The sequence below is a fragment of the Ochlerotatus camptorhynchus genome, unplaced genomic scaffold (genome assembly GCF_037179485.1).
Source record: "Ochlerotatus camptorhynchus isolate MF236.1 unplaced genomic scaffold, CSIRO-AGI_Acam_v1.1 ptg000503l, whole genome shotgun sequence".
Classification (NCBI taxonomy): domain Eukaryota; kingdom Metazoa; phylum Arthropoda; class Insecta; order Diptera; family Culicidae; genus Ochlerotatus; species Ochlerotatus camptorhynchus.
In genome coordinates, this window is record NW_027040988.1 from 5,564,465 (window position 1) to 5,633,539 (window position 69,075).

General features: G+C 41.6%; 1 protein-coding gene across 4 annotated transcripts; it reads left to right on the forward strand.

The window, feature by feature from the left end:
* Positions 1-20,527: 20,527 nt before the first annotated feature.
* Positions 20,528-48,250, forward strand: ocm (over compensating males). 4 transcript variants are annotated; one of them, XM_065235677.1, is made up of 7 exons: positions 20,528-20,645; positions 33,562-36,286; positions 37,104-40,005; positions 45,752-47,088; positions 47,149-47,272; positions 47,338-47,517; positions 47,588-48,250. In XM_065235677.1, exons 2-7 carry the CDS (start codon positions 33,621-33,623, stop codon positions 47,888-47,890), a joined length of 7,512 nt encoding a protein of 2,503 aa, XP_065091749.1. In that variant the 5' UTR covers positions 20,528-20,645; positions 33,562-33,620; the 3' UTR covers positions 47,891-48,250. The 4 variants fall into 4 exon arrangements, with proteins under 4 accessions (XP_065091749.1, XP_065091752.1, XP_065091751.1 ...); XM_065235680.1 differs by having other exon boundaries at positions 37,125-40,005; XM_065235679.1 differs by lacking the exon at positions 20,528-20,645 and adding an exon at positions 21,181-21,503.
* Positions 48,251-69,075: the final 20,825 nt, after the last annotated feature.

Consider the following 69,075-nt stretch of genomic DNA (forward strand, 5'->3'; position numbering starts at 1 on the left):
CTCGCCAGATCACGGATCACTCGACCCTTATAGATGATGGAGTTGTCATCTACGAGCATTGACAGAATACCACCACCCGGCAGGGGAGGAACGTCTGACGTGAAAATGTTGAATAGGATAGGGCCAAGCAGGCTACCCTGAGGGACCCCTGCATCAAAGTTGAACGTATCAGAGGGGACATTGTTCAAGTAGACCTGGAATGATCTGCTTGACAAGAAGTTTTTGATGATTTTCACGAGGTAGATCGGAAAGTTGTATCGATGCAGCTTGTACACTAGGCCATCATGCCAGACATTGTCGAACGCCGTTCAAAAATGCCATGGCAGATGTATTGGAAACGGACTTGTTCCGCTTGATGGTGTTAGTAACCCGTGCGAGTTGGTGGATAGTAGAGTGGCCTTTCCTAAACCCGAACTGCTCTTTGAGAAAGATTAAAACACCAGCAGACGGCTGAGTATCAACTTTTCGAATAGCTTCGAGATGGAGGACAAGAGGCTGATGGGGCGATAGCTTTTGGCACTGGTAGGATCTTTGCCAGGCTTGTGTATTGGAATCACTTTGGCTAACTTCCAGCATGCAGGGAAGTAGTCAAGCTCCAAACATTTGTTGAAGATAAGGGTAAGATGGTTGAAGAAGTCAATACTCAAGCTTTTCAACTCGAGGTTGACTACACCATCCAGTGCCTCTAATAGCTGCTATCACCTCATCAGCCGATATTCTACTATCATCATGCACTACTATGGGGCTGTCAGCGGCTCTAGACATTACCTCCAGTACGGCAGGCTCATGGGAGCTCACCATGGTTTGGCCAAGATTATGTGAATCACTAAATGTTGGCCAAGAGCATTGGCCTTTTCAACTGGGATTATGAGTAGGGATAGGTCCGCGTTTTGGCCAACAGAGGAAAGGTCTCGACTTATTTTGCAAAATTTCGGACATCTTCCAAAATCTTGCAAAATTTTGGACATCTTCCAAACTGGTTTCACACAATCTGGGAGAGAGCGAATCTTGTTGGCAAAATCATTATTTCTGGCCTGGATAATTTTGGTTAGCCTATTGACATTGATCTTCAAATGGGGCAGCCCAGACCGCTGGAACTGCCTACGAATGGTGTTACGGAGCCTGATAAAATCTTTGGTTGGGCTGTCAAGGTTCAGAGTATGACTCACCTGTCTGGATGCTGGTACGTGTTGCTCCCTGGCACGTATCGCCTCTTCGATGGTTTACAGACACTGATCGACTTCTTCGAACGACTCCGGTAGGACGTCGTAGTCGATTGCTGTGTCCACACAGTGCTGGTACTGATGCCAGTTGACACGATATTAATTTCACAGGGAAACTTAAAACCTATTGGCCAAGGAACCTACTTCGACCACCACCGGATAGTGGTACGGTTACGCCGACTATTGCCCCAGGCTTGATGCTTGGCGTTCAGGTCGCCAGCGATGATGAAATGTGGCCGCCGTCGTGTTAGCTTGATGATGTCTCTTCGAAAGTCTGCGGCCGAGCCGTCCCTAATGTTGGTTTGCTTGGGGCAGTAGACCGCGCTGATGGTGATTGGACCAAGCAATGTGCTCACCTCAACTCCGATGGCTTCGATAGTCTTCAGATGGAAGCTTGGTAGTAGCCGGCAGCTGATGTTCCGTCTTGCAGCGATGGCCACTCCCCCTCCCCCGGAGCTGGTGCGGTCAAGCCTTATAAGCCGAAAGTCGGGAAGGAAGACGTTCAGCTCGGGCTTCAAGTGAGTCTCGGTGATGACGACTATGTCGATGTGCCGTTCGTTCAGATAGTCAACAAACTCGATGTTTTTGCTCTTCAAAGAGCAAGCATTTCAATTTACGATCTTGATGGCTTCACAGTCCATACTTAGTGACAAGGGACAGGGCAGCATGTAGCTGTTCAGATCCAGTCTTGAGTCACAAGTTCCTCCGAGGTGAACGGAGAATCGTCGACAGGCTCACCTGAGACAGCACCAGCGTATGATAAACCAGGGGCGGTGGAAAACTCGTCCAACCTAGTAATCCTATATATAGATATTCACGGAAGCCGCCATTTTGAGCCAATCGAGCAGCGAGAGCTGTCAAACTGTGAACCAAACGAGCATTCTGATTATAAAATATTTAGAGGATTTCTTATTGACTTGAAGAGTATTGTAATCGGGGGGAAATAAATTCAAACTAAAAGCAAATATGTATTATGGCAGTAAAATTCGTATGACATAAGAGAGTTTTATGCATAATTAACAGTTATATAATACATTGTGAATGGATATTTATTTTAGATTTTTCGGTTCGGCTAATATTGCTGATAGCATCTGCAACAGGACAGCCCAAAAATTCAAAAAGTGTGATAAAATGCACGATTCCGTCCTTGGCTCTGGAGCACTTATTGCTTCCTTATTATAAGAAATGAGTGCACTGAAGACACCAAGACGATTAGAAGAAATATATAGGATTAATAGTCCAACCTAACTTTCTTAGAGCATACAACAAGAACTGCTTTTGAACAGACTCAATACGGTTAGCATGTGTATCATGATATGGAGCCCATACTACGCTACAGTACTGAAGAAGATGCCTTACATATGCTACGTGCTTTGATTGTGTAAGGATCATCAAAGTGCATACTAAATCGTTTAATAAACCCGAGCATGTTATTTGCTTTATAAATAATGCTATTGTAGTGATCAGCAAATGACAACTTAGAATCTAGAACAACACCTAAGCAACAATCAATATGAAACTATCGATTTGAAATTGGCTCACTACTTGACTAGCCTATTGGTCCCAAGCAAATCGATTAACGTACTCCATTATAGTCAAAATTCTAGTACTACACAATGTTTTTTTTTTATTCGCTATGAAAGTTTGACAGATAAATGAGGGGTTACACGGGAAAAAATCTGATCTCCGAAATGAGAAAAATTACTCATGATTTCATGAACACAGCGTATTTTCATGTTATGAAAATACCCATGAATAATATTCATGATATCATGATCAACTTTTGCGTAACGCAGCAAACATTCCCAAAATCATGAATCATCAGAGTTGAAATCATGAGCTAAATTCATGGGTTTAACTGTTAACAAAAAATGTAAAAAAAAATAAAATAAAGCATCAGACTAGATTCGAACCAAGAACCTTGAGATCACTAAACCCATACTTTGACCACTAGACTATCAGTACTTGTATAAGATGGAAGGCAAAAAGCGTATAAGAGATACCTTTGTAGTGCGGTTTATGAACACGGTTTGCCAAGTACGTGTAACGCTTGTAGCGGCCTTGATTCCTCTGCATTATGAAATCATGAATTTCCATCCCGAAATCATGAATTATTGTTACGATTTCATGGGATAGCAAGTTTTTGGATATCATGATTTTTTATTCATGAAAATGGAATCGGATTTGTTTCCGTGTAGTGGAATTTTCTATGTTTCGAGGGGTGAATAGATTAGCTTGGGACCGAAGATAGTACCAGAGCTGAGCCAAAAAGTAGAGCTCGTTTCTTCGGGACCGACTAGTCTTAGAGTTACCTCTATGACCTAAGTCTCCAACTTGATAACATCTTTGAACTGGTTTCTGGCCTAGAGTAATTGTGTTATGAACAATAGCATCATAAAGGTAACTCTAAAGGGCCACCCAAATTAGATTTGTTTGCGTTGCGTTGACGTAAATTTGACAGTTAGACAATAGATTTAGCTGTCACTTTGCCGCAACGCGTCCGATCTGGATCTAATGTGCGTGGGCCTTAAGACCAGAAGGTCCCGAAGAAACGACAATCTTCGGTCCCAAGCTTATCGATGCACCCATTTGAAACATAGGAAAATCCACGAACCCCTCATTTTATCTGTCAAACTTTCATAGCGAATCAAAACAAACATAGTGTAGTACTAGAAGTTCGACTAGAATTAACGTACCCCTAATCGTTTGCTTGGGACCAATAGGCTAGCCAAGTAATGAGCCAATTTAAAATCGTTAATTTCGAATTGATTGTTGATAGCATGTTCTCTAGTGAACGATATAGAATTACATTTTATTACATTAATTTCTAACAAATTTTTCTTACACCAGGTGTAAAAAACGTCAATTTCATGTTGGAATGTTTGAAAGTCAGATGCTTTGTTTATTTCCATGAAAAGTTTCATGACGTCTGCATATGTTGAAACATGAAGGAATTTCAAAACGTGTTCTGTATCGTTGACAAATAAAATAAACAGTAATGGACCAAGATGTGAACCTTGTCAACTATGGTAGACAAATTTCCTTCAAATCTTACTCTTTACGTTCTGTGTGATAAATATGACTTGATCCATTTCAGTAGCCTGGGCTTGAAGCCTAACTTGGGTAGCTTAAAAAGCAATAGCGATATGTCAACTCTGTCAAATGTTTTTCTAAAGTCAGTGTATAACGTTTGAACATAGTTTCCTTTATCCAATATGTTTAGAGAAAAAGTTACAAAATGTATCAAGTTAGTAGATGTGGATCTTTCCTTAACAAACCTAGTAATAAGTAAAGATTTAGCCTGTGAGAACACATTGTCGTTAATGATGGATTCGAATAGTTTAGGAATGCATGATCAGAGTTGCGACCTATCACAATCACGATCGTCAAACAGCTGATGGTAGTAACGCTTAGTACATTCCTATCAATGTGCTCGTCGAAGCTCTTTCCATGACCATCCATCAAGTTGACGAAAGAAGTAAAAAGCAACTGGTGAATGTCGTCTTCTGTTGTGATCCATCACCGATCTGGTCATTCCCGACAATCACGACACTCATATGTGCTCGTTTTGAAGCAGTTGCTGCTTTGCTTGCTTATGTGAGTGTGTTGGTGAGTAAAGGCCGGCGCACAATAGATACGTTTTCGGGTTATTTGACAGATAATGTATGGGCTAACTGTCAAAAAACCCGAAAACGTATCTATTGTGCGCCGGCCTTAAGCCCAACAGCTTCCGTTTCATGTTGCCTGCTTTGTTTGTTACTCACACACAGTCGCGCCTGCCGAGACGAACTTGGAATGTGTAGGCTATGTTTTCATTTTCTTCTATCGTTTCGCTTTTTTTCATGATCGTACCATAGAGATTGCTAAAGTATGATTGTGTAAGTGATTTGTATTCATCGGGAAAATTTTCCGCTATGAAGTTTTTTTTTCCCGATGAAAACATTTTGCGTATACGTATACGTGACGCACACTACGTACGACAAACGTCAGCAATCTCTATAGAGGTAACTCTAAGACTAGAAGGTCCCGAAATAACGTGATCAACTTTTTGGCTCAGCTCTGGTACTCTCTTCGGTCCCAAGCTAATCGATTCACCCCTCGAAACATAGGAAAAACCAATAACCCCTCATTTTATCTGTCAAACTTTCATAGCGAATCAAAACAAACATTGCGTAGTACTAGAATTTCGACTAGAATAGGGTACGTTAATCGTTTGCTTGGGACCAATAGGCTACTAAAGTGGTGAGCCAATTTAAAATCGTTAGTTTCGTATTGATTGTTGATCGTACTGCAGAAGTCTTCACTATTTTCGTTGTGCTTTTCATCATCAGCAGCAGTGTTCACTCGGCTGTCGACAAAAGCAGGCCACTCTCGATGTGTGCCACGCGATCGTCTGTTTTCTCGGCAGCAACCATTGTGTGGTTCTCCTCATTGTTCTTCATCAGCAGTTCTTTCGGTTGATGCGTCGTCGACTTTGGAAAGCAACCGTTTCGTGATGTTTGTGTGAGTGCTGACCACGTTTTGCGTCCATTGCTGCAATGGACGCGCTCTGACCCTCGTTGGCGTAACTGCCAGTCAATGAAACTACTAGAAGCGGCTCCAGTTCTGATGGAGGAGGCTTTTTGGATAGTGTGAGTGTCATGATATTTTGCATCACTGTGCATGATATTATAGCAATTCCATGGTAATTATATCAGAACTTTTTCCATTTTAAAAAAATTGGATTGAAAATGATTCCTTACAAATTGGAGGAAGAACACCGGGCTCCAGAGAGGAATTAAATAGCGAAAATAAAGGTTTAGCTAGCGCTTTTGAAAGTGACTTTATAATATAGGTGGTAAACCATCTGGTCCAGCACCCTTTCAAGCATCCAAGGTTTCAAGTGCACGAATGATTTCATCGACGGATAAATTACCAACTGTTATGTCTATCATTGGCTCTCGGAGATATGAAAAATATCGATAATCTCGCTCGTTCTCATCGAGTTGCTTAAACGTCATGAAAAAAATAAGTTACTGATCTCATTAGGAGTGTTGCCAGTCCTGCTGTTGAATTGCATTTTTGATGGACAGCTCCTTGATTTCTGTTTCTCTTTAACAAACTTAAAAAATTGTTTTGGGTCTGACTTAATGTTATTTTCTAACTTCATATTGTGTTCTCCATATGCAGTTTTCATCTCTAGATTCACATAAGGCCGAATAATATGTAAGATTTTCATCGTTATTATTACTTTTGTAAGCCTTATGAGCTTTCTGCTCTATATTTCTAAGTTTGAAGATCTGTCTATCGAACTCTATTGGTGCCTTTATATTTGTTCTCTTTCTTTGCTTCATTGGCGTTGTCTGCTCTAAAATACCATAATTAATTTGATAGAATACATCAACTGCTTGTTCTATGTTACAATTATGTAGTAGAGGTTGCTAGTCTATACAGTCAAATTTATTTTTATTTTTAAGAACGATGCAAACAAATTAAAGCGGAGTTGGGGACTCAGATATGCAAAAATCATCATCCATATTAGTGAATAGCAAATCTAAATAACAGTTATTAACTTGATTTAGTCCAATTTTTGCACATTTGTCGAACAGAGTATCGAAAAGAATTCATTTTCATCATGAACAATAAAATTGGCTGCACGTTGATTAAAATCTCCGTATATATGAACATTTGCTTCAGCCTCAAATCCTGAAATAATGTTATCTGTCAAACTAAAAAAATCGAATGATTCTTTTTTTGCATGGTCGAACTCCCTACATTTGCAAGTTGAAATTTGCTTTGATTCATACTCTACACTATAACCAACAATCAATACGAAACTAACGATTTTAAATTGGCTCACCACTTTAGTAGCCTATTGGTCCCAAGCAAACGATTAACGTACCCTATTCTAGTTGAAATTCTATTACTACACTATGTTTGTTTTGATTCGCTATGAAAGTTTGACAGATAACATCAGGGGTGTGTGGATTCATGCAGAACATGCAGGGGTGAGTGAAATAGCTTGGGACTGCTTGGGACCGTTGTTCTGGTACTGAGTGAGCCAAAAATAATAATGATTTTCTTCGGGACCCAGTGGTCTTAGAGTTACCTCTATGCTATTAATAAGGCGTCAGATAATAAGTTTGCACAAATTATGCTAAATCGTCTCCATCTTCCAGCAAAACTTGAGCATTCTGAAAGGTAAATAATTATTTATCTTTATTATTATTATTATTATTATTTATTAGTGACACTTTATCACTTCTGTGACATTCTTGTCGCATTATTTATCGTATTTATCTTTAACTATTTACCATAAAACTATTATTTTAGATTGTTTTCAGCGAAAAAAAAATCACAGAAACATTATCCAACAGCTCCAGTGATGAGCTCGGAGAAGCTTTAAAATCAGAGGAAACCGAATGGAATGCAATGAAATCTTCCGTCGGCAAGGCAAACGTGAGCTAGTGCAACAAAACTTATTTGTTTGAAATAACCTTTTTTTGGGAATTCTACACAGGGATTCTTCCTGCTGGACATGCTGCAGGAGGAGCGCAGGAAGAGGACGTAGAGACTAAAGGCGGCTATGTATACCCTAGACTCTCCGATGAGCCCTCCGAGGAACCTTCGACCTCCCCTTCGACATACATCGGAGGACTCAAATCAAAAACGCCTTCACGCGGAAATATACAATCCACTGACGTCAATGACGAGCCTGTATTGTTATTATTTTATTTATATTTTTAGCACATAAAATATATGAACTTGACAGGTAAACGTTATTGTTTGTACCATGAGTTTCATTTGAATTATACTCATAATCTTTATGTTCTACCGTGAAAAGAATGTTATAAACCTCACACATAAATTCTATTTACCAAAGCAAATGAAATTCATTTCTTATATGTCATTGAATTTATTGGTGGGAAACCAAATAATTATTATGTTCTTCAATCACATTTTTTATTTGTCAAGTCTAATTGCAAAAAACTATGTGGTTTCACACATAAAAGGTATATTAAAATTCACCTCGGTGAACAATGACACGAGTAACCTCAACATCGTCAACAGACAGAATGGCACCCACGTACTTCCACTTGATAGAGAACTTCTTGTGGCCGCGAAAGATCGGTATTCCAGACTGCCGATTAATTATCGACCTTCATTCCAATTTCAAAGAGGAGAGATACTAAATCCGTACCCAGCAAGTGTTGAATTGCCACGTTATGTTCAAGAACAATCGCCCAACTGGATGACTTCAACTGCAGAGAGTTACCAAAACTACAGATAAATATGTATTTCTACAGACTTTTCAGTGTTTTTAAAACCAAGATTCTGCATTCACAGATTACAGATTTTGAGGATTTAAACAGATTACACAGATTTTTAAAATTGATCAAACATTTCAAAACATTTCACACTTAGAAACATTGATGCAAATTTAGGTGCTCTGAGACTGACATATACGAGCGTCAATTTTGACATAAAATTGAGTCATAATAGACACGAAATTCAGCTCAATCAAACGTACTTTCAAACTTTTCAGTCTCGGAACACTTAATTTTACCAGGCATCACTAGTGCGCACAGGAATCTTGTTAAGGAGGGGCAATTTTTTTCTATGGTGCATTCAACCTGGGTATGGGGAGAACCTTAAAGTGCGTGGTGGATGGTGCTATCCACCCACCACTGTTTTCCTACTGTTCAATTTAGCTAATTTTATTTATTTTTTGCTCTTGTGGTGGTTCATCTTCTTCAATGCAAACTGCTTTGACAGACAGCCAATGGAAATTGGCAATTTAATTCCATCGACGATGTCGATAATGATTGGTTCGTTAAAAAGTTGTGATAGTAGGCTTTTAACCGAAATGATACGTTTGCTGCAATATTGTTGCCTTGGTGGTTGGATTCAGCTGAAGTCACGTCAGATGATGGTAATAGCACCGACAAACCGACATGAATGACCAATAAGAATCGCATTCTCCTTTCGCATGTAGACAGTGCGCATAGCAGTGAATAACATGGGTATCACTGCGATTTTGTTTGCCCAGCAAGTCGGTCGCTATCTTCCAATATATGAACCCTGTAGGAATCGGATCATCCGAAAAGACCGGCAGCGAAATGTTTGATTGTGTAGAATTGGTTCTGAAAATCCAGAATAACATAGAAAATAGTTTTTGAAGTTCCTACAATTTCTTGGAAGTTGGAGGCGAACCAGCCTAAGGCTGAAAGCCTCCTAAATAAAGCTAAATTAATTAATTAATTAATTTCTTGGAAGTTTCATGAAGTTACAGTTCGAATAATATTTTGATAGAAAAATATTGTAATAATTGTTTGCGTCATGCTCTTCTTTACAGGTTAAAAATATAAACCAATGAAAATATAACCTTCAGTGACCTTTCTAAAAATTTTGGCAGTACTTGGAACTGTTCTCAGAATTCAATTTCCTGAGGTTCTTCTCGGATTTTTTAGAACTCTCCTAAGAGCTCTTTTTAAACCTCTCAGAGGTCCACTTGAATTATATTAAGAATTCTTCACTTTTCTCAGAACACTTTGGAACTGAAATTCTTTTAGAGTTTTAGAAATTTTTCCTAGAATGAAATAGAAATTATCCTCGGAATTCGCTTGAAATTTTGCTTAAAATCCCTTTGGAATATCACTCAAAATTTTCACGGCATTCTTTTCGAAATTTTATTGGAATTATCTGCAGGATTAACTTGAAATTATTCGCAGAATTTTTATGGAATCATCCCCAGAAATCTTTCATTTTGGAGCTGTCCTCAGAATTCAATACCCTTGAGGTTTTTCTCGGAAGTCAAGTTTTAGTTGTCCGTCTATTCACCAAAACGTTGTAGTTTTTCTACCAGAAATGTTCAATAAAGCTTACCCCTTCACCAGAATTGTGCAATTTTTACATCAGGAATTTTTATTTCAGCTTGCCCCTCTAGACAGCAGATTGTTGCTAATCTTACACCATAAATTTTCAATAAAAACTTGCCCCCAGGAGATTTAATACCAAAAAATTTCAATTGAACGGAACTATGCAAATTTTCCACCGTTAATGTTCAATAAAAATTGCTTCTCCAATCTTCTGATTGGTGCATATTTCCTTTTTCCATTTTCCACCCGACATTTTCAATATATAAGTCACGTATACGTTTACGCAAAATGTTTTCATCGGGAAAAAAAGCTTCATAGCGGAAAATTTTTCTGATGAAAACAAATCACTGACACAATCACACTCTAGCAATCTCTGTCTTTACTCCGAACTAGGGTTATGATTATACACACCCTACTCCAATCCCTAGCTGACTGGCGTCAATATTATCGTACAAAAAGAAATCCATGCCACTGCACCTTAACGTGTTAGCCTCACTTGTTTTACATCTGTCAGTGGTTTGTTTACATGTACTTGAAAAAAAAAAATGATTTGATTTTTGTTTTTTATTTTTAGATTTTTTTAGAAAGAAATATTTTTCTAAAAGAACATATTTGAATAACATATCAGTAAAAAAACCGAAACATATTTGAAACATTGAATTCATCTATATTATTTAGTCATGTTTATTAAACCTCTTCGTGGATTAATCATAAAAAGACAAACCTTCTACAGACTACTACAAGATCAACTTAGTCAATATTGGCTAGAATATTTATATATTTCCGGAGTGATTTGAGATTTGGGCGTGATTGCTTTTGTAAACAAACACGTCAATCACCGATTTCTCAAGAATAAAAGCTCAATCTCGAGATTGGTACCACCGAGCAGGCTCGGCATTTATTGTTACTGAGATCTCAGCAAAATTTATGTTTGTTAGCCGCGATCTCGGCAAAATTCCCGTTTTTTAACTGAATCTCGACATTGTTTCTAATGTCCCGAATAGAAATTTACATTAGCCCAACGTTTGATTTTGATGTCTACATCAGCATCAAAATCAAATGTATGCCTGATGTCAAACATTAGGAAACATTATGATTTAGATGTATTTAAGCAACGTAACATGATGTATACATCAGAAATTTTGGAACAAAATTTTGCCATTCTAATGTCGGTCTGACGTCAAAAATTTCAATCTATTGACATTAGAACCAAACGTTTTAAGGATGTTTTCAGATGTACAAAACGTTAGAACTAAACGTTGTTCGGATGTTTTTAAATGTAAACGTTTTCTGATGTTTTCTAATGTAGATGTTTCCTGATGTTAGAAACAAACGTTTTTGGATGTTTTCAGATGTAAAAAACGTTAGAACTAAACGTTTTTCGGATGTTTTTATATGTAAACGTTTTCTGATGTTTTCTAATGTAAAGGTTTCCTGATGTTAGAATCAAACGTTTTTGGGTTGTTTTCGGATGTAAAAAACGTTAGAACTAAACGTTGTTCGAATGTTTTTATATGTAAATGTATTCTGATGTTTTCTAACGTAGATGCCTCCCGATGCTGGAACCAAACTTTTTTTTTTGATGTTTTCGGATGTACACAACGTTAGAATTAAACGTTGTTCGGATGTTTTTAATTGTACTTCGTGTTTGTTGTTCTCTGATCTTTTCAGATGTACAAAACGTTTAAAGTAAACGTTGTTTGAATGTTTTCAAATGTAGATGTTTACTAATGTTTTTAGATATACAAAACACTAGAATCTTACTTTTCAAATGCTTTCAATTATATTTACAACACATTAGAATTAGAAACATGATCGTGTAAACACTACACACCATTGTTGTTAGATAACATAATAAAAATGCGTACATAACAGTCAATGCTGAAGCTCCCGTTTCCCACCAGTCAGTTAACTGACCTTAGCTAACCTAATATCATTGCGGCAACTCTCTATGCGGCAGGGGAACTATGCCATTAGCGCGCTAAGAGTTATTAGACCACTGACATAGGCGCCAATTTGTAGGTGACGAGGCACTTGGTGACATTACAGCGAGCTTGACGATTGTTGCAGCATTTTTTTAGCAAACTACCAGTTAAGGTGTGTAGTGTTTACAAGATCATGTTTCTAGCTCTAATGTTTTGTACAATTGAAAGCATTGGAAAAGTTAATTCTCATGTTTTGCATAACCAAAACCATCAGAAAACATAAAATAGTACAAAAAAAATCATCCATTCTGGTAGACTATCTCTTAAATGCATACAGAATAGCCATTGCTTAAGCTCCCGTTTCCCACCAGTCAGTTAACTGACCTTAGCTAACCTAATATCATTGTGGCAACTCTCTATGCGGCAGGGGAACTATGCCATTAGCGCGCTAAGAGTTGTTAGACCACTGACATAGGCGCCTATTCGTGGGTGACGAGGCACTTGGTGACATTACAGCGAGCTTGGCGATTGTTATAGCATTTTTGAGTGAACTACCAAACAATCATGACAATGTGATCGCTGCGCCTCCAGATCTATGCCTGTTCTACAGATGATCCGAAAATGCGGAAAGTTTTGGGCTGCCAGTCTTCTACCTTATTGACGAACTGCAAATATATAATAAACAAAATTATTGTGCATGAAAAATATGACAATGGACAATGCTTGAGGAGCACTGGGAGTTTTCGAACGATGCGTGCTTAGGACCATCTTTGGCAGGGTATATGAAAATGGTGTATAGAGGAGAAGAATGAACCACGAACTGGCGTAACTTTATGGTGAACCCAATATCAAGAAAGTCGCTAAAGGTGGAAGGGTACAATGGGCGGGACACGTTGTAAGAATGCCGGACAACAATACCGCAAAAATGGTGTTTTTCCTCAAATCCGGCCGGTACAAGACGCAGAGAAGTACAGCGTGCTAGGTGGTTAGACCAAGTGGAGCAAGATGTAGGAAGTGTGGGACGCTCGAGAAATTGGAGATAAGCAGCCAGGGACCGAGTTAGTTGGCGCAACTTTGTTATACAAAACCAGATTTAATGCCTTATTCATACTCGAATCGGTTGAAAAATAGACTTAATCTTCTAGGTTACTCGATATCCATCCATTGCAAACAATATTTTGATAATTGTTTGTTTTGAGAGCTGGTGCACAGGTAGATTGAGGTTAAGGAAACGCCACTGCTTGTGGCCAATCTTGGGTACCATCATAAGGCTTGATGAAACTTATTCCACCCGGAAACATGTTTTTTCCGGAATTATGAAGTCATTATACGTTATGATGACATTTTGTATTTTTAAGTTACAAGAGGACGTTGTAAAGGATGAGTTTGACGTATAAAACCTGTGGATTTAATTTTCAGAGAGTCGCAATCAGCGTATTCATTAAATCACTTATGGCTAAGCTCCAATCGGTATTATCCTCGGATTAAATAACGATCAAGAATGTCCGGCTGCTTTGATGTCGACATCAGAGTTATTCGCTATACAAACAATTCTCAGATCATCCAAACAGGGGCGGTATTAAAAGTTAATCCGAGTTGGAGCTTACCGCCGCTTACTCTCTGAATCCAATATTGATAGGCTGAAAAAAAAAATGGTTTAAAAATGGAACCTAAATCCAAAATTTCATAAATTTTGGTTCACATGAACCACAGAGAACAGACATGGAGGCTCGAACAAAATTTCTCTAAAAACTTGTGTAAAGATTCCTATTCGACTTAAGCGCCACTAACAGCGACTTCCCCACTTAAAAAACCTCTTTGAAAACATGATGGCGCATGCGTTGCACAAATTACACTAGACACTAAGTGCTAGTAGCGCCAAGTGGCTATTTTCAACAGAAAATTTATAGATACTAGCGCCAAATTGGTCGAAAGTGGAAAATTCATAGAGAAAATCAGGAGATGCTAACACCACGTAACGGCGACGTTCCCACTTATTTTACACAAGTTTCTGACCGAGCTTCAACGTCTGTTCTCTGTGCATGAACTATGATAAATCAGTGCGATTACATTTGCAAATATCACCATTTTAGCGGCCCTCGCCATAGAGCGAACTCTCATTTAATGGATATTAATGTCATCTAATACAATTTATCGACAATTTAAATCTTGGTTTACAAATCGAGATGAATGTCTGGGAACGATAAAAATATATTTGTGCTCAGAAAACGAAGCTCGTTCAGATGATGTACAAAAATTTGTTTGTTTTTCGAAACTATACAACCCAATTCCATGTTTTCCACACGAAACGAAAATTAATGGCACTACACTAATAGCATTCCATGCCGGCGCCCGTGGTGTAGTGGTAAGAGTGACTGCTTTCTAATACCCCAATGGGTCTGGGTTCAATCCCAGCCGAGGTCGGTGGAATTTTTCTGAGGCATAAAAATCTCTGGTCACGTCTTCCTTCGGAAGGGAAGTAAAGCCGTTGGTCCCGGCCCATGTATGTTGAATGGGTGCGATATCCTACGCAGGTGTGGAAGCTGCCTTCCTGCACATTCGATTGCCGTCAATGGATGGCAATCGATGTCCGTTGGTGATTGGCACTAGATTGCGGAACAGAGACCGACGTTAAATAAAGGAAAGAAGAATAATAGAATTCCACACATTTTTATTGAAGAATTCCCATGTAAAATTCCACATGATTTACATGTAACCACACATAAACAGAATTCACCCAGAAGCACACATGAAATTTATGAGTCAAATGAATAGTATGCGTGGTTACACATGGCTTTTATGTGTGCACATATTCAGTATGTGTCCGACACATAGATATAATTTGTATTGCAAAAGTAGGACATATAGAAACAATCTTTGAAATTTTATCAGTGTGCAGGAATCCCCATCAAGACCCGTATTCGGTTTCCCCATCGGGACCCGTATTCGGTTTTCCCATCGGGATCCGTCTACGGAATCCCCATCAAGACCCGTATTCGGTTTCCCCATCGGGATCCGTATTCGGTTTCCCCATCGGGATACGTATTCGGTTTCCCCATCGGGATCCGTCTACGGTATCCCAATCGGAATCCGTATTCGGTTTCCCCATTGGGACCCGTATTCGGTTTCCCCATCGGGATCCGTATTCGGTTTCCCCATCGGGATCTGTCTACGAAATCCCCATCAAGACCCGTATTCGGTTTCCCCATCAAGACCCGTATTCGGTTTCCCAATCGGGATCCGTATTTGGTTTCTCATCAGGATACGTATTCGGTTTCCCCATCGGGATCCATCTACAGAATCCCAATCGGGATCCGTATTCGGTTTCCCCATCAGGATACGTATTCAGTTTCCCCATCGGGATCCGTCTACGGAATCCCCATCAAGACCCGTATTCGGTTTCCCCATCAGGATACGTATTCAGTTTCCCCATCAAGATCGGTATTCGGTTTCCCCATCGGGATCCGTATTCGGTTTCCCCATCGGGATCCGTATTTGGTTTCCCCATCGGGATCCGTATTCGGTTTCCCCATCGGGATCCATCTACAGAATCCCAATCGGGATCCGTATTCGATTTCCCCATCGGGATTCATATTCGGTTTCCCCATAGGGATCCGACTACGGAATCCCCATCAAGACCCGTATTAGGTTTCCCCATCGGGATCCGTATTCGGTTTCCCCATCGGGATCCGTCTACAGAATCCCCATCAAGACCCGTATTCGGTTTCCCCATCAGGATACGTATTCAGTTTCCCCATCAAGATCCGTATTCGGTTTCCCCATCGGGATCCGTATTCGGTTTCCCCATCAGGATACGTATTCAGTTTCCCAATCAAGATCCGTATTCGGTTTCCCCAACGGGATTCGTATTCGGTTTCCCATCGGGATCCGTCTACGGAATCCCCATCGGGATCCGTCTACGGAATCCCCATCGGGATCCGTATTCGGTTTCCCCATCGGGATCCATCTACAGAATCCCAATCGGGATCCGTATTCGATTTCCCCATCGGGATTCATATTCGGTTTCCCCATAGGGATCCGACTACGGAATCCCCATCAAGACCCGTATTAGGTTTCCCCATCGGGATCCGTATTCGGTTTCCCCATCGGGATCCGTCTACGGAATCCCCATCAAGACCCGTATTCGGTTTCCCCATCAGGATACGTATTCAGTTTCCCCATCAAGATCCGTATTCGGTTTCCCCATCGGGATCCGTATTCGGTTTCCCCATCAGGATACGTATTCAGTTTCCCAATCAAGATCCGTATTCGGTTTCCCCAACGGGATTCGTATTCGGTTTCCCATCGGGATCCGTCTACGGAATCCCCATCGGGATCCGTCTACGGAATCCCCATCGGGATCCGTCTACGGAATCCCCATCGGGATCCGTATTTGGTTTCCCCATCGGGATCCGTATTCGGTTTCCCCATCAGGATACGTATTCAGTTTCCCAATCAAGATCCGTATTCGGTTTTCCCAACGGGATTCGTATTCGGTTTCCCATCGGGATCCGTCTACGGAATCCCCATCGGGATCCGTATTTGGTTTCCCCATCGGGATCCGTATTCGGTTTCCCCATCGGGATCCGTATTCGGTTTCCCCATCGGGATCCGTCTACGGAATACCCATCGGGATCCGTATTTGGTTTCCCCATCGGGATCCGTATTCGGGATCCGTATTCGGTTTCCTCATCGGGATCTGTCTATGGAACCCGTCATCGGGATCCGTCTACGGAACCCGTTATCGGGATCCGTTTACGGAACCCGTCATCGGGATCCACCTACGGAACCCGTCATCGGGATCCGTAGCTTTCAGTATTTATTTATTCGTCAATCAAAACAAATAAACAGTAAACACACTCACTAACCTGCAAAGAGAACTTTGAACTCCCCGCCGGGATCCAGCTTCGGACTCGCTACCGGTATGTGGCTCCGGACTGGTGCACTTTCCTAAAAAAAAAAACATAATTACATTACATTAATTCACCTCAAAAACAGCCCACATACCTGAAAAACAGCCTTCCTTTTCCTAGGGTGAGACCAGCAGCCAGCAAGCGGAAAACTTGCTGATTAACCGCAACGTCGGACACCGAATCGCCACCAAAACTCGCGACGAACACAACGGCACTTTCCCGGACTAATTCGATCGAAATCGATCTTTTAACACCGCGAAAAAAAAACTGTACACGGCCAATGTGATCAACCCAAATTTGAATACAGTGTACTCAAAATCGCAAAAAGTGCAGGAACGCAGCGATGAGTAAATTTGCCTCATGTTTTCCTGTGGAAAACCTCAAAAATCTTACGGAAAATTAGGATTGACGAAAATCCACAGAATCCAATCTTTACTTTTCTAATATTCGGACAAATTTTCCTGGAAAAACCTGGAAATCCTGGAAAAAACAGAGGGAAATTAACTCAAAACTGAGTTCCTGTACTTTTTGCGATTTATGAGTGAACTAAACTCAAATTTGGGTCATTCTCATTCGCCGTGTAGTGCTGACTCAGGACAAAACAAACTTTGCATGGGCCGAGGGCCTCAGGGACTCTAGTTTTCTTTTTGCGATTCAGCTAATAACGCGAGTCATTGACAGGTCAACATCAGTGGTTTGTAATGGAACGTTCATCTGACACCTACACCCTGAATAATTTTGGTATACGCTAATGCAGCAGCAATATATAGAGCTTTACTTCAAAATGAGAACGACATTGACCTTTCTGTTGTTCAAAACACGCACACTTGCGCAATCCCATTTTCAAGTGCGAAGTTTGTTATCCTCACTTTCGCTTCAGCCGGATATGCTGGTTTGTTATTGTTATCCTCACATTCGGACCATCAATACTCGAGCGCATAGAATGGACCGAGGAATGGACTATAACCATATGCATGCAGGGTGGCCAGATGATTTTCTTCGTTTGCCTTGGAATTAATATTATCGTTTCAAATGAAAACCTCGTTGAAAACGTTCTGTATATACGTTAAACATAACGTCGGACATAGTGTGCTGTATTTGTACACGGATGCGGTATACAGCACACTATGGCCAACGTTATGTTTAACGTACAGAACAAAAGTAAAATCGGTTTTCAATTGAAACGATAATAATCAATTAAAACACTAATTAACTCTTGCACTGCAACGTCACCAGGGCATTTGTTTTACTTACAAATAAACATTGCCCACAGGGCATGCCAAAATTTCTTTCAGTGATTTGAGGCTATGTCAGTCGTGCAAGAGTTAATTGTGGTAAGCTCTACCTTGTAATCGCAATGTGCTATTTTATATGATTGCGTCGAGGATTGCGATTTGGGCACATTTATGAGATTATGAATGCGGAAACACTAATAAAAGTGCGGTTTTACGTTAAATTGTTGTTGTGTCTTCATCGCACTTATTCCTTGGTGAATGAAGAATAAGTGCGCTGAAGGCGTCAAGACGATACAACGTCTAAGTGCACTTTTATTAGCGTTTCCACTCTTCTAAAGAGTTCAATTTTATTTGCAATTGATAATGTCACAAAACTATGCATAGGAGGCATCACTGCACTGCAAGCCACTTTTTATTGTTGTGTCATAGGATGTATTCTAATGTTTTATGCGTGCAACAATTTACATCGTGATGAAGTTTGATTCTAATGTAACGTTAGGCTCTGTTGTCATTGGATGTATTCTGATGTTTTATGCGTGCAACAAATTACATCGTGATGAAGTTTGATTCTAATGTAACGTTAGGTTCTGTTGTCATTGGAAGTATTCTGATGTTTTATTCGTGCAACAAATTACATCGTGATGAAGTTTGATTCTTATGTAACGTTTGGTTCTGTTGTCATTGGATGTATTCTGATGTTTTATGCGTGCAACAAATTACATCGTTATGAAGTTTGATTCTAATGTAACGTTAGGTTCTGTTGTCATTGGATGTATTCTGATGTTTTATGCGTGCAACAAATTACATCGTGATGAAGTTTGATTCTAATGTAACGTTAGGTTCTGTTGTTATTGGATGTATTCTGATGTCAAATTTTACATCGTCAAGACGTTTGATTCTGATGTAACGTTAGAGGCTAATGTATTTTTATGTACTTGGACGTCACACTGAAGTCTGAATACATTAAGGGTACAGCAATATACGTTAAAATTTAATGTATTGAAGATGTCTGCTGATGTTTTCTACATTACAATTTCTATTCGGGGTTTCACTGAGATCCAGCAAAATAGATTGCCGAGCTGCTCGGTGGTGCCCATCTCGGCAAAAAATCTAAGTGTGTACGCAGATGTGGAAGCTGCTTTCCTGCACATTCGATTGCCGTCAATGGATGGCAGTCAAAGCCGGCGCCGGTGGTGTAGTAGTAAGCGTGACTGCTTTCTAACACCCCGATGGGTCTGGGTTCAATCCCAGCCGAGGTCGGTGGGATATTTCTGAGGCATAAAAATCTCTGGTCACGTCTTCCTTCGGAAGGGAAGTAAAGCCGTTGGTCCCGGCCCATGTGTGTTTGAATGTGAATGGGTGCGATATCCTACGCAGGTGTGGAAGCTGCCTTCCTGCACATTCGGTTGCCGTCAATGGATGGCAATCGATATCCGTCGGTGATTGGCACTAGATTGCGGAACAGAGACCGACGTTAAATAAAGGAAAGAATGGATGGCAGTCGATTGCCGTCGGTGATTGGCACTAGATTGCGGAACAGAGACCGACGTTAAATAAAGGAAAGAAGAAGAAGATTTTTAAACCGTGTCCAATTATTTCTTTGCAGCCCAGTGGCAGGCACGTAGGCAACATGTTGTACCGTGATAGCGGGCCCAGCACAGCAAAATAAATTATTTGAGCCCGGGACATGCTGCCTACTGTCAAACGCTGCTGTTGGTATAGGCCTTGTCACTGGCCTGTCTAAAACTAATCATCTCGTGGGTAGGCGGTTTAAGACATCAGCAGGAAAAAAAAAAATCCCGTAGGCATTATGATTTTAGCTCCATTCGGATACTATGCCAACAGCAATAGATGTGTTTGCTTCAAATATAATTTGTTTCATTTGATTTTCTCGCGACAGGATTATTAGCCAAGAACCGCATTAATGGATAATTTTACAGTTAATTCCTCAATTTCCGCAGAAATCGAAAGCATTTGATACACAAAAGTCGAGATACCTGTGTGCTTCCTAACACCATCACAGTTTTTTTTTTTTGCAACCGAAAAAAAACCAAACAAAACAAACCACAAGAGTTCCCTCCACTCAGAGACCCAACGCTCACCGGCGATCAGATGTTTCCCGCCCCGTATGTTGACCACCCATTCCAACGCTGCCGAAAACCAACACAAACCATAAAACACAGCCGAAGCACAACAAAAATAATAACAATCACCACGTGCTGCCGGTTCGACGGAGAGGCCACCCAGAGAGAACGGACATGAACCGAGAGCGAGAAAATGCGGTGAGCACCCACAGACTCTCATTCGAGATTTTGACAGCTCCATAGCAGTGCGATTCGACTGATTCGGACGGGCACCACTGAAAACGGATAAACGTACGATACAACGTAGTGCTTTCTTGCGCAGTGTTCAAAGTGAAGTTTCACACCGACTAAAGTGATTGAACCGGGATCATTGTTAAAATACATGATCGGCATGTGCTAATCTTCCGGTAGGTCATGTTTTCCAATGTTGCAATCGAAGTTTACCGCATATTGTGAACCAAAAATATTGGCATTTTCTGAGGCATGGCGGCCGCCATTTTCGTTTTCCTACGCTGAGAGACTTCCCAGCGTAGTTGTAGTTACCCGGACCGAAGTGAGTGTCTCACCGTCTGCCACTGCGCACGTCATTTCGCTACGGAACGAACGCTTCACTTTTCGCCAAACGCTTCAAACTGAATGCGTCTATGGGGCGCGGCAGCTACATTTATGGAATTTACGTTGGGTTAGCAATGAAGATGTAATTAATTAGCCTGAATTTATTGATTATCAATGACTGTTCTATTTCAATACATCTTCTGTAACGACGTACTTTTATAGATTCAGTACATGAAAATTGACGCCATAATCAAAAATCAATATGGCGGACAAAATCCAACATGGCGGCCACTGAAACAAGATGGCAGCCAATTCGATCACTTAACGCGCTAACCCACAACACCAGCAAAATAATTCGCTGCGTCAGCCTTCCATCGCTTATCGCTTCCATCTGTACTGTTCACCCCCGACGCGAAATTCTGTGACTGGTAGCCTATATACGGCTTAGGTAGCTCGCTGCAACCAGCAGTTTGTTTGACTTTTTGTTTGTTTCTCACTCGCGCGCGCCAGTGCCAGTGGTACGGCGTTCTTTAGTTTGCTCGCGAGACGATTTTTCTCTCACTATCGCAACCATAGGGGCATTCGTTTGCTGCACGTAACCACCGTCGTGATATCACTTCGATTCTGCAAAGAACAACCATCGCCGCAGACTGTGAGTGACAAAATCAGAATAGACAAAAAGAGGGGAAAGATACACATATATCTCGCAGGTATTTCCGAACGGCAAATTATTTAATCACTTTGGATTGTTTTGTTGATTGAATTGGAAGAAATTCATCACTTTCGAGCAAGGAAGCCGTGACAAAGTGGAAGCCATGGTCAACCTACGGTAAATAGATCCGAAATGTTACCGCTGCTGTCATCAATGTTGGATGTGTATTTCTTCAGTGCGAAGTGAAACGTTGACGGCGGCCATCTTATCTTTTTGAGAACCTTCGAAGGAATTACTTTTGGTTGGATCGTGGAAAAGTGTAATTTATTCGGTGGTGATTAGATGCTTCGATAGGAAAATCAATAAATCAGTGTATAATTGCTGCATAAGGTAAATAAAGTGACGGTAATGGTGAAACGTGCTGAAATTACCAATCAAAGTTTGAAAGTGGGGTGTGTCAAAATGTATGTGATTTGTGAACTTGGAGTAGCTTTAATATGCTGCTTATCTACTTATTTGGTTAGAAGTATGCAAATATGGTTGTATGTGTGGTAAATTATAGATAATTTGAGGAAACTAAGGTACTGTAAAGTGAGAATATACAATTTTAACAAGTGAATATGCGGGATTTCTATAATATATGTAGCCATTTTGATTTCTCTTATATTTGACGCCATCTTTGTTTTTCGCAACCTTGTCTGTAGGAAGGTTTAAAATAACTCGAGAATTGTTTCAGTTTACTTGTGCAATAGTTTTGCGTATCATATTTGAGGACAGTTCGATTTAACAGCGAATTTATTTTGAAAAGTTTGTGTTCATCCTATATCACCGTTTTTTTTGCGCATCAGCTTATCTTATGGGATAATTTCTCGTGACAATTGAAACGTCATTTGTGAGTGAAACAGTGATTGTAATGAAAGCGTGAAATACTTGCATGTGTTTTTACCATAACATCAAAAGTGAACATCATACCTAAGTGACGTAACGTTTGATGCCATTGACATGACCTGCGCCTTGAATGTTTTGTGAAATGATGAAATTAATCATAATTGCTGTGGAAGTTTCTGCAAGCGTATGGTCGTGAAAGCAAAAATTAAGTGAAATAAAGAAAATATAAATCCGATGAATTAATAATCAGGTATTCAAATGTGAATAAAATAGGTAGAATATTGTTTTACCTACCCGTAAGGGGGTTCAATAAAATGATTGCTAGAAATGAGATTCTGTAGGATTTGTTGGTATGTCGAAATAGCAAGAAAAGTCTGAAGTTGCTAGTGGAGTGATAGATAACCTGTTATTATATTACAACCTCAATATACAAAATTGATGGTGAAAAATGGCAGCCGACTAAAACACTTGAACTGAGCTAGGAAAAATCGGAAAATTATGATAAAACTGTCAATCTTTTTATACTGTTCGTTAATTGCTTTTTCAATATTTGATAACCGCAAAATTCCATTTTTAAAAAGTACTTTAATAGGAATAAAACGTGGGTCGAAATTTCAGTTAGTTCAGGTAATCCAATGCAGTAGTTCCACGCCAACTGACGAATCGATTTTGTTTTTCCCACCCCGAGTTCCATGAAAGTTCGCATAATTGTTCACTAGGGCCAATTAGAGTGAAACAAAGACCATAGTTAGGAATACTATTTTGCAGAAAACACTTATTCTCATCCGTAAAAAAAGAACGATAGAGGTACAATGAAATGTATTGTAACCATTTGTTGGTAATAGATTTTGTTGAGATTTTATAGTATTTTATGGTGATTGTATGGTTATTTTTTCCGGGCAATATAACCACACTTATTACCGTTAAATCTATTATGAACTCAGTATAGTTGACTATGAATGTTAACAAATTTACTATGATTCTGGAGAAAACTACTATGCTTACCCAAAATGCATAGTATTTTTGATAGAAATAATAATAAAAATGAATGAAATTGTTTGCTGCATAAAGCTATTGGTGAGGGTATTTAAATTAAACCAGCAATATAGTATTTTTGTCAATGGATTTTGTTTCAGTTTAGAGGCAATGAACGGCTTATTTTCCAAAATGGCCTATTCGATATTTTCCAATAAATCATAGCACGAAACCAGATCATTTAATCGAAATTACGTCTGAGACAAAGTTGTATGAAGTTGGGTTATCTTTTAAAAAATATCGCAAATTTTCGTCAAAATAAAAAAAAGCTCTTCAGAACTTCAATAATAAAACCAGTGTTGTTGATCGATAACTCGATAACGTCTGCAATTATAAACTAGCTGTTTATGTCAGAATGGACACTTCAAAATTAATTAAAACCCAAATATATCATATTAACAATATGATCCATTCATGCCTTTTCCAAATGTTGCAATGGCGACCCACAAAATATTGCTTCACGCACCATCTAGCGTTGAAAAAGGTCAGCAACAATCATTCAATTACAATCGAGGGGTGCGAATATAGCTCTTATTACAAAGCTAAGAGTCAAATTATTTTCATTAATTACATTGTGTATATTACTTTAAAATTTGCCTGACACGTCACAGTTGTCATCAAATAATATAAAATGCTGAAATACATTCATTAGAAATATTAAACAAATTTTCATTTGGTTTACCCCTCGTGACGTTGGTAGCCTTTTTGGCCACAGAGGTGCTTTCATCGCTAAAAATTCGGTTCGCGAGCTAAGTGAAAGAGTGGATCATATTGTTAATATAATATATTTGTTAAAACCGCAACATTAATAAAAGAGCGTAGTAGAGTAAAGCCAAATAAAAATACTAATATGAAACATTCGGAAGAAAAACTTCGTAGTTTAGTGTCACCTTAAGTCCAAGATGACTGGAAGCGATGGCCTAGGATCGAATTGAAAGTAAAATAATTCTCCGCTCCGTATATTCAGTGAAGTATAGCAAAACATTAAAGTAGTTACTTTTCACACAGAAGAACTAAAGAACACTCAACCTCAAAATAGCGGCAAAGAATGTTTTTGACAAGTATGACATTTATAAATTTGTTCCGTAATTTTTACAAGAATCTGGTACTTTACTACCGTTTGTTTTGTAAAAGGTTATTTTTACAGTACGTTTGTCATTTTCCTTTTTACAGTATTGTAGAAATGCAGTCATTACTGTTTAGATCAGTAATATTTATTTACAATTTTCGGTAATTTTCGGAAAAGTACCGAATTTCGTAATTTATGAGAATTTCTTTTTATTATTGACTTTGAGTGGAGCAAGAGTAAGAATGACTAGAATGGTGGTCAAATCGTTCCTATTTTGAAATATTTTGATAGAACCTGTTTTTAATCTTGAATTAGTATGCTTTAGTGCAATAATATAACTAAACATAGGGTAAATGTCGGCTGCGGCACCCATTGACTGTTTTCGGCAACAAAAAATCAAAAATTAATTTCACTGTATTTTCCCACTTCGCTGAATGTATTTAAACAATTCATTAGTCTTTCAGCTTCAATCTGGTTATATTTTTGCGACTGAGCACAGATGATTTAGAGATGCCGATAATAGAACAGCTAGTAAATACGCATCTCAAACGGATGACGAAGAAAAAGGGGCTGACGACAATAGTCGCACTCACTTGCGAAGTTTGGCGCGGTATAAAAACGCGGATGCTGCTTAGATTGAAGAAAATACGTAAATTCCGCTATTAATTACATCACATACGATTAAATACTATTTTATTCTAATTTTCATCGCCAAAAAACTACCAACTTCCCAACACTTGAACAACGGAAACAGATGAGTGCATACAATTAATATATGCGTAAAGATGATTGTAAAATGTGCACTCTTGCCCCGCCAGTCCGCAAAAGTACGTAGTCAGAACTCGTTTACTTAATAAACAATATAAGAAAAATGTGGGGATTGTAGCCAAATAGTCCAGGGGTATAACTCACGGTTATAAACTAAAATTTCCTGATATTTGATTATTTTCCATATTAATTAAAATATTATATATTAAGATGAAATCAAATAATTAAAATCATTTTATCGATACAATATTTATTATACTTACAAAATTACAGTATCTAAACAACAATTTTTCATTTACTTTGTGTAAATTAATAGTTTTCATTTTAAGCAAATAAGTATAAGTTGTTCATCGTTATTTTTTTTATTATTATTATAGTCACTTTAACACTCTTGGGTCATTCGTGACTTGTCCGGGGGTGAGATTTGAACTCGTGACTTTGGCGTGAGTGGTATAGATGTTAACCACTACGCCGGGGTCGCCCCCACATCGTTATTTAGTATTATCTTCTCTAGCTCATGAATGCTGATGAGGTTGCGCTGCATTGTATAGAATAACACATTTGGCTTGAAAATCATCCCCACGTATCGTAAAAAAAAAATATCAATCGTACGTTATAGCACTTAACAGGGACTTATGTTCTTCGCAAATTGGTGCATTAAATATTTTAGATTCTCGTAAATCTATTGTTGGTTCCAAAAACATATTATTCATCACATCCATGCTTTTCAAGATGTCAAGTGTGTATCGATTCGCTGAAATAATTAAAATTATTTAAAGGGCAGAGGAGAGCAGTTCCACGGCAAATGACAATTTTACATGAATATGCAAGCTCTTTTTATGTGCATGAAAATTCGTGTAAAATTACAAAATAATTTTAATTGTAAAAATACATTTCAATTCATGTTCAAATGGAAATGATTAATCAAATGCATCATGTGGTTCTCGATTTTCTTGTTGCGAATCACATTCCATCAAGGAAATCGAGATGTCTGGTTGTTTATAAAGATGAATAAAACATAGATAAATTGCAACAACATCCAAGCTTTTAACATACCTTCGGATGACATTTGTTCGAATCCGTGAAATACTGGCTCAACCAAGTCAGCCTGTGATCAGCAAATCTAAACACATAAAGCAACCAACTATACAGACAAAACGCTTGCTACGACTACCACGACAAACTCTCACTGCAACACAGCTCGATCGGAGTGGTAGAAGGATAGTGATATATTGCTTGCCTGCTTTGTTGTAATATACACGGATGAGGACATAGCTTGATCTGAATCGAGAAAAGACATAACAAAAAAATTCCCATTAACACACGTGTATCATCTTCGGCTTTGCTTCGTGAACCGGCTTGCCAACAATTTGCACGTTTCCTTCTACCGCCCTGAGTGAGCTTTGTTGCACAGGCTGCTTGTCATGAAAAAGAATGAAGAAAATTATATCATTATTGCTTTCCACTTCTGACATAGCGATATCATTCGGTTTGTTGATCGCTTGTCATTTTGTCATTTGGAGATATTTTTGATTCCTTGCCTGTGATACATCTGGTGGTGCATCCAGCGTTGCCCTAGCCTTTGTCCACCCTTGATAGAGGTTCGTATAAATGACTGCTCCATGTCATTCTCCAATGGAATAACAGCTTTGGAATACGCTCAATTGATCAGGCGTTATAAAAGATTCAAGGCGATCCACTTCCGATGGTACCGATGATTCCGCTGTTGGCGCCGTAGCTTGCGTTGTCGGTTCTTCACTGCGTCCCCCGATAAAAGCTCAATAATTGACGGCATCGGGATCAAACGGTATAGGCCACAACGCCTGAAGCCGTTTATCAATGTCGATTGCAAGGTCGTTATGCAATCTACAGCTCGTTTCAAAAGCAGTTCGATTTCTTTCCGTGGAAGTATTTCACCGTTGCTATCCATCCTCCATTCTACCAAAACTTGATTTCAATAGTTTTTGAGCGGCCGGAAAAAGCTGACGATGATCTTATTTGCGGTTCAGAAACGGCAGCCCGATGCTTAGCTAAGGGACTTGGTACCCGTCGTGAAATATCCGGGTGACGATCAAGAAACGAATTAATCCATTTCCGACCAGAAACTCCGTTTTTACCTGCATGTAATGTGCCATGCCACGCATGCCTTCTGTCTATTTGTGTTTACCGGGAAACCCCTTTTTGCACTGTCTAGCAACCAGTCAGCAACTCGTTTTTCCTCAACAGTTGTAAGAACTGTAGCTTCTCCCGGGCTAGCTTTGGAATATTTTCCGGATGGGACATCCAGCTTTCACCTTCGCTACAGCGACATCCGTTTTGTGTCGATCGTAAAGCATATTTTTAAGAACGGGTTTTGTTTTTGAACCCATCTCGAAATCTGTTGACTATCTGTTGAAATAGGATCAAGTAGACTCTTAAGGATGCTTATTCCGGTCAAGTCTATTTTCCATATTTATCACTCAAATCCGATGACAAACAAGGAGGTAGTGCACAATGCATAGAAATGTTACCTGTAGTGTCCTGTTCTGGTGCTTTACAGTACTTTTTTGCCTTATTTTTCACTGATGAAACTTAAATCCTGTGACCGCCGTTGTTAAGATCGATCAGCTAAGGAAAACAACAAATATGGCGGCTGGCAGGACGACGAACAGTATTTGCTTGAATTTGCTTAGTTACACGTGACATACGGATATGCCCTTCAGTTTAGTTTAGCTGATTATCACGCTGAACCATTGCTTACATTTCGACCAACAGTTTCGTGTCGGCTTTTTACATTTCCGTTACAATGCGAAGCATTTCTCCGGAAAATCGCAAACAGATCGTGCACAAATGGCGTACTATCCCCAACATTTATCTGAGTCAAATAGCAAAATTGGAAGGTGCATCGGAACCATTTGAAACGCGAAAAATGGTGATGAAGCAACTTTTCAGGACAAGCAAACATCTGAACGTAAACTGAACCCTGTAGACCGAAATCTGGACCGGAAAATCATGCAAGCTTTCACTCACAAAAAAGGGCTTCGGTTCGAGACGTGGCTAAAAAAAATGGATCCTCGAATAGTAACGTCCAGCGAACTAAGGTAAGAATGGGTCTCAAGCCGAATAAGAAGCAGAAGAACCAGGGTGTCCATCGAACCGGGAAATCCGGGAAAAACCGGGAATTCGGATTTACCGGGAAAAATGCGGGAAAACCCAAATTGCACCAGGAAAGATCATATATACTCATCCCAAGTAACAATTTTGATTTTATATTAGTCTTGTAGACCATAATTTGGTCTTGAAGAATCCTTTAAACCTTTAAACTTGTAATGTTACTTGGAATCAACTTTCATATTTTTTTTTCTTTCACTCGCAATCTGTTCGCGCCCGGATCAAGCGGTGATTTTGTTGTTTTCGATAGCAAAATTTATATAATTTCATATGGAATGCATATGGTGTCATTGCTTGAATTCTTTTGCTACAGTTTTCTAAGTGAAGTAGTTCTAGTATAAAGGTTGAGCGAGAAATATCCTGTTACGAAGCTACTTCAAGATAGAGTAGCAGATTCATGCCGTCTCAAACTCCGATCATGCTTGGCATGCAAATGTTCAACACCGGACATAGAGTTAATTTCTGCACTTTTTGCTAACCAGATACCATGAAATTTTTGAATATCGTGGTTAGTCTGTAAAACATAAAGATCTGAATCCATACCTCTCACTCCAAAATCATGAGATCAAATCTCACCCGGATAAAGCACGAAAGATCCGAGAGTGTGAAAATATCTATAAATAAAAAAATACTCTTGGAATCCTGTAAAGATTCCTTTAAGATTATTTCACAAATCATGATTGGAATTTCCTTGCATTTCTCTTCTCAATTCCAATCCCCAATTGAGAATAACATATTTTGAACTTACTACATATTACATACTGTATTCTTTATGGTCAATAGTTAAGCAAAATAATAAACTATACTTCAAGTAAGAATTTGGGTTTTATCATGCGATAAAACTTGTGATGGTACTTGGAATATTTTACCATATTTAACTGTTTCAATTAAACTGGAAAAACTAGGTTAGACAACTGGAAAAACCGAAAAAACAGGCTTTTAAATTCTTAAATAGAATGGCCAGAGTGCATTTGTTTCAAGTCCGTTATCTTCAAGAAAATTAGGACATACAATTCCATTGTCTATGATCTCGAAATTTTGAAATTTAGAAAAAAAAACCCTGGTTCCGATATATCTTTGTCATCTTGAAAGTTGTCTAAGCCTAATATGTTGAAAAATGGTCTAGGAAACTTTCCAAGCGCTAGAGATTTTTTTCAAAGACATGAATTTTGATAAATCTTTGAAGGTCGGAAGCATTAGTATCGGCAAACATCGAACGCAATCATATAGTAGAATCTTCTTTTTTTCAGAAATGTTTTTCCAAGCCCATCAAATTGTATTTTCTACAAGTCCGGAATCAGTAGATTTCCAATCCCAGATTTTAGATAAATTGTTTGTTTAAAATCATGAAATATTTTCTATATTTTAGAAACATTAAATTTTTCTCGGACTGTGAACTTACATTCTAACATATCGTAAGTTATTCTACGCTTTCTTAATTTGTTTGAATTGAATTGAATCGCGAATTACTAAGTAAAAAATCCAATATCTTTACAATGTATACCAGAATCTTACAACTTCTCTATATTCGAGATCTTTAAAATTGCTTGTATTAAAATTGATGGATTTGTTCAAGACGTTGAACATTTTTCTTTGCGCCTGAATTTTCTCCAATTTCAAGATTTCTTAATAAGTTTCTATGTTCAATCTTTCACATCCCAAAGTTCAACCAATTCGCGATCTGAATCTAAATTCAACTTATTCAACGGTTGATTTCCAAAAAATCGTGGCAGAAATGTGAGGAAATGGAGGATACAAATTAACCTATTGATTATCCAATAAATACTGATTTTACGAAAACAAATTCAACCATTTGTTTTATTTAAAAAAAATCTTGTAAAATGCTCATGGTGGTTTGGAAATTTATATTTGTCAAAGCGGATTGCATTCAACCACAGATTAGATCCATATCTTTAATATCTTTCCGATCAATAAATGGTCACTATTTTATTGTTTTAAAGTCACTATTTGGTCACTTTTTTCGTTACTGTACACACTTAAACAGAGACCCTGAGTTCGGTAAAAAAAATTACCGTCTTAGATCGGTAATGCTAAAAATTACAGATGTTTCGGTATTTTCTCGCTTTTTTGCTGAAAACTGTAAATGAAATGACCGAATTTCGGTAATTTCATTTTAATTTAACGAAAACGGTAAACATTTTTACCGGCAGATCTGTAAATCAGCTTCATCACTGACTTCGGTGAAATATTTTACGCTTCCATTACTGAGTTCTGTAACGGTTTCGGTAAACGTCAAATCCACCATATTGTTATTTTCGATCGACTTTCATGCTTGTAAAAAATAAAAAGAGGCTGTTATGCAACACCAAGATGAGCGAATCGTAGATATTTTCCGTAAGTAATTAATTTTCGTTTTCTAAATAAATACCGATTAGAGATGGGCGATGTTGTTGCTTGTTTTTTCTTGGACATTCCAGTTGGCAACGATTTGAACACAGCATTTGGAATCTTTATCCAATGCTTCCCTGTTTTCAGTGTAGCGCCGAATCCTCCCGACAAAAACTTGTTTTTGTTCATTGGTGGATCAATTTGCAATGGGTTGCAGTGACCGCCACCTTGAAACAATATTAAAGCAAATTACAGATCTCTCGGTAATTTTCGATTTGCATATCGTCCTCAAAATTACAGTTCTCCGGTAAAGTCGACTACAAATCAATGCAAATCGGTAAACGTTACCGATCGTTCGGTAAATTTGACAGCTAATTTTGCTGATCCAGTTTACAGATTTTTCGGTAATGTTCTCGATTACCGAAAAAATTACCGACCATTAAGCTGTTGAGAATTCGGTAAATAAATTACCGAAGTCGGTGATTTTTTCTAAGTATGTAGTCAATACTATTGTATAAAATACGGGTTGAAGACGCGGATAAGTCGATTTTTACCGAAAAATTCTGTAAAAAGGCTATAGTTTGGCAAGCCATTGGTGATTGTGGTATGCTTTCCAAATCTTTTGTGACAACGGAGACAATGACAAGCGTATGTTACCCATGATCCGCAAACACGACGCCTCAGTACTGTTTTGGCCGGATTTGGCGACGGTTCATTACTCCAAGGACACGGTAGCCTGGTATAAAACCAACAAGGTCCAATTCGTACCCAAAGAGATGAATCCGCCAAACTGTCACCAGGCCAGGCCAATCGAAACGTTTTGGGTCATGACCAAAACATATTTGCGGAAACATGTAAAGGCAGCGGATTTCGTTACAAAGTTTGCGAAAGACTGGGAAAAAGTATCCAAAATTGTTGGAAAGGCATCTGTGCTGAAGCTTATGAGTAGCGTGAGATCAAAATCCGCTCCTTGGCTTACGACTGATTGGATCTCAGATTTTCTACGTTAAACTGTAAGAGAATACTATAGAGAACATGAATACGAAATAAAAATCGAATTTTCTGTAAACAGAGTTACGTTATCGTTTTTTTTTTGTGCTTAGACATTTAAACGACGATTGATGTTTCGCGACAAATCTGTTTGATATTAAATGTTTTCATTTACGTGAACGGGAATTAGGCGCTGATTGGAATTAGGACCCATCACGGTATATCAAATGTCTGAGACTTCTTCAATGTTTTATTTTTTTTTATTTCGGGCACTTTGAAATTTTTGAAGATCTTGAACATGGATTTGATTTCGAATCTTTAAGACTTTGCTAAACGCGAATCTTCAACTTTTAATGATTTTCCTTTTAATGAGTATCCAGGAAAGTCCGATAATTAAATTTCTTAAATTCAGTGGCCACCTTGGTTGTTCGACTTTTTAGTTTTTTGACTTTTGACCTTTTGTCAGTGATTCCGGATTCTCGCGTATCACTAAATATGAAATCATAAATGATTTATTCTGCAGCTGATCAGAATATCACTCCAGTTCACCTATTATGCCATTCGTGGCAAAATCACCAAATGACATGCCAATCGACTTTATGCCAAACTGTGTAGATCCTTTATGCCATATGACTGGCCAAATGCAAGACAGAGAGTTGTCTGTCAAATACGAACAATCGTCGCCTACCTCGCATAACCTAAGAAGAAGATGAGACAACTGGCTTCTTGCTCTTTTATCTATCTTACGCACTTCAAATCGGCCAATCACAAGCTGGTTCGCGTTTGACAGAAAAGTGGTCCTGCTGGTTTTCGCCCGCCTATTGTCTCCTCTTCCTCTTAGCGCATAACTATACTGCCGATACTCGCATAATTGTCCCATATTTTCTTGATTTCCTATTCATATGGGACAGTTATGCTTTTATGGGCAGTATAATAGTTGCTATATTGCGAATATAGCGACTATACGCATAACTGGTTCCAAACGACAACAAGCCATAAGCAACGACGGTTTATTGATGTTTGGAACCAAATTCACTTATGGAAAATCAATGAGCGTACACAGGTGAGGCCCAGTGAATTTTGAATTTTGTTTCTTTCGTTCTTCGGCTGTTTAAATGAATGACAGAGTTGGACGTCACACTCGTATAACCATTTAATAAACGAAAGAACGAAAGAGACGGCAAATTCACTGTGCGTCAACTATTTACATATCGTGGATGGATGATCAGTAGGCAGATTTCACAGCACTGCCTCCCCTGGTCAAATGGCTTTTTGTAAAAATAAATTTCAGGCAAATTATATTGTAATGTCGGCCTAAATGCCCCAAATTTGGGCCCATACATAAATTCAGCAATCAGCTAAATCTTCAATAGCAACCAAAAATATCCATTAGTACCGTCCCAATGACGCGTTCATCTAGATAAAATTGATAAATAGCAGAGTTTTAGCGATCGGCCCAATCTTAGATCCATAGGCCAACATTAGAGCCATTTCCCCTATTTGATGTTTCTGCCAAGGGGGGGAGCTGGCTGTCAAATACGAACAATCGTCGCCTACCTCGCATAACTGGTTCCAAACGTACACAAGCCATAAGAAACCTACAGCGTTTGTTTACGTTTGGAACCAGTTTCATACAAGATGATCAGTAGGCTGATTTGACAGCACATCCCTCCCCAGGTTTCTGCTCGATATGACGAGCGCTTATTCTAGTCGAAATTCCACCGAAAATCAATTCGAGTGTCGATAGATTGGCGATTGGCGGTCGCGGTCATTTACGCCATAGTCTTCTACCTAATAACTTAAGAATTTCCGAAACCCGTCCATCAGTTTAAATTAACCCTCTTCTTCTCTGCTTCCCTGCTTGCAGGTATTACCGGAACCGTCCAGCCATGTACCAAGGAATAATGCATCGCTGAAAGCCCGTGCATGGGTCGCAAAAGGCACGTCTTGAATCGATTCCGTATCATACCGGCTGCCAGTCGCGCCCGGTACCGACGCGTCTTCCGCAGGCTGTCCAAGCGGTATCATCTTCCAGCGAGCATCGACACCGGTCGTCGGAAGCTGCTGGAAAAATACTTCTGCCGACTGATGCATAAACAACAGCTAGCGCACAAATTGAGCGCTCACCATCGGGAGCAGAATCTGGTGCTGGACAAACGCGTCGGAACGTCACCCGGAAGTCTTCGGGGTGCTACGATTCCTGAATATTTCAGGAAACGGATCCTGAGACAACAACGGTTAGCGGAGGCGATACGTAACAAAGAACAACGGGAAAAGGACGATCAAGTGGTTGTAGTGGATGACGACGATTGCGAATCGCTATCTTCCGATGATAGTGACGATTTGGTTGAAGAGACTGAGCAAGACGAAGACGAAGAAGAAGTCGAATCCACGAAACAGGTGGACATTCCTGATCCGACGCTGCTGAAGCAGGAGAAAAAGGAGTACTGTTCCATACAGGAAAAGGTTCAGATAATAATTTCAATGCTCAAGTCGAGGGCTCAGGAGCTGGAGAAGAGCAATGATGCCACTAAGCGGACCGTTGACCAGAAGGAAAAGCTTGATGCAGATGCTCAGAGATCTCCGGTGAAACCTGAACTGCCAGAAATCGATACTGACTTGGAGTCGTTGAAAAAGTATTACGACAACTCGGATGAAGAGGAACCCGAATTGATAGCTAAGTCTAAGGACGAACAGGATTCCGATGTAGAGATAGTGGACGAAACAGATTCGAAGCCTGAAATCGTGTTCGTCGATACGAACGCTCTGGACGACGATAGCAAAGATGATAAACCGATTGTGGGCGATTTGAAAGAGCACATTCTGCCGACGAAATCCTTGAAGGATGTCTCCGCAACTGACCTCTTCGATCCTACATTCAGTACGATCAAACTGGAACCGATCAAAACGAAAACCTCGGTAGTCGATTCACTTTTCAGCAGATTCAACCTGACGCTTCCTACAACTTTCCCAAAAACTGCCACTCCGAGTTCCTCCACAGCAGATGCTGAAGAAGGTAGCACAAACGGTCGGCTTCGTGACCGTCGGAAGATTGCCGTCAAACCTCGGTACATCGAAGAAGATGATGAACCGAAAAAGGTACGTCCGTCGAAGATATTCGACAAAATCCACGAGCAGCTCGATCTCGATCTGGAGAACACTAATTCCAATTCGTCTACGGAATTCTACGGCTTCGACGAAGGCGACGCCATTAAACTGGACAAACCGAGCGTACCGGGACTACTTCCGACGCCAATTGTCAAGAAATCTCGTCCCAATGCTCCCTTCCTAGCGCCCGGTACCATCGCCGAGGACATCAAGATCGAAAACCGTGATGATCTCTTCCGTGAAGAGGGTCTGATCTCGTTCGGGTCGCTTCCACCGCGACTCGAATGTCCCCGGCGACCGGACGATATGGTACGGCCAAGAACTGTCGCCCAGAAGCGAATTCTATTGCAGAAGAAAAACGACGTCCGTTACCTGATGATCGACAACGAATCGAAAATCTTCAATGAATTGGAGAAACGGGGCAAGAATATCGACGTTGAACTGAATCAGGATCGAATGCAAGAATTGCAAGACCAGAACATCCCGTTCACCAGGGATACGTGGAAAGCTTTGGCGTGGTTAAGAACCGAGAAAGGGAAGTACTTCTTCCAAACCCTTCGAGTCGATAACTATTACGTCAAGCTGACCGGTTGTAGAGGCAATCATCCCAGTAAAAGAATGGGTAAGAAGCAGCTATCGGCTCCAGCCACCGTTAGCCGGAAACACATCTGTCACTGCCCCGAGTGTCCGACAAACGTAAACATTGATCTCAGTTTGATTCTACCATCGGATGAAGTGCAGATCAAAGGTGAGCCAGAAGAAACAGTTTCCGTCGAGAACGAGGAGGACAAAAAGTTGCTGCGAACCCCGTCCCAACTGCCGATCCGAACACGGCCAGGTCCGCTTTCGTCCAAGTTCCGGTACGATAGTCAGTTGTTGAATCGAACCGAGGATGGTGTGTACCTCGGTCCTCTGGAAATCTTCGAAATGCCAAGCGTGGAAATCGAAGTATTTCCTCGCATTGATCGACCGCTGGATCCAACCGTTAAACCGTACCTTAAAATGATGCTCCCGTTCCGGGGGATCACCGAGAAATGGGCACGTTTTGCCGTTTCTACGCTGAAGACTCCCGACCGAAAAGAAGAGGATATTCCAGCTGAGGATCGGTCGTTTTCCTTCACCATGCCCTACCTGAACAACCAACGGAGGATTCTCATTCGCCGGAGGGTGATGCAACCGAGCGCGCCAAAACAATCGGCGGAAAGTTTAGATAGATTCGAAAAGGAGCTGAAGGAACCACTTATGTTTAGGAAACATTTGGACGATCCGGAACAAGCGGGCGAGGTTGATCCCGTGGAGAAGGAGTGCGCCGACATACTCTCGGAGCTAACGGATGCGGTTGCTGTGGGTATGGCGGGAGATGTATTCATAAGTGACGATCCGGACGGCGACTATACCAAAGAGGACAAACCGGTGGAAAGGTCGGTCGTTCCCCAGGACTCGACCAAGAATCTGGAGAATGCGGCCAAGTCCAAAAGAATGCTGTGAGTATTTTGTTGCATTGTTTTTCATTGTGGTGGTACTTCACCAGTGGCGTCAGGTGGGTGGGTCCAAAGTCGTAAGTATCAGGTGCATTGAGTCATCAGGCGATCATTTCGCTCATTTCGTTGATGAATTATTTGAAGACTACGGTCTACATGTCCTATGATAAAAGTTCTCAAAACGTAGGTTCTCTTGTAAGAGTCTTCATCCTGACCGAACCTTAACATCCCCAAAAAATACTCTGAAATTTCTATTCAAGCCCTGTGTTCACTAGAAGTCCTCTGAACATCAACGGGACTTTCAGAAGAGGGCTTCAAGTGAGCGACTTGTAGGCCATGAAGTCACACATATGGTACAGTGCTGCTAATTTTCATTTCTAACTAAACCGTAGTCCAACAGAAGCATTCAATCCATTATGTTAAAAGTGTTTATAAAATCCCCATCAAATGAAGAGACTCTCTTTCCAACGAACTGATTTAAGTGACACCCATGTCTTAAAAATCTTTGCGGAGCCGAGTAACATCGAATATTAAATATAAAATTGATGAGTTCTGCTTTTTTTACGATGCAACTTGAGTGTTGCTCCTTCTTCTAACATCAGTCGCTTGACCTCAAAGCCACATAAAGGGTACTCTTCTTGCCCCGGGTCCCACTCTACCTTGATTTATGGAATATGTAGTCAGACCCGGTGAAAGGCTGATGCACCTCCCCACATTGACGCCACTGAATCCAAATTTATTAATCCAACAATCATCCATTATCATTGGCTCACCATCAATCGCCGTTCATAACATTCTTTTGCACTGCAACATCTTGAAGATGTATGATTACCTCTTCCAGCCGCGAGATGAAACGCCTGAACGCAACAATCATTGAAACCATGCCGGAACCGATGGCATCTTTGGCAGAGGACCACAAAACGCGCTGTGACGAGCAATACTGTGCCCGAGGATGCATCTGCGACGTCTTCTCCACCAAACACGCTAACGTCGCTCGGGCTCACTGCAGCAAGCTTGACTGTATCTTCGGATGCCAGTGCGGGTACGACAAGAAACGCACGACCACCAAAGATCTTCACACCGATTTCAGCGAGGAAGGTCTGTCGGCCTTGACGAGCGAGGACGTAAAGTATCTCAGGGAAAAGGCTACGGCAAAGTTGGCAAAGGAGGAGCGGGACTTTACTCCAACTGTGATAATGACCACCAACAGTACGGTTCTGGTTCGGAATACGGAAACGGAAATGAGGAGGAATAAGAAGAAACCGAAGAAATATGACGACTACTACAACGAGAATAGCGTGAAGAACTTGATGAACGGTATCATTCCAAACGAGGAAGAACCGCGCGAAGCTTCCGTTGAACGAACGAGGACAAGTTCAGTCGTTGGAAATCAACCGTTGAGCTTGCAGGATCGCATTCGACATACACACGTAGTTCTGAACAAACTTCAGGATCTGGAGAACATTGAACCTTGGTGCATGATCCACTGCCTGTACCGGTGCTACTGTCATGGCAATGCAACCCACGGTAAACCGTTCAAGTTCAACGAGGAAAGTGACATAGTCCTCCCAACACCGGCGGTCGTACCAAAACCGGATCCTCTGCTGCAGGTTTATGAGCCTCGGCGAAGGCGACTGTATTCGTTTGAGAAGACTGAAACCATAACGGAGGAAGTGAGGGAACCATTCCGGAAACGGGACAGTTCAGAAGAATCCTACAAACCGTGGAATGAGAGGCGTAAGAAAAAGAGGAAAACGCTAGAAGACCAACAGCCAAAGTCTCCGGATAAGAAAATCAGTGGTGAATCAGAACCATCCTCGACGAGGGCATCGATCGAAGATCTGCAGATCAACGATGGCCAAACGTGCCGACGAGCTATTCCTGTGAACAAAAATTTCTACAGAACCAGAAACTACTATCGGAAAGGACGGTACCTGAAGGAGAATGAAGAAATGAAGCGAAAAAATCCTCACGCTGAGAAACGACTGAAGGTGCTCTTGGAAAAGTGCGAGAAGGCGTTCTTTGAGGAACGTAAACAAGAGTTGGAAGCACAGGCAAGAAGTGCCATGAAGACCCACGATCGCCAGCGGCAGATCAGCGAAGGAGACTTGGACGGCAAGCAACGAAAAGAGCCCATTAAGGAACCGATCTTCTTCGATATTGTGGGAACTGATGCAAAGATTCAGCAGAACATGTTACTTTCCCCACTGGTTGACATGACCAAGACGCTTATCTACTGCGGGAAGAAGAAGTATTACGTGGAAAGCAGTGCGATCGAAAGCGGAAAAATCAATCTGATGAACATTGCACGCAAGTTCCGGAGGACGGTTTGCATTCTCAAAAGGGTGGAGAGTGATCCCCGCGCTAAACCCATAACGTTCAGCTACAAGAACGAAACTATCATGCTTAAAGGTCGGAAGTATCGCATGAAGGAGCCCTACGAGCAACGGCCGAACGAGCACGTTGACTTCGATAGCGAGAGTGATGGTCAGGAATCAACCACGTCTTTGATCCAGGAAACTGGCAACGAAGACGACGCCCAAAAGGTGATGCTCGATCAGGTCAACTCGGATATCATGCACACGATGCAGCACATTCGGGAGATGATGCGCAAGAACTCTTCGCGGCTCAACCCACCGAAGAAAGGCATCCTGTATCTGTTCAGGTGGGAGAAGTTCCTGCAGGCTTTCAACGAAGACACGGTCGATGTATGGGATATGACGTTTCAGAATGGTTCTGAATTGGTGATCATTACAACGGAAAACAACAGAAAGAACACGCCATCCTTCAAAAACACCAAATCAGTCCGCTTCGCCCGGAAAAGCACCTTCGAAACGCGCGGCGTTTCCTTGCTCACAAAAATGATTCTCTTCCAGATCGACAACCCGGAAACGAACAAACTTTCGTTGGTGCTGTTTGGAACGGAAAACTACTGGCGCTTTTGTGGTTTCATCAAAGCCGATTGCAACTTCCTCGACAAGGGGTGTGAGGTTCGTCCAACTCCAGCTTCTCACCCAAAACTAGCTCCGAAGATCAATCGCTACTTCGAAGCCTTCGTAGCCAGCAGAAAGAAAGCTGAAGAAGCCGCCGCCAAGCCTACGGCCAGCGATGGTGAGCCTTCTAAAGTCCTCGGTGTTCCGAAACCTATCAAGGAGGAAAAGCCAACTGAAACCCCACTGGATCCTGTGGACATACCGGCCGCAATAGCGATGGTTAAATCCAACGTCAAACTGATGGAAACCAAAATCAAAGATTTCAAAAATATAGCCATTCCGAATGTGGGCATGCGACGGTGGTTCATGTTGAACGTGGCGAACGATTTCAGCGATATCTATATTCCGAGCTGGAAGTCCTGTCTTACCTACGGCAGGATTAAGCAAGCAATCCAGTTGGCCAATCGGTACAAGAAAACCGTAAGACTAACGTCGATTGCCCTCAAGGCCGACCAGGAGGACGTCCTACCGCAGATCTACGCCGCTCCGATGCAGGGCGAGTGTATCTTTCTAGGCCCGTACAGCTACACGCAGAACATCGACTTGATTCTGTGCCAGAACGTAGACGGGAAGATGTATACAAGGGAGGAATACGAACGGAATAACCACATCGTGCGGACGGAGCATACTACCGGTTCGTGGTTGTACATGAAGCCGAACGTGACATCGACGACCACGACGACGTTGGTAGCGGAGCCGGGTTCGGTGGCGAAGCCGACCGACGTGAAGGTAAGTTCGCTAGTTTGTTTACTATTAGCATGTTCGACATAATTATTCACGATTATCACGAGGGAGTTTGCGGAAATTGTTTCGGTGATATTCGAACAGGCATGTAAATCGTATATAATGGAAAAAAATGGATTATGCAAATTTTAATTTGCACTAGGATATTTGATTGCGAAATTCTTAATCTCATTGCCAGTTTCGCAAAATGTTTTAGAATTGTTTAAACCTCGTTTTAGTTAATCCATCTCTAAATTCCATGTTGTTGAGCTTCTTTGAATCCAAAATAGGATGCGAACTCAAACTACACTGACCCTTTGAAGTTTATATGGAAATTACTATGGGAAAAGTGAACTTTTTGTTCTCAACGTCCTAGAACTTCGCCATAATAATTTACGAAGAAACTTACTATCTGCTCGTATGTGAAATGTAATCAGTTACAACTTTGCTCAAGACCACTTTTTGATTAGACTTCAATCATATTGATTGATTTCAAAGCCGATAACTACTTTCTGATATGATTAATCGACTGCTTTCAGGGCAAACTGCATCTTGCACTTATGACATAGTAGACTGGATTTGTTGAACTTGTTCGCACCCAACCACACAAAATTTGTGTGGTCTGCTGAACAGTTTGTGGTGCATGTCAGAAGAATATCATCTTCCTAATTAAAAATTACCAGACATTGCATGGACTCCTACCCATAGTGGTTTCTTTTGTCCTGATCACGAGCGTTCATCTTTCCACGTAGGAACCATACAGCTCCTGGACAGTTATAGTACCGCAATTCTGTCACAAATCAATGGATCCTTTCCTCTCCACGGCACCCGAACCTTTAGTCAAGGAAGTGCATCATCACCCTGCTTTAGTTATCGTGATCGAAAATAATATTGTCCATGATTTCATCAGCACTCCAAACGCTGTGTCATATGACTTCCGTAGAGCTGACCATCGTAGTATTATCCTAGGTATTGTCAATGTGCTGTCTAACCTAGATTGGGAGCATATTCTAGATTCTTTAGTCTTGGCATATGTCAATGACAGGCACGTTTCCAAAAACATCATCCTTATCGACTCTCGCGTCCCGTCGATAACGAAAGACCTTGTCTCGTTGAAAACAACTAAGAAGGCTCAGAAGATTTACTAAATTCCGCACACTGCCGCTGAAATGCTACTATGTCGGACTCAACCACCAGTATAAGCGGTTAAGTCGTCTCTGTTTTCAACGCTATCAAAGGAGGATTAATCGGCGGCTAAAATCACACCCGAAATCCTTCTAGAACTTCGTAAATGAGCAACGCAGGGAAGTCGGCTTACCCTCTTCCATGATGTTTAATGGTGAAACTGTTGGCAATCAACAAGACAACTGCAACCTGTTATCAGCCAAATTTGCTAGTGTGTTTAAAGACGAGCAACTCTCCGCTAATCTCATTACTTCCGCGGCCAGTAATGTTCCTTTTGTCAACCAAACGTTCAGCCGTTGTCGACGCCACTACAGATACGATTTCTAGAGCAGCATCTAAACTTAAGACTTCGGCTAAGACTGGACCCGATGGTGTTCCGTCGATTATTCTTAAAAAGAACATCACTAGTCTTTTAGATCCACTGCGCCGCATATTCCAGCTCTCTCTTTTCGTTATGGTGGAAGACTGCGGATATGTTTGCTGTTCATAAAACGGGAAGCAAACGCTACGTAAACAACTACCGGGGAATCACGTCACTGAGTGCTGTATCAAAACTTTTTGAATTGGTTGTCATAGAGTCCCTAAATGCGCATTGCAAGCAATATCTAAGTATAAATCAACACGGATTCATAACTGGGCGTTCCACAACCACGAACCTGCTGTGCCTAACGTCTTACATCACTGACAGTTTGATTGCTCGGACCCAAACGGACGTTATTTACACAGATCTTACGGCAGCCTTCGATAAGCTGAACCACGAAATTGCGATCGCTAAGCTTGATAGGCTAAGGATCGGTGGAAATCTTTTGAGATGGTTTCGTTCATATCTCACGGAGCGCCAACTGACAGTAACTTTGGGTACTTTTCGCTCAGCAAGCTACTGCGCAAAAACCCGGTATAGCTCAGGGTAGCCATGTTATCACAAAGCCACGATTATCGCAACTTCGAAGTCGTAGCACTGCAGGAACTTTGCTGGACGGGACAAAAGGTATCGAAAAGCGGGCATCGAGCGGCTACTTTTTACCAGAGCAGTGGCACCACCAACGACCTGGGAACCGGCTTTGTAGTACTGGGTATGATGCGCCAACGCGTGATTGGTTGGCAGCAAGTTGAGGATTAAGGGCCGTTTCTTCAACTACAGCATCATCAACGTGCACTGCCCACACGAAAGGAGACCCGACGACGAGAAAGAAGCGAAACTATCGATTTTAAAATTGGCTCACTACTTGACTAACCTATTGGTCCCAAGCAAACGATTAACGTATTCCATTCTAGTCGGAATTCTAGTACTACACTATGTTTGTTTTGATTCTCTATGAAAGTTTGACAGATAAAATGAGGGGTTCGTGGAATTTCCCATGTTTCGAGGGGTGAATCGATTAGCTTGGGACCGAAAAGAGTACCAGAGCTGAGCCAAAAAGTTGAACACGTTATTTCGGGACCTTCTAGCCTAAGAGTTACCTCTATGGTAGTACCAACAATCAATACGAAACTAACGATTTTAAATTGGCTCACCACTTTAGTAGCCTATTGGTCCCAAGCAAACGATTAACGTACCCTATTCTAGTTGAAATTCTATTACTACACTATGTTTGTTTTGATTCGCTATGAAAGTTTGACAGATAACATCAGGGGTGTGTGGATTCATGCAGAACATGCAGGGGTGAGTGAAATAGCTTGGGACTGCTTGGGACCGTTATTCTGGTACTGAGTGAGCCAAAAATAATAATGATTTTCTTCGGGACCCAGTGGTCTTAGAGTTACCTCTATGGTAGTACTGCTGCAGCGGCACTAGGTACTGCAATCACGGACCGAAGAAATGACTGGTTTGACGGCGAATGCAAACAGTTAGTAGAGGAGAAGAATGCTGCAACACCGCACGAAATTGAATGTGGAGCGATACAGACAAGCGCGGAATGGACAAAACTCGGTTTTTCCAAGGACGAAGCGTCAGCAGGAAGACCGAGATCGCGAGGCGATGGAAAATCTGTACCGCGTAAACGACACTCGGAAGTTCTACGAGAAGCTAAATAGTTCGCGCAAAGTCTACGTGCCGCAAGCCGATATGTGCAAGGACCTGGACGGTAACCTTCTCGCGAACGAGTGTGAGTTGATTGAGAGGTGGAAGCAGTACTATGAAGAGCACCTCAACGGTGAAGCAGCAGAAAACAAAACATACCATGGAGCACGCGCAGAAGACGACAGGCTACCGGCCCCTGATCTTCAAGAAGTTGAGGAGGAGATCGGTCGGCTGAAGAACAACAAAGCAACTGGTGTAGATCAACTTCCAAGTGAGCTATTAAAATACGGTGGTGAAGCACTGGCTAGAGCACTGCACTGGGTAATTGCCAAGATTTGGGAGGAGGAGATATTACCGGAGGAGTGGATGGAAGGTGTCGTATGCCCAATCTACAAAAAGGGCGACAAGTTGGATTGCTGCACCTACCGCGCGATCACACTGCTGAGCGCCGCCTACAAGGTACTCTCCCAAATTCTATGCCGCCGCCTGTCACCATATGCAAGAGAGTTCGTGGGGCAATACCAGGCAGGATTCATGGGTGCCCGCGCTATCACGGACCAAATTTTCGCGATTCGGCAGGTTCTGCAGAAATGCCGCGAATACATCCACACATCATTTGTTCATCGATTTCAAATCCACATACGACACAATCGATCGAGATCAGCTATGGCAGATTATGCACGAGTACGGATTTCCGGATAAACTGACGCGATTGGTCAAGGCGACGATGGATCGAGTGATATGCGTTGTTTTAGTACCGGAAACACTCTCGAGTCCCTTTGCATCTCGAAGGGGGCTACGGCAAGATGATGGACTTTCGTGCCTGCTATTTAACATCGTGTTAGCAGGTGTGATCAGAAGAGCTGGAATAGACACGATTGGCACGATCTTCAGGGAGTCCATCCAGCTTCTTGGCTTCGCCGGTGACATCGGCATCATGGCACGGAACTTTGAGACGATGGCGGAAACGTGCATCAGACTGAAGGCTGAAGCTAGGCGGATTGGACTTGCCATAAACGCATCAAAGACAAAATACATGAAAGGAAGAGGTTCTAGGGAAGACAATGTTAGCCTTCAACCCCGAGTTCAGATTGACGGCTATATTTTTTTAAAGCAGAGTGGAATGGTGATTTTTTGAGATGGATATGAACTAGTTAGTTAGTTATCCTTATTAAGGAGACTTTCAGCCGAACGCTAGTTCGTCTCCGAGGTATGAACTAAAATATTGCTTTTCCCGTAGTTATTCCTATATAACCTTCAAATGGTGTGTGCCAAGTCAGTAAGTGTTCACAATATGGGAGGCTGATCAAGACCCAATTTGGAACCGTGTAAGCACGATGGAGCATTTATTATTTTTTTTTCATCAGTCTACTGACCAGTGTCAATCAGTGGCACAGTTGGTATATTTGGGGCCTTACTACGGGTGTCACTACACGGTGATAAGGAAGTGATACTCAGAATAAGAGCCGTGATTGCCGTACAAATCAAATGGAAATCACTTCACCGTGACGACAAGTGACAAGTTGTCACCGTGAAGTGACATCCGTAATAAGCCCCTTCCTTAATATATTAACTGCAGCGCAAATATCCGGTCTAGATGCTAATACAGTGCCGTTTTTGGCAACACGACCTCATCAACTAATTCTTTCTTCAAATTTGGGCTATCACTTTCTGGTGATAATTCATGGCATTTCAAGTAGATAGTATCCCCAAAGAGGGGTCTAGTGATATCATAAATGGATTTAAGCGTTGGATGAATTTTCTAGGAAGTGAAGAAGACAAAAATCATGTGTTGCCAAAAACGGGAAGGCACTGTAATTCTCTCTCTTGATCAGTGATTTTCCCTTCAGATTTTGACCGTCCACCGAATCACAAGTTGGTGCATCTTACCTAGCACTACAAAGCTCGTTCGTGGTGACTGTTAGAAAGTAACCACTCACTCGCCCGCTTCTCCATACCTTCACACGGTTCGTCGATGTTGCGGGGATGAATTTCGTCGTAGGTAAATCTATCGCAACCCGCGGAACCGAGCGACTTGCAGTTTTCCGATTGTTCCGATCCGTATGTAGTCCAATGTGTTTATAATCCCACACTGGCACTAGTGGCACCACGACGATGATCAGCCGCCCCTAACTTGGAGATCAAAAGATCATCAGCTCAAGCCAGCGATACATTTGCTCTATCGCTGTGCTAGGGTTTCTGCGCTATCCAGCGGTAATCCAGCAGTGCCCATATTTCATGTTTAGTCCTAATGACTTGAAAAGACGTGAAGTAGGAACTTGTGACAATCGAAGCTATGTTTGACGGAGCGTCCAGGTTGTCGACTCACCTTTTCGTAGTTCATGTTCTAAGAGGGAGGGAGGTTTAAGATGTTATGGCAAGCAATCCATCATGGGTACCTGAAAAACGTGAAAAAATATGAAAGGGGGATTAATTTTTCCTCAATTTAGCATGACTTAATACATGCATGGTCCCTTCTAGGCTGATGATGCGTTCTTCGGGTTGATTGAGTTCTAACGGTTACCTTACATTATTTTTAATTTATAGATATCGTCTCCCACTCCCACCGCTGCCATTTCTTCACCCGACGACGATTGTGTCGTTATCGAGGACGATGAAGAATCTATCAAGCCACCCACTCCCATCGTGGTGACACCCGTGGAACCTCAAGAGAAGCCCCCGTCTGAACCAGAAACTCCCAACAACAACAACAAAAACAGCCAGCTGGAATCTCTCATCCATCAGCTGTACAACGATTCCGATTCGGACGAAGACACTCCGTCGGAAACGTCGTCGACCGTTTCGAAATCCACTACCTCCACGACCGTCACAGTCAGTTCATCGGAACAGCAACAAAGCAAAGCTGCATTAGCCACAAATCAGCTTTCGTTACTCGTAGAAAAGACCATCTCCGAAAGCAAACAGCTGCAAATCAAAGCCCCACCGGTAGCCAACAAAAGTGCCATCTCAAATCGACGCATGTCCTACGTTCCGGCTCCTACCTTTGCCACTCCGGCAGCGCCCGCCGAAAGGAAGCAGCTGCAGATCCCACATAGGAGGCTCTCCTACATTCCGGCAGCTACCACAACCATTGCAGCGCATAATCCTAGAATTACGAAACTAACAAATTTACCGAATGTCAATCTAAATTTGAAACGAAAGTCTACAGGGTCGACAGAGATCGAAGTTAAACCTACTGCTGGAGAACAAAACGCCAAGAAGAACCGGGTGTCTTTACCAGCGCAGACGCCAGCGGTAGAGGAAGTCGTTTGCTTGGACGATGACGACGACGACCAAAACGAAGCTAGTCCATCGGCTGCTACCAAGCCGAAACCACCTTCATGTACGACTGTCTTGAATAGTCAGCAGGCAGCCCTGATAGCCAGTAAGATCAATTTGTTGAATCCCAACCAGAAGGGCGTGGTATACAATCCGTCTACCGGCGTCCTGCGCATCAAACGTTCCTTGATGAATAGTTTGGCCGAAGGAACTAACGTTGTCATTCCGCCTTCATCGAGCTCAAAACCCACTTCCAATTCGGCGCTCGGTAACAACCTCACCTCGGCAAACCCTCAGGTGGCGTCAACGTCAGTAACGCCTACCGCCATAAAGGCTGCACCTAGTTCGATCGTAACTCCATCAGTCACCCGGCAGCAGCTTACCGACAAACCAAAACCAACCGTATCGGGAGATGGCTCTCAGCTGCGAATCGAACCACCGAAACAGCCCACGGATGGTGTACTTCGAAGTAACATTCCCGGACTGGGAATGGTCCCGGTACGGTGGTCGACCACCGATATCATCATCAAAGTGCGAGAACTGTCCGTCAAGCAGCAGTTTGTGCGGCTGGCGAACTTTGAAGCAGCCGTCGTTCTACTGAATCGGTGAGTCAGTGTTGGGAATGGTCGTGGAGTTACTGAATCCTAATGCTTACACATTTGCAGGTTCATTCGGAAGAACACGTACACATTCAAACCGTTCTCGTTGACCATTGGATGGAAATTCGAGGCTAAGTCCAATGCGTTAGCCGCAGAGGAGCAACTCATCAATACCATTAATCTCAGATGCGTAAGTATAATAGCCTTTGACACTGCTGTCTCAATTCGATTTATACTAATTGGATCCATGTATAGGTCGTCACAACTGATGGCATCATCGACCTGTACAAAGCGAGTGCTATCATCGCCTTCCAAAATACGAAGCCCAATTTCTACGAGGAACTTCTGCTGCTCCGTCTATCGATACTTTGCTGTAAGAAGGAACAATACGAGCAGGAACAGTGCCATAAATACTTTGAAAACATCTTCGTCAAGGTTGGTAGTGGAGTGCAATCTAATCCTTAATCAGTCTGAACCTAACCTATCTGTAATGCCCACCATACAGGCCACCAACACGATCAAGGAGTTAGCATCGGCTTCGGAAGCTCTGTCGACACAAAGCAACTTCCTGCGGGAGCAACAGAAGGAACGTCGTTCCTATATTGCCAAACTGAAGGGACATCAAGGCGTTCGCATGCCGCAACCCACAATCCAGATGGTGTCGAAGCGAGTCGCCGTACCGCAATCGATACTGGATTGTGTTTCCAAACCCCCAACAGCGGCAACACCATCGACGACTGTCACGACGACCAGTCCGACGGCAGCCAGTCAACCAAAAGAGTCTGTGATTGTATTGGACGACGATTAGATTCGTCCGTCCCGATTGGAAAAGAAAATCAGTTCATTACCTCACCGGTAAGTAGGTTGACTACTTTTCTGTATATAAGTGTTATTCGATTATATCTTCGATGAGATGTTAGGTAAATGTTACTACATTCAGTTTTATTTTAAAACGTAAATTTCGGATTTCGTTCAACAGTTTTCGTTTGACTTTCGTTGAGAAAAGTTTAGCAAAATTATGCCTAGCTAAGTTTTAAGTAACACTCACTAAATCTTGAGAGAAAGGGATCTCAGTTTATAAGCACACAAACGATTGTCTCGGTAAGATGGTTCATCAGATACTCTAAGTAGCAAACGATTCAAATCTTTAGCATCACAATATAAGCTAGAAAGCCTAAATGATAGCGTCTTGAATTAATTTTGTGATGACCAACCCCTGAAATGTTTTTTTTTTTTTTTATGGAAACCGAGCTAGTTTATGTTGAAGAGGGAATCGTGGAAGTGTTGCGAATGCCGGGAGATGGAAATTGCCTTTTCTCATCGCTAGCACATCAGATATGAAAATGTAATGCAATAACATCGAATGGGCAGCTTTCTGCCAAAACTCTGCGCACAATGGTCGGACAATTCTACCAAAGACGGTTAAATGAATGGACGGAACAATTATATGCACACGCGATCATTGCATTACCACAATGGGCCGAGGAAACAACTGGTAGATCTCTTCCTATCTTCTATTTCGAAATCAGGATTCTGGGGAGGAAAGGAAAGCTTAGTGGCGGTTGCACGAACTTTAGATTTTGCAATAAAGGTTTACAGAGAAGAAGAATGTAGCAGAGTAATAATTGAGAAACTAAAACGCTGTCTTGAAATCATTTATCGCTCTTCGGGCACAGCGGAGTACAACCATTACGACAGTGTGATGAAATTGCATTCAGGTAACAAAACTCTTTCTTCCATCCTATTCATTTCATGAGCTTTCTTTGAGTAGCTGGAAAGCGTCGTCGCTTGGCATTCAATCATACAGTGGTCGCCTCATTGGGTGCTCCGGAAATAACCTCCACGAGCATAAAAGATCCTGGTATCCTGGTATCGTGTGGAAACTCGAGTATTACGCCGACGCGAACAAATTTTCCTCTACAAGAAATACAGGCCTTTCAACAAGTAGCTCCCACAGTTGCCCTAGAAGTAACTCAGCAGTGAGAAGACAACCGTCCACCTCGAACTTTCATTGCTGCTTCCCGGAATGTGTCGGGATGCTCGCAGGTCTGTGACCGCGATACCATAGATCGCTTTATGAAGGATCAAGAAGTACACGTGGCTTGCCTTCATCATGGTATCATTCACAGTGCAAACATCGAATTTCTCGTGGTACAACGTTAATCAACAGACGACAATAGCAGCAAGAATGGGAGGTGGCACGTCAATACTTGTGCGTCGAGAGTTTATTGGAATGAGTAAGTTCCAACGCGTCACGGACAACATTTGCATGCTACGAGTGCCGGTTTTTGGCACAGAATTATTCATATTCTCAATCTATGCTAGATCGGCTGGATCACGAGCGGACCCACATTGGCATCACAGATCTGTTATCAGTGGACCGAAAAATCATCGGCAAGCAACTTTATCACTCCGAATGTAATGCTAATGGTGAAGCAGTCAAAGATCTTCTGCGATTTCATGGATACAAACTATACAACACATTCAGTAGGTGTAACAGCGTCCTCACCACATGGCGTCGAAGATCTCGTAGATCGCAAATTGACCACGTAATCTTGCCGGTATTGGACAGGTTCCAGTTACCAACATCCAGATGTACTGACGTTGCTCCAGGTTTTTCGGATCACATGCTTCTTTTACTAAGTGTAAAACATTAAATGTACTAACTCATCACGCACCGGTCACATACACACACTTGAAGTGTACACTCGCTCAAAATCAAGGGAACGATATCATCAAACGTTAACTAGTCAGCTGAGTGCAAATGAGGACATCATAGAAGACCCAACTACCATACTCTCCTGGCTGGTAGACAACATCAGGAATACGGCCACTACTTCACTTCAAACTCAGCGCTCTCCCAAGACGCCCAACCGATCCCGTGCAGTCAAACGTATGGAACACCTTCGAAAACTTTCTCTACAACACCCAGAAAATGCCACTTAAAAAAGCCGTAAAGATAGCGATGAAGGACAAGGAGAAAGCCTACCACTTCTTTTAACTCTTCCTCGCATTTCAAGATTATTGTGTGCTCTCAACTTAGTGTCCTAGGGGCACTTCCACAGTTATTAATTAAGAGCTTTCAATGCCTGTAGGGTAGGACGGGCCAAGATCGCCACTTTAAGGTAGACTTAAGTTTTATATTGAATAATACCAGTATTAGTAAAAAAGAACAAAACAAGTAGCAAACAAAAACACATTTATTTCATGAAACGAGTTTCTTATAATTCACAAAGATGGAACCATGCGTTATAATTCTCTTCTTTCGTGGACTGACCGAAGACACACTTGTCGCCTAACGAATCCTTAACCAGCAAGCTCAATTACCTTTTCTTGGAAAACTTCTCCATTGCAGCTTTCGATACTTTTCGTTTGTTTTTTAATTTCGTTCATATCTCTCACGGCCATTGATGTTTCAGCATATTTTGATGGCAGTTGGATGTGATAACTGCAGTTTTTTTTTCTTCCTCATAGACCTTCCTGGACACCATCTTCGGGACTGGCTTCAACTCCAATGATAATGTTATGAAGGTTTAACCGGTTTTGTTTTAATCCGGAAGAAGTGGGTAGTTCCTTATTTGAATCCACCACTACATTCGAACATGAAGCCAGCTTACTGCGATAACCAGGGTAGTTGATCGATAGCTCGATGACGTCATTTCGTTGGCGTCTGCAATGGGAAATTCTCATAGCAGGCGTTGACGATGGGACGTTGTCGAGTTGTTGAATAGCAACTATCGTGATAACTCACCGATTACCTGTCGATCTGCCAAATTTGGAAAGACGTCTGCATTGAATTGTCTCATATAATAATATTCCGCCCACTATATCACAAGAAATTGCGAGTAACTGAGTGGAATGGAGATAAGTTAAGCATTTGGGTACAGGACCAAGTCTCCCCTGGGTGGTGCCAGAAGATGAGCGCAATAGAATCATCAAGTTGCCATAAGGCACGGAATGAGACTATTGCATGGCTGGGTAGTCAAACCCCCCTATTCTGCGAGTCACGTGACTCTCTCTCTCACCGGTGAGGTGACAATAGTCACCTCGTGTGAGGTGACTCTCCATTTGATTTGCATGGAGAGTCACCTCACACGAAGTGACAATTGTCACCTCACCGGTGAGAGAGAGTCACGTGACTCGCTGAATAAGGGGGAAAGTCTTCCATTCGTTAGTCATTTCAGGTGGATTAGAACAGGTTTAGGTTTAGGGTGGGCGTTGGCCAGATTTGGATTTTTCAGATATAATCCTAAATAGGACCTAGATTATTTAATACACTAGTAACATCAACTTCCGTCACAATGTTTCATTGTGACTAATCAACACTCAATGGATAAAATATAAAATTTGCGGTAAATTTGAAAAAAAAGGGAACTTGGAGTGTAGAGCGCACTGCCCACTGGACGATTCTGAAACCTGACCAAGTGAGTGGGTTATGGGTTTATTTGATTGTACGTCATTTCCAAGTTATATATAGATACATTCATACCATTGGCATTTTGTATTTGAGATAAGACAGAGACAGGATGCGGAGGGCCCGCTTAGGGGGAGCGTAAACCATGTTATGGCTTCCATTTATTAAATAGTTCAGATTAGAGTCGGTGTATAATGAGTCACGCCAAGAGAAAAACAGTTGAACTCGCATCACGGTTTTCGAAGGATTCCCTTTCTTTTCACTTGGCAACAGAGGACTTCTACATCAACTTCAAATGACTTCTAGCGAGAGAAAAAATATTGGGACTGTAGTAAATCATTATATCAGTGATTTTGTCAAATTATCTTAACAAAAAATAGTAGAAATTCTCATTACTAATCATTACCGAGCGTATCCCATGACAATTTAACGCTCACTGCGTGTTTATGCTCATTTCTTCGATTATATTTTATATTTTATTGCAATACCTTTCGTAGACCTTTCATAGCATCGTAATGTTTATTTACTTTGCACGATAGGTAGCCGGTTTGACAGTTCAATAGGTAGACTTGGCTTCACTCTTGGCGTGACTCATTATACACCGACTCTAGTTCAGATAGGCTGGAAATGATAGGTTCATGGTGAGAAAATGTACCATATGGTGCCCGTTCACTGATCAAAATTAGATTCAAATCGTCAGGCCCTGCCCTGGAATAAGGGGATTGACGATGATTTGTCAAGTTTCATTTTGCATTTGCATATAATTGTAAGTTTAGGTTTGCTTTTGTTATTGTAAGACAGATAGTTTGCCTCAATTGAAACATTGAGTTGTATAAACTTGACGAATCATACCTCTAAAATAGTAGTGGTTACAGTGCCGCATTATCTAATAACCACTGCCTGCAACTAATGTTGGAGGGGTCGGCAGGGCTGATTACGGATCAAAACTAACATAACTGAAATGATTCCGAAACTAACGCTCATTCATTGCAGTTTGAGTCATAAAGTAGTTTTATTTATTTTCCTTAGTTTTTTCTACCGAGCTCGGCTGTGCGGCTCTCGGATGGGAGGGTTTCGCTGAGATCTCGGGGGGAGTGACATTTGATTGAGGTCTCGGATAATGCCTTTTCTAATAATCTGCCTACGTTTCTTTTCATTGTTATCTACTTTATCCCCTTTTTATTTTTCTGCTCTTCTTTCTTCTTCTCTTCTTTTGTTTTGTTTGTTTACATATAACTAATACTAATACCTCCTTGTTTTCTCTCTAATTTGTCTACTATGTCCCACCATCACGATGAGAGATGAGCTACCGTACATGGTACACGCTCGTATACACTCCCAAAATAGTATGCCGCAAGTAAGTATATCACAGAGGCAACTAAAGATCCAGAAACAAAAACCGATAACGCTGAACGGCAGATTGGTTTACAGTGGTCGACCAGGGTGTGTGCTGATAAATTACAAAATTACAATTACATCATTATTTCATACATCAGCTTGAATTACGTTGATCGATATTAAATTTTTTTTGCTGGGCACTACACCACCGGAGCAAGCAAAGTTCAACAATTCATCGTTGCTTATGCCTTTGTTGCCGTTTGGAACCAGTTTTGCGAGGTAGGCGACGATTGTGCGTATTTCTCGCGTAACTTTTGAAAAGGGCCTAGCCTGAACAATACGTAAAGAGCAAATTGAAACATTGTACGTCGCGTGAAAGTGGAACTTAATGAAGGCCTAAGTACTTTTTCGTAGTTTTTAGTTTTCGGATTTGAAAGATCGTCGGTTACAGTGGCCTGCTTACTGAGCAGAAAAACGCGGTCCCAGGTCCTTACATATCAAAGAGATTTATGTTAAAATCGCTTGTGTATCGTGTATTTTGCGAAACTCGTTGTTGTCGTTGGTTCCGGGTTTGAATGGATACAAAAATTTGAGCAACGGTATTATGTGATATGAGGGGCTCGGTGGCCTTAGAGCAACCGTTTTTGCTTACTGAGCAGAACATCATGAGTCTAAGGAAGCTGCTTCATCAACAGGAGCAACTTGTGGAAGCAATCCACTCTCAAACGGACGCGAATCACCGCATTGCTGCTGACCTAAAAAAATTCTGCTTAGTATCAGAATTATTCGACAGCATTGAGCACCTGCTCAATGACGTAAAAGAAACGTTGGCAGTAATATATATATAATATATATATATATAAAAATAATAATAACATGTGCAGCGCGGTCGGCCAGCATATGAAAACGTGTGATTCACAAGCGCACGCGACAATAACCGGCATCAACGAATCAAATTCGTTGATGTCACAAAAAATTACAAAATTACTTGACGAACGGCTATCAAGCTTATCAAATGACATGGCACTTTCAATAAAAGGGGCCGAATCATCACCTCATCATCATCATCCAGAGCCAAAACTTCTGGAAATTCTCGAGGAAGTGAAATTTGTATCTGGGGCTGTTTCTAGTCTTCAGATAAATGCTGCAGAACCTCATCAGAAGACCTTGGAGGAAGAATTTGCTGAAAGTCCTCCAGTACACAAAAATACAATATCTCCAAAAACTGACCATTCATCTCCTGGATGGCGCTTTTTAGGCAACAAATGGCACTGGAAGCAAGACTGGTCTAAATTTGACGCAAAACAACGGACTTGCAGGTTGCAGGAAAAAGCTGCAGAAAAAGCCAAACGCTACAGAAAACGACGAAAACAACAACAAATTCACACCAGCAGTACCAAAAACATCATCCAAGGAAATGAATACAGCCGCTACAACAACGCCACCTCCGACAACAACACCATCAACAATAACAACAACACCAATAACAACAACAACAGCAACAACGACAACAACAACAACAACAACTACTACAACAACAACAACAACAACAACATCAGCAACAACGGAAATGGAAATATCACATGGACATCATTACCCCTGGACAAAGAATTATTAGCCCCAGCACGCATACAATTTTCTGGACCACCAAGTAAAGACAGTACACCGAAATTTATAAATTTTCAAAAAGGGGAAACTATTAACCCTTACCGCATAGAAAAACCTACACCACCACTCCTAGACCCGATGCGCCCGCCTGTCGTAAGGCTTACGGAACAATCTGCAGCCGGCGCTGCTTTTGAGACGCTTTTTGAAGGCACGCCTGCGGGACCCTAAAATCATGGATACTGTGCGAACCTATCTGTCTTTCCTGCATAACCAACCGCCTTCAGTATGTGTCCGCGGAATAACGAAAACAAGTTCAACTTTAATGCTAGCAGCCGAAGGATTACCAACGGACACACAACTTTTGCGCGAAATTTTTCTGGACGTCCACGAAGAACTTGGAATCCCACGCATTGACGACCTGGCAGACCTGAAATCACACCGTGCGTTCTTATCTAGTGAACGCACACAACGACTGCAGCACACACGGGAAGCCGCATATAAATTCTACAGCACCCAAAATTTTCCTCGACATTGACGCACACTTCGGAAGAAACCTCATCAAACGACAACACTCTTCGGACACTTTCAGAAGAAAATGGAAATGTAAGTGTAAATAATAATAATAATGAAAATATTTTATCAACCAACGTACTTCCAACAATTTCTTCACATAAACAGAATGCGACAGAAATTTTGATTTACTGTCAAAATTTCAATCGCATGAAAAGCCCAGCTAAAATGAAGGAAATCTATCAAAATTTATTATGCTTATCCTTCTCCGTCATTCTGGCAACTGAAACAAGCTGAGACGAAAGCGTGAAAAGTGAAGAAATCTTTGGAAATGCCTTTAATGTATTCAGAGACGACAGAAATTTTCATGCAACTCAGAAGAAGTCAGGCGGTGGAGTCCTTATAGCTCTTTCGACCAATTTTAATTCAGAACTCATCATTACACCAAAATTTACAGAATTTGAGCATATTTGGGTGAAATCACACATAGCCGGTGAAACGCACGTGTTCGCCTCAGTGTATTTTCCACCAGACCATGCACATAAAAGCACTTATGAAGCCTTCTTCCAAAGTGCTGAACAAATTCTATCTGAGCTTCCTCCTGAGGTTAAAGTTCACATCTATGGAGACTTTAATCAACGCCATGCTGACTTCATTCTGGACTCTGAAAATGAATGTATCTTACTCCCAGTCGTTGGGGATAATGAAACATTGCAGTTCATTTTTGACAAAACTGCTAATTTAGGACTGAACCAAATTAACCACATCAAAAACCAACAAAATTGCTATTTGGACTTTTTACTAACGAATATTCATACTGTGTGACCGAATCACTAAATCCACTGTGGAAAAATGAAGCGTTTCACACAGCAATTGAATATTCTTTATTTGTGCATGAAAACCAAAGACCCAACGACTGCGAATACGAAGAAGTCTTTGAATACAAATTAGCAGACTACGAAAAAATAAAATTTAAATTAAACAGTGTCAATTGGCAATTAATTTTAAGGAATGTAGGAAATGTCGAAATTGGTATAGACGTGTTCTACAAAATTTTAACAGAAATAATTTCGGAAGAAATTCCTTTGAAGAAAAAAAGACGCAACAGAAACACACAAAATCCAGTCTGGTATAACAGACAAATAAAAAACTTGAAAAATTGGAAGCAAAAAGCACATAAAATTTATAAAAAAAACACAATAGTAGTAATAATTTATTAATTTATTTGGATCTATGCGATCAACTGAATTTAGCTATCAGTACTGCATTTGAAGAATATAATGCAAAAACAGAACATGAAATAAAGTCCTGTCCAAAGAACTTCTTTAATTACGTAAAAACCAAATTAAAATCTGACAATTTTCCTTCAATAATGCAACTCGACGAAAATGTCTACCAATGGAACTCACTGCTCCATTGTTCTGGATTTTTAATATGTCCCTGGAATCTGGAACCTTCCCAAAAACTTGGAAAAGCTCATTCCTAGTGCCTATCTTTAAATCTGGCCGAAAATCTGACGTACGTAATTATCGTGGTATAGCCATTATCTCTTGCATTCCTAAACTTTTCGAGGCAATTGTCAACGAAAAATTATTTCTCCAAATCAAAAATAGAATTACTGACATGCAACACGGCTTTTTCAAGGGTCGCTCGACCTCGACAAATTTACTTGAATTTATAGACTATTCATTGAATGCAATGGATAATGGAAACCACGTAGAAGCTCTTTATACAGACTGTAGCAAGGCATTTGACCGCATAGACATACCAATGCTACTTTTTAAATTGCAAAAAATTGGAATTGAGTCAGGGCTCCTAAAATGGCTTGAATCATATTTAACTAACCGCCAACAAATAATTAAATTCAACGGAAAGAAATCGAGTCCAATTCAAGTCACTTCAGGCGTCCCCCAAGGCTCTCATTTGGGACCTCTTCTTTTTATTCTATACGTAAACGACATTTCTTTCATTCTCAAAAAACTTAAATTGCTTATTTATGCCGACGACATGAAGCTCTTTTTAGAAATAATAAATGAAGAAGACATCAATATATTCCGGAATGAAATACACATATTCTACATATGGTGCAAAAAAAGTCTACTAGAATTGAATGTAAAAAAATGTAACTTAATATCATTTAGCAGGAAAAGAACAACTTCAAATATTTCAATTGCACTAGGAAATCAAAAATGTAGAAAAATGTGAAAGAGTTAGGGATTTAGGAATTATCTTAGACTCTAAACTAACTTTCATAGACCATTACAACACAATTATTCACAGGGCAAATAACATGCTAGGCTTTATCAAGCGCTTTTGCTATAACTTTCAGGACCCATACACAATTAAAACACTATATATCGCCTATGTGAGGTCAATACTGGAATATTGCAGCATTGTATGGTCTCCTTTTTCAATCACGCACGAAGAAAGATTAGAATCCGTACAAAAACAATTTCTATTATACGCTCTTCGTAAATTAGGTTGGACATCATTTCCTCTTCCATCATATGAAGCACGCTGCATGCTTATAAACATACAAACATTAAAAGAGCGTCGTGAATATGCAATGGTTTCATTTGTAAACGATATCGTTTCGCAACGCATTGACTCCACAGAACTTTTATCAAAATTAAATTTCCATGCACCTACTCGGCAACTCCGAAATCGAAATTTATTTGCCATAAAACATCATCGTACAAATTATGCAAAATATGGGCCATTAAACCGCATGATGGCCTCTTACAATCAATACTGCGAAACCATTGACTTTACAATGTCTCGGCATAAACTAAAACAATATTTTTACTCCATAAGGCATTATAACTCATAAAAAATAGGAAAGCTGACACTGCTTAATTTTTATTAAAGAAAAAATTATACTTTTAACCTTTTGTCCAAAGTTGACGAAATAAATAAATAAATTTAAGAAAACAAAACTGTATTCTAATATGTACTAGTCTACGTTGGTTGACGAAATAAATAAATAAATAATCTCAGGCCCATCCACATTCAAGATTCGTCAATCGTTTTATTTGTTAATATGACTACACGGTGATAACAGCAACTCGGTGATTAAAAAGGTGCTCGTCTGCCTAGTGGCAAACGTTTTTGCTTACTGAGCAGAAGACCGTGGGTTTAGTCCCAAGCTCCTTCGCGTTATATGATCGTTAGGACATCAATTCAGCTTATCGTTTACCAAAACGAAACCAAAGCGAGTGTCATGTCAACACAATCCTTCCCATTCCTTTCTTGACCTGTGTTCGGGCGCGGCCGGCGCTTGTATTGCCTAATTTAAGATCACCAGTTTTTACACATTGAGGATGATTACTAGTCCCAAGCATCGTCTATTGGTTCTCTGTGTGATTACAGCTGATCTGGCAATAACAGAGTAGCAACCGTGGGCGGTCAATCAAGCTCAAGCTAAAACATTCGACAGCCATTACTCGTATTCATCGAAGGTGTGCTCTTTCTGCTCTGCTTAACTTGGTAAAATATTGTAGCTAAAATGAATGTAGTTCGTAAAAACAATCTTGTTGTTGACTTCAGTGTCCTTCCAGTTTGTCCCAATGCGGGAAAAGTGCAAAAATTCTTCACGCAGAGAAATGGTTTTTAAGTTCAAATGGATATATTTTTGACTCAGGGCCTAATATATTTTTGATATTGTTTCAAATATATTATTCGGTTAATTCAAAGAAAAATATGTTTGAATCAACAAACCGGTTGTAGGGTCAATAATCTATTTGTTGATTCTAAAAACCATTTTGTTGATTCAAAAACATGTTTTGTTCAAATAGTGATGCAATATGTTTGAATCAATAACAAAACACATTAGGCCCTGAAACAAAAATCCATTCACAATATTAAGCTTCAATATTCGGACGTTAGATGCATTCAGTTTCATAACGTCCGAAATTGTGTTTTTATTGAGATGATAGACAATGAAGTTGTCTTGCGCTATGAAAAGGCGCACAACTATAAACACGCGATTCTCTGTGCGAAGGATGAGTTCAAAATCCCGGTATATGTGGATTGTGAAGCAGTGACCGTTCGAGTGCATGACCTTCCTCTGGCATGGCCACAAGCCACTGTTATGAATGAACCACAAGGCAAAGTACGGAACAGTGATTTCCAGTCGACATGAGAAATGGAAGCACTACTTCCCAGGATTCCTGAGCGAGTTTTGCGAATACGACTCGAAAGCGCCATTCCATCGTACATCACGTTCGACAACGAAACAACGTTGGTAACGTACGACAAGCAACCAAAAACGTGCCGCCATTGTGGCCGAGCAGCACATCCCAAACAAAAATGTTTGGATGTAGCCACATCGAACAATAGCACCGCTCCAGCAGCTCCACCAACCGAGGGGGTATTCAGTATGTAATGCTGATTTACCGTCAATTGATATCGAACAAAACCAGCCAACGACATCGGGTCAATCATTTCCTGCTTTCACCGGGTTCTCAGCAGAAGAACAACAGCGAAACACCGACAATCAAACCGAGGATCATCACACTTCAAACGTTGAAAGCAACGACAAAAACTCTAGCACCAGCTAATCAAACGCAACAAAGGACTTCATTGAAAATACCAACAAAAGCCTACTGCCGAAACACAGAGAACACAGGAGAACGAAAAAAAGAAAGTTCGTGCTGATCAGTGCACCCAAAAGGCTGTTCAGCAAACAGATCATTCAGATGAAAATAATGCAACTTATCAAATAGGGGATACTATGTTTTATGTATTTGAAAAATAAAAGCGGGAAGGGATCTAATTGTTCATAATGGTCATCGGCCCAAGCAATGCCTAATAGGCAAGGCCCCTTCGCAATAAAAAAAAACTTGCTAACACGACTTGTCTACCGACTCGACAAAAATGTTGATTCTTTAACTGTGGAAATAGATTGATTGTTCTTTATTTTTTTATTATTAATATTTGTTTAATTCTATGGGACCTATGAAATTCAGTCGCGCACGGAACCCCTTTGGATAAGGTTGTGTTTGTTCTCTGTTTTGTGCGTGCGTTCGCCTTCATAGTTTTCGGCTGCATTTGCCGGATTAGCGCTGGCACTCTGCCTCCCGGACGGTTATACGTGTGTGAGTGGTAGTTTTCTCGCTTTCCGAGAAGTTTTAGAATCGAGAAAGAAAACATGATTCATGATGTTTGCAAAATAACAAGCATCAGAAGGTGTGGCGCTGCGTGGTTTGATTGTTTCTCCCGGACCAGAAATTTGTGGCATCGCGAGTGAAAATTTTAATTCCAGTTTATGTACGCGCTGCAAGGTGCGTGTAAAGCTTGGCACGATTGGTGTGATGTTGGTACACTTGCAACTATTTTAGCAAAAAATAAAAAAATAAATCAATAGAAATTGATATCGAAAGTGTACCAAAAGTGCTTCTGAACGTGTTTCGCAGTTGGATGTGGTGAAATTCGTGGTTGTTTTCAGTGAAAATTCCGTATCACAAATTTGCTCACCGAGTTCCCTTTTTTTTGCCGTTCGACGACATCGGGAATGCGCTCCCGGATACATATATTGATTTGGTGAGTACGTTCCAGTTGAGGATTGTTCTTGTACATTTCTCGATTGCATTTTCGAGGGGACGTGTCTGCTTTTGTGGGCAGTGCGTTTGATGGTCGGTTTGGTAGTATCATTTTAAATATAATGTCTCATGTCCAAATAACCTCGATTTTCGGTCTATTGATTCAATACTTTAGTATTATATTTTCAAAACATACAATGATGCATTATGTCATTTCATGGCACATAAAACAAAAAGTGTGTGTATAGGACCCAATAATCTAGGTTATTTGTATTTTGTAAAACATTTTTATTTTTTATTATATTTTTTTATTTTATTACATATTTTATATACATTATATATTACATGATTATATATAAATTCATAATGTAAATTACAATAAATACTGGGACGGGAGGGAGCATCAGGGCATGATTGAAGTTGTAACTGGACAATGGAGTGGAGTGCCAACCGGAGTCTAGGAGGGAATGTGTACTGTCATTTTAAAGGGTGTCCACGATGAAATTGCCACACTATGAAATTGCTCTAACTTTTTAACCGTTGGGTAGAATTTAATGAAAATTTGGGTGGATTTAGTTCATAGTGCATTATTTACATCCTGCAAGTTTTAAAGTCCTGTGATCAAAACTCGCGGAAATGGAGTCGAAAGAACAGCTCGTGCGTGATAAAATCTTGCGCATTCATCACGAGAACAAGGATCTCTCGCATCGTTCCATCGCTAAAACGTTGGGAATCGCGAATTCCACGGTGTCGCGAGTGATTAAGCGGTTCGAGGAACGGTTGACCACCGATCGGAAGCCCAGAAGTGAAGGAAAAAGTATTCCGTACAACACCAAAAATCACAACCGCGTAGTTGGGGCCTTCAACCGAAATCCGAACGCCTCCGTTAGGGATGTGGCTAAGAAGCTGCACCTAAGCCGAAGTTTTGTCCAGAAGGCCAAAACTAAGGCTGGGCTTCGAACGTTCAAGGTACAAAAGGCCCCTAATCGCGACGAGAAGCAGAACAAGTCCGCCAAAACCCGTGCCAGGAAGTTGTACCTCAACATGCTGACGAAAGTTGAATGCTGCATCATGGATGACGAAACATATGTGAAGGCCGACTTCAAACAGATCCCCGGCAACCTGTTTTTCACGGCCAAGGATAAATTCAGCGTTCCGGAGCATGTCCGCACTCAGAAGATGTCCAAATTTGCGAAGAAATTCCTGGTTTGTCAAGCCATCTTCACGTGCGGGAAGCGGAGTGCACCTTTCGTGACCCAGGACACGATGAACGGACAGGTGTACATAAAAGAGTGCCTCCAGAAGCGGCTGCTTCCTCTCCTGAAGGCCCACAACGTCCCAACAATCTTCTGGCCTGATTTGGCCTCATGCCACTACTCCAAGGACGTGCTGAAGTGGTATGCGGACAATAAGGTCAATTTCGTGCCGAAAATGTTCAACCCTCCCAACACTCCGGAGCTCCGCCCCATCGAGAAGTACTGGGCGATTATGAAGCAGCACCTTCTTAAACGACCTAAGGTAGTGAAGACAGTCGAGAAACTGAAGAAAGTATGGGTTTACATGCAAAAAACGGTTGATTCACAGGTTGTGCAGAATCTTATGGCCGGGGTTAAGGCCAAGGTGCGGGCATTCACGTATGGACTGTAAATAAAATACGAGTAAAATGGTAAAATGAAGTTTAATAGTTATTTCTCAATCCTTGAAAATTTGATGGCAATCGGATGAAAACTCGAATTTTGCGAATCAATTTTGTGTGTGGCAATTTCATCGTGGACACCCTTTAGATAGTTACATTTCACTCCAACAGTTGCAATGAATTTGACGCGCTCTTCTTAAACAAATCATCCCGTGGAAAGCTTAACATGCATTGCGAATTTCGTTATTCATTTTGTTTGATCATATTGTTGGAAGGAGATTCTCTTATTCCCGCGGGTTTCGCGTAAGTGCCTCTGCTTACGGGCCCGTCCAACCCTTTTTAACCCTTCATACAGCAGTATGTTGAATTCAGAATGATGACGGAATTTGATCTTGCTGTTGAGTGGAGCCGCATGCAGGGCAAGACCCAAGCTAGGATGGTGGCTACTTACATACATACATACAATTCTATGGGACCTATGAAATTCGATTCTCCAAATCTTTATACAAAAAAATGTGTAGAAAAAAAAATGCCCCAGATCAAAAGTTTTCACTTAGTTTCTATTAGGAACGCACATAGTATTTTTCCAAAAACAAAAACAATGATTTTTACCTGAATATCACATAGCATTAGAAATTCTATATGAGAAATCATATAGATTTCATTGGACACATAACGTTCATGTGATTTAGTGGTGCAATTTCCAATTATGGGATCACATGAAAGTTATGTGAAATTCACATGGATATTTTCCACTGGTTATGTGATTTATTTTATGAGTGTACATAACTGGGGGAATTTGGGTAAAGTGGACATTTTCAAAGGTTTTGAACAAAATGAGACTGTGGCATTTGATTCTCCAAATCTTTTATGAACAGAACATTTTAATATAAATATGTTTTTTTAGAAGAATATTAATGTTTAGTAGTTGTTTTCTTGAACAACAAAAGGAATTCGGATAAAGTTAACCTTTTCCCAAGTCCAAAACCCACGAAGAGACCGGTGGATTTCAATTCTTCTATATATATATATTTGATCTTCACTCTATTACGTCTTAATTATCTATTTTCCTCATTTCACTTTACTGGGGAGGTTGTCCTCGTATCATATCCCCAGGATCGCTCCCGAGTTTTACATGGTCCGAAGTATAGGTCAGTGGTGAGAAGCGTTTCCGTTTAGTTCACATTATGAGCTGGGTTCTGTTGCTATCACGTAGATTTTTCCTTTTCTACGACTTTCAGATCGTATCCGCAATTAGGCCTTTGCTGAGACTGCGGCTGAGAACCGAGGGTCTCAACGACCGGGCAAACCGCCAACTGGAAGGTGACCGGTTACATATTTTCTGGAGAGATCACGATCCGAGACGCCTGGATTATTCCTGATTGTGCGCAGCACCTTCAAACTTAGCTTCTCTTTATTCTTCTTCTAGGCTTTGTACACGGTTAGAAAATAGTACCCAAAAATAAGTTCTTTTCACTCATCTCGGCACAATAGTGCAGGAACCCAAAAGTAGGTAAAGCGGGTCAAAGTAATTTTCATTTACTTGTGTGCAATTCGTATGGAATTTTCCACTAGCTTTCAATCCAAAAGTAAGTTAGTTGTACCCAACAGTAGGTAAATATGATTATACTCAACGTTGGGTTCCCACACTTTACTTCCCCTGTTGGGTGGTTTTGCTCCTCTGTTTTTGACAACATTAGAAGGAGAAAAGGAGACAAACTAGTCAAAAGTAGGTAAAAGTGAACTGACCGTTGGGTACTTTTTTCTTACCGTGTACGCTTCTTTTGCGAGCATTTTGCCGACCCTCAAGTGATGCATTTCCACAGTTCAGTGCCAACATTTCAAATGGGCGTAATTGCATTTGTAATCAATGGCTTTGGCCGTCGATTTCTCGCGAATAAAAGCTCACCCATGAAAAATAATGACACCCTGCGCTTCGGTCAGAGCGTAGGGCGTCGTTGTGCCAATTTGGTCGTGGCACATTTCGAGTATGAGAGAGTAATTGCAGTTAGATCAAAAGTGCCTGAGAAAAATGCAAGTACTTTCGCAGATTACCCGAAGTTGCGATAGTGAAGGTATGATCACAAATGTTTCTTAGTTGGTAGTACTGCCACTTGTGGTGCACATAATCAATTCCCTAGCGTTTGACTTTTACACGCTACAACCATCTGTTGAGTGTATTGCCCATCATAGTGTATACGACAGACGGCGGTAGGTTTTACAATGATAAATGTTCAATGTGTTGTGTCTGCTTGTCTGTGATATAACATTAAGGTAACGTTAGGATAAAATCAAAACATTGAGAAATATTACGCATCACTTTCAGAAATACTTCACTTCGCAACCGATGAACCATTCTGACGGCCATATGAGTACCCAAGTAACCATATAGTCGCAATATAGCTTGTATAATCTTACTTTGCTTGAGTATGGTTAGTTGGGGAATCTGATGAAACTGTCACTTTCGTATTTCTTTCATTCTCCTTTCGCACACGGAGCGCTCGGTGGACCAGCGACTTTGGACGTGAGCCTCGTCCCAGATCACCAAGGCAATTCAATAACATATGGTGGACATCAAACCGACCAAAAAAGGTGGAATCATATTAGAACCAACCAACCAACCAAGGACGATCTACGGAAGGAAATAGCCGGTGAAGCACGGAATGAAATACGAAGCGTGCCCAATGGATTCCAAAGGAAGCAATTAACGGCGGTGGAAGAGCAGAATATGGTGTTTACAAATTAAATATCAAAATTAAACTAAATACATGCTAGGGTTGAAAATAATATTTTCGAACCTGGAAGTGCGTATGTATGACCAATATCCATTTGATAACGGCGATGCATACATGCGGGGCTTATTGTAAGTGAAGGTATCCTCGGAATGGGCGTGACTCTCTAAACATTCTGAAATGGGTTGCTGGATCTGCAAAGAGCTATCACCTTCTAACTCCCGGACTAAAGCTGTCTACAATGACCATGAATGCGACATGGTAGAGAGATTTCTTCCATAATAACACTGCCGGCCAGTGGGGGTTAGAGGGAACACACACACACACACACACACACACACACACACACACACACACACACACACACACACACACACACACACACACACACACACACACACACACACACACACACACAGGCGAACCCAGAAAGGCGAGATCCTCTTTGAGCTGAAGAAGGATCCTGCTATCAAGAGCTCAGCCTACAAGGAGCTCGTTGAAAAGTCTCTTGGCGAAGGGGCGAGCGTAAGAGCTCTATCCCAGGAGACAGTGGTCGAGTGCAGGGACCTGGACGAGATCACCACAGAAGAGGAGCTAAGAAGTGCGTTGAGAGTGCACTGCGATCTGGGAGATGTCCCGATGTCAATCCGCATGAGGAAGGCGTACGGCGGCATGCAAACGGCGGTTATACGGCTTTCGACAGCTGCAGCGAATAAGCTGTTGGAGACGGGCAAGGTCAAGGTTGGCTGGTCATTGTGCTCGCTGAAAGCCACTCCTCGGGTTACCAAGCAATTGGAGCGATGCTTCAAGTGCATGGGATTCGGTCACCAGGCGAGGAACTGCAATGGCCCTGACAGATCTGATCTGTGCAGGAAATGCGGAGAGAAAGGCCATATTGCAAGAGGCTGCACGAAGCATCCGAGGTGTATGCTCTGCAAAAAAGAGGACGGTAACGATCATACGACGGGAGGCTTCAAATGCCTAGCATACAAAAAGGCGATGGCAGGCCAACAGTAATGGAGGTAACCCAAATAAACCTCAATCATTGCGACATTGCTCAGCAACTGTTGTGGCAGTCGACAACAGAAACAAAGTGCGACGTTGCAATCATTGCGGAACCGTATCGAGTCCCTCCCGATAACGGTAACTGGGTTGCGGATAGAGCTGGGATGGCAGCTATACAAGTTATGGGCAGATACCCCATTCAAGAAGTGGTTGCGAGCTCATACGAAGGCTTCGTCATCGCCAAAATCAACGGAATTTTCATGTGTAGTTGTTACGCACCCCCCAGATGGACGATGGAGAAGTTCCACGAGATGCTTGATGGACTTACCGAAGAGCTGGTCGGACGACGACCGGTAGTCATCGGAGGAGACTTCAATGCTTGGGCAGTGGAGTGGGGAAGCAGGTGTTCCAATGCAAGAGGGCACAGTCTGCTGGAAGCTCTGGCAAAACTGGAAGTTATGCTGGCCAATAAAGGCACCAGCAGCACTTTTCGCAGAGATGGCCGAGAATCCATTATCGACGTTACTTTCTGCAGTCCGTCGCTGATGGCAAACATGGATTGGAGAGTGTGCGAAGGATATACCCATAGCGACCATCAGGCGATACGATATGGCATCGGTCAACGGAATACTGTGGCAGTACGGAGGACGAGAACTTGTGACCGAAAGTGGAAGACGAAAGCTTTCGACAAGGATTTGTTCGTTGAGGCACTTCGTGTGGACGGGAGTCCCGTAGATCTAAATGCGGACGAGCTGACAGAAACGTTAGTGAGAGCATGTGACACGACCATGCCGAGGAAACTGGAGCCAAATAACAGACGGCGTTCAGTCTACTGGTGGAACGAGGCACTTAGTACTCTCCGCGCTAGTTGTCTCAGAGCCAGAAGACGTGTTCAGAGAGCAAGAACGGAAGCAGACAGAGAGGAACGAAGAGAAGTGTTTCGAGCGGCCAGGGCCGCTTTTAAACGAGTGATTAAGCAGAGCAAGTCGAACTGTTTTAAGGAGCTGTGTCGAGACGCTGATGCCAACCCCTGGGGCGACGCATACCGAGTCGTGATGGCGAAGATCAGAGGTCCAACGATGCCCGCTGAAATGTGCCCAGAGAAGCTGAAAGTCATCGTGGAAGGACTTTTCCCGAAGCACGACCCAACAACCTGGCCACCTATACCGTACGGAGAAGGAGAGGGAGATAACGTCGAAATCACCAACGAGGAGCTCGTAGTAGTGGCGAAAGGATTGAAGGTGAAGAAAGCTCCCGGTCCGGATGGAATCCCCAACGTAGCGTTGAAAGCGGCGATCCAGTCATCCCCGGACATGTTCAGGATGGTGCTGCAGAAATGCCTGAACGAGGGTCACTTCCCTGACAGGTGGAAGATACAGAAGCTAGTGTTGCTGCCGAAACCAGGAAAACCGCCGGGGGATCCAGCATCATACAGGCCTATATGCCTGCTGGATACACTCGGAAAACTCTTGGAGAGGATCATCCTAAACAGGCTGACGAAATACACGGAGAGTGAGCACGGATTGTCGGAGAGGCAGTTCGGATTCCGGAAAGGGAGATCGACGGTGGATGCAATTCGGACAGTGGTCGAGAGAGCTGAAAAGGCGTCCAAACAGAAGCGGAGAGGAGATCGATATTGCGCCGTGATAACGATCGACGTCAAGAATGCGTTCAACAGCGCCAGCTGGGAGGCCATCACCGAAGCACTGCATAGAATGAGGGTCCCTGACTACCTGTGCAGGATCCTGAGGAGTTATTTCCAGAACCGGGTTCTGGTCTACGAGACAGACATGGGACAGAGATCGATTAGGATCACAGCGGGAGTTCCACAAGGCTCCATCCTTGGTCCAACGCTCTGGAACGGGATGTACAACGGCGTGCTAACGCTGAAACTGCCCAAAGGAGTTGAGATCGTTGGCTTTGCGGACGACGTCGTCTTGACGGTAACAGGCGAGACGCTGGAAGAGGTGGAAGTGTTGTCAACCGAGGCAATCGACATGATTGGTAACTGGATGAAAGGAGCGAAGCTGCAAATAGCCCACCACAAAACGGAAGTGTTATTGGTCAGTAACTGTAAAGCGGTACAGCGGGCAGAAATCACCGTCGGGGAGCACACCATAGCCTCGAAGCGTGTGTTAAAATACCTGGGAGTGATGATCGATGACCGGCTAAACTTCAACAGCCACGTCGAATATGCCTGTGAGAAGGCTTCGAAGGCCATCAACGCGATAGCTAGAATCATGCCGAACAACGCTGGTCCCAGCAGTAGCAAGAGGCGTCTTCTGGCCAGCGTGTCATCATCGATACTGAGATATGGAGGTCCAGCCTGGATTGAAGCGCTGAAAACGAAGCAGAACCAAAGGAAATTGAGCAGTACGTTCCGGCTCATGGCCATGCGAGTCGTGAGTGCGTACAGAACCATCTCGTCGGAAGCAGTATGCGTTATCGCCGGTATGATCCCTATCGGCATCACCCTGGCGGAGGACAGCGAGTGCTACAGGCAGAGAGAAGCCGGAAGAGTACGGAAAGTTGTGAGAGTGGAGTCATTGGCTAAGTGGCAACAGGAGTGGAACACGACGGAGAACGGTAGATGGACACATAGACTAATACCGATTCTTTCGACCTGGGTGAACAGAAAACACGGAGAAGTCAATTTCCACCTAACGCAGTTCCTGTCTGGCCACGGCTGCTTCAGGAAATACCTGCATCGGTTCGGACACGCAGCGTCACCCCTCTGTCCGGAGTGTGGCAACGTCGATGAAACGCCGGAGCATGTGGTCTTCGACTGTCCAAGGTTCGAGGCAGTGCGAACGGAGATGCCCGTCCTTAACGTGGAGAATGTCGTCGATGAAATGTGTCGAGAGGAGGACTCTTGGAATGCCGTCAGCAGGGCAGTCACACAGATTATGTCAGAGCTGCAGCGTAAATGGAGAGAAGAGCAGCGATCTAGCAACGCCAGCTAGCGCTGAGAGTACGACAAGTGCATGAGCACAGCCACCCCCCGAAGTAGTCGCTTCACAGTGGTCCCGGGGGGATCCAGGCAGAGGAGAGAGTAAGGAATGGGTTTTAGTGGAGCTGCACTAGGCAACTAGTGGATACCACACCGTGCCACCTTCACTACAGGCCAGGCTTCTTGAAGCTTTCCTAAACCTTACTATAAAAAAAAAAAAAAAAAAAAAAAAAAAAAAAAAAAAAAAAAAAAAAAAACAC

Bases quoted from the DNA above. Each gene is read 5' to 3' on its own strand.
- ocm (XM_065235677.1), top strand. From the start codon at position 33,621: ATGGGTCGCAAAAGGCACGTCTTGAATCGATTCCGTATCATACCGGCT. The intron at 47,089-47,148 runs GTGAGTCAGTGT...ACACATTTGCAG, and splicing joins GCCGTCGTTCTACTGAATCG to GTTCATTCGGAAGAACACGT. The intron at 47,273-47,337 runs GTAAGTATAATA...ATCCATGTATAG, and splicing joins ATACCATTAATCTCAGATGC to GTCGTCACAACTGATGGCAT.